Source organism: Adiantum capillus-veneris, chromosome 7 (genome assembly GCF_014529385.1).
Source record: "Adiantum capillus-veneris isolate H3 chromosome 7, ASM1452938v2, whole genome shotgun sequence".
NCBI lineage: Eukaryota > Viridiplantae > Streptophyta > Polypodiopsida > Polypodiales > Pteridaceae > Adiantum > Adiantum capillus-veneris.
In genome coordinates, this window is record NC_140937.1 from 55,562,228 (window position 1) to 55,634,316 (window position 72,089).

The following is a 72,089-nucleotide window of genomic DNA, read 5'->3' on the forward strand; positions in this document are numbered from 1 at the left end:
GAAGAGAGAGAGAGAGAGAGAGAGAGTCCTCTTACTCCGCACATATACTAGTGTGAGTGTGTAATGCAATAATGCCTTGAGAAAATCAGTCCCCCCCTCTCTCTTGGTCGACCACTCTTGCTATTTGTTGAGGCAGACACCCCATTGGACCTCCCCAGGCTTAGCCAATAGGATTTCAGGAGCATAAGTGATAGCCTTCTAACATGTGTCCCCCTTTCCCCTTTTGTGAGAGCTTTAGGTAATTAATTAATGCAACTAAACTCTCATTGGACCTCTTTCTCTCCTGGCCCATAGGAATCAGGCAAGCCATTGAGCTGATGAATGCTCATTGGACCCCTTGGGAGACTGTCCAATAGTCTTCTAAAGGGATTAATTCTTATTGTCTCTTTTATTAAGTGTTTTTAACTTAATTAAACTAGATTTACTCTAGCCTAATTCTCATTGGTCCACCTCCAAGGCCATCCAATAGGATTTGAGTACAGCTTGTGGGCATCTTGGCTAGGGAGCTGACATGTGTCCCTCATTCCCTTTGTGTAAAGGGAGCTTGTGTGTGTGTGTGTGTGTGTGTGTGTGTGTGTGTGTGTGTGTGTGTGTGTGTGTGTGTGTGAGAGAGAGAGAGAGAGAGAGAGAGAGAGAGAGAGAGAGTTTCTCTCTCATCTCCTACAACTAGGGCTCACCCCCTCCTATGTAGGGATGCATGAAGACTTTTTGAGCACACACAAAGCATCCAATTTTCCTAGGCTCTTGACCTTTGGACACAACCTTTGAATTTTGGAACCTTAGCATTTTGGAATTCTTAATGGGCTGAACCTTAGGGTCTTTTAAGCCCATTGTTACAGCTTGCTCTTTTGCGGATGGCCCCCCCTTTGGATCCCTATTTTCCCTCCTTTGGATTCTACTACTGTGGTCGGTCTGCCAGCTTAACCAATATTCTAGCTTTTCCTCCCTTGGCACTTCCCCGTATTAAATGATCAGTTTAACATGAGAAAATCATTTAGGAGAATTAGATATTAGTTATTATGACATTACCTCTATCTTGAAATCATAGTCGTCCTCGACTATGGGGTAGAGAAGATAAAGCATATTCATTAGTACTTTTTCCTAGCGGGTAGAGGATCCCTATGTTACCCTACGACATCGTTCCAAAATGGATGACTAGTCCATTTCGCGCTTGAGAGCCTAAGCTACTGCAAGCATGTCTGCACATTATTCCTATCAATCTTCCATAGTAGAGTGACAAGCTCTACTTAGTGTTCAGGAGACGTCATCTCCGCAAACTTGATCTAAGCATGCATACTAATTCATTGATGTGCACAATAAAGAAAAATAGAGTCTTAAAGACAAAAAAAACTTTGTTCATTTTTACCATTTATACATTTGCTTGCTCTTGGGAAGCATTGTAAGCATTGACAAGGTTTAGTTTATCCTTTAATTGTATGCCTTGCATCCATCTAGCATCTTCAAAAGGATAATTCTTAAACTTAATAAGATATTGTCAGATAGTCTTACCGCCTCTTAGTACCTTGTCTTCATGTCGGAGGATGGACTCGGGCTGCAGCACCTCTTCTTGGTCCTCAATCTCCAATGGGTCTTCAATAGTAGGTTCTTGAGGTGGCTCTCCTTTGTAAGGCTTTAGTAGGCTCACATGAAAAGCATTGTGTATGAGCCAATGGCTGGGCAACTTGAGTTGATAGGCCATCTCATTGATTGGCCTAAGAATCTGGAAGGGACCATAGTGCCTTTTTGCTAACTTAGCATAGTACTTTTGGTGTCCCGTAGGATTCTTGCCCGTCGTGTGCCTTAATCAACCCTTGGGAAATTTGAGTAAGACCCAATCATTTTCTTTAAAGGCTTCTCTTCTATGCTTGTCAGCAGTATCCTTTTACCTTTGCTATGAGATAGAGATAGCATCTTTAATATTTTGGAAAGATTCTTGTAGGTCTCGGCTATACTCATCTGCAGAGCGAAGATCTTCTCGTGTACCTTAAGTAGCAGGGGACCTTTTGATCTTCCCTCAATTACCTCAAAATGTGCTTTTCCCGTGGAAGTATGTACAGTGTTATTGTAGGCATACTCCACTAAGGGTAAGTATTTCTCCCATTGGGATCTTTGATCTACTTCTGTTACATAGGCTTTTAGTAGATCGAGAATTGTTAGGTTAGCTATTTCACTTTGGCCATCCGTTTGCGGGTGATAGCCGAAGAGAAGTTTAGCCTTGTCCCTAAATTCTCAAAGAGACCCTTCCAAAAATTACTGGTCATTCTAGGATCTCTATCCAACACTATGGACATTGGCAAGCCATGGTACTTGAAGATTTGTGATATGAAGAGGGTTGCCATTTGATGGGCTTTGATAGTATTTTTGACATGTATAAAATGAGCTTGTTTACTAAACCTCTCCACTATCGTCCATATTCTTGTATTCCCATGGATACACTTAGGCAATCCAAAGATAAAATCCATGGATATGCTCTCCCATGGTGAATTAGGGATTGGCAATGGTTGAAGCAATCCAGGTTGCTTCCGTCTATCAAACTTCGTCTTTTGGCATACCACACATTTAGAAACATACTCTTGTATGTTTGCTTTCATGGTATGCTAATAGAAATACGTTTCAATCCCTTTTAGGGTAGACTGAATCCCTCTATGCCCAGCATAAGGAGGAGCATGAGATTCATACATTACTTTCTCACGTAGTGAGCTAGTAACGCATCGTCTATTTCCATAGAGAAGATAACCATCTTGTAAAGTAAATGGTTCCTCTTTCTTCCCTAATGCAAGGGCTGAAATCACATCTCTAAAATCGGGATCAATAGCATACTCATCTATAATAGAAGATAGACCATTGTGAGTTGCTATGGAAACCACATTCACTCTCGGCCGTCTTGAGAGTGCATCGGCTACTTGATTATGATTGCCAGGAATGTGAGCAATATGAAAATGAAATTGCAAAAGGAAATTTGCCCACCTCATTTGTTTGTCAGAGAGCTTGGTTTGCGTCATGAAGTACTTAAGACTTTGGTGATCCGCTCGCAGAATAAAAGGAGTCCCCAATAAATAGTGCTTCCATGAGTCTAAGGCATGTAGAACTGCGAGGAGTTCCTTTTCATATATGCCTAGAGCTTTCTCAACAGGGTCGAGCCTTCGACTTTCATAGCCTATGGCGTGCCCTTCTTGGAGCAAAACAGCTCCAAGGCAATCACCACAAGCATCACATTGGACCTCAAATGGCTTTTAGAGATCCGGTAGTGTAAGCACAGGTTGAGAGATAAGCTTTTTGAAAGCATTGTTCTCCTTGGCAGACCATGTATACCTAACGTTTTTGTTTGTTAGGTCATGTAATGGTCTTGCTATTAGTGAGAACTTTTCTATGAAGCGTCTATAGTATGCACACATACCTATAAAGCTTCTTAGTTCATGAAGATTCCTTGGTTTAGGCCATCCTTTTATTACCTCTAATTTTGATGGATCCATTGCCATCTTGAGAGATAATGTGACCTAAATACTGAATCCCTGGTAAGAAAAATTCACTTTTCTTACGATTAACATAATGTTTATTCTCTCTTAGAACTTGAAATATTACCTGGAGGTGTTGCTTGTGTTTCTAATGAATTACAGTAGATGATGATATCATCAAAGAACACTCCAATAAAGGTTTGGTGAGGCTTGAATAGTCTCTCCATCAAGCGGTTGAATGTGGCTGGTGCATTGGTCAAGCCAAAAGGCATGACAATATATTCGTAAAGACCAAACGTAGTGCAAAATGCAGTCTTTACAATGTCTTGTTCAACTATCCTTATTTGATGATAGCCACTTTTTAGGTCAATCCTACTAAAGTACGCAGACCCTTGTAGCTTATCAAATAGGTCTTCTACCCGTGGAACGGGAAACCTATTCTTGATAGTGATCCTATTTAGTGCTCTATAGTCGACACACATACGATATGTGTCGTATTTCTTTTGCACTAATACCACAGGAGAACAAAATGGAGATGAGCTAGGCCTAACCATGCCCTTCTCAACTAACTCATGCACTTGCTGCATAATCTCCTCTTGCTGAGCTTGAGAAACTCTATAAGGAGGTTTGTTAGGGGGTGAACTTCCTGGAAGAAGTTCAATTGCATGGTCATCATTGCCTCGTTTAGGAGGTAGCCCACAAGGGAAGTCGTCATAAAGACATCTTGAAACCCCTTGAGAAAATTGGATAACTCTAATTCCTTTTGATTGTGTATATTTTCTTTTGCTAAAACATTAGGTTCATTTTGAGAGTCTTTAACAAAAATCATGTACACGGAAATAGAGCTCTTTATTGACTTATTGAAAGCTTGCATATGTACAATGGGTATGGTGTTACCCACTTCCTTAGCATCTATGTACATATCTTTTTCCTTGAACCTAAAGGAGATTCTCCTTTCAGGGAATTTAACATTGGCAGCCATGCGATCAAACCATGGTGCCCCTAGGATTACATCCTCATGCTTGAGAGGAGAGATAAAGAAGTCCTCTTTGTCCACATAAGCTTTGGACATGGAGCCTCAATTTCTCGATTAAGGGAGTGACTGAAGCTTCTTGCCCCTTGAAAGCACCGGACATCTCCCATATTGTAAGCTTGTATGCCTAGCTTGGTGGCCAGCTCTGTGGATATGAAATTGTGAGTAGAACCAGGGTCAAAGAGAATAAAAGCATCATGTTTTCTTACCTTTCCCCAAGCATGGCATAGAGGAGATCCTTTGTGGTGAGTTTACTCCTCTTGGATTTCGACCAAGGTAGCTCTAGGAGGTTCATGGCGTGTGTTCTTTTGGGGACAAGCACAGTACGCATGCCCTTGCTCGCCACACTTGAAAAGCGGTTATCCTTGCGATAACACTCAAGCTCTTCAGGAGAGAGTTTATTTTGCCTTTGTAAACCCCCTTCTCTTTAGGTTTGTTGGAGTTGCCCTTAGGAGACTTTTGGACATTGTCCTTCCCCTTAGGCTCATTGGAACCCTTGTTTTTCGTGGGCTTAGAATTTCTTTTAGGCACTGTTTGGAAATTGATTCGAGAAGCCACCATAGTATGGTGTATAACCGCCGATATGGTGTGTGGCCTTTGGGAGTTGACATACTCCGCCATTTCTTCAGTTAAGCCCTCACAAAATTGTTGCTTTTGCTCTCCAAAATCCAACTTTTTGAAGACAGTGGCTTTGAGTTGTAAGTTCCAAAACTTGTCTACATATTTGTGAATGTATTCATAGGGAGAGAGCTTCAAGCTTCACCATTCGGTGAGTACTTTGTCTTTGGCATCGGTGGCCAAAACTGCTTCATAATGGAAGCTCTTAAAGCTTTCCATGTTCGTTGAGCTTCACCGTTGGCCCGTAGGCTAGACCACCATTGTCTGGCGGACTTTTGAAAGTGCATAGCTACAGGGCGTAGTTTAGAGGACTCCGTGAAGCTCTCATCTCCAAACGCCGCATTGAATTTTTGGATAAAGGCCAAGACTTTGTCCGTAGCACCAAAGGTGCCATTGTAGGTAAGGAATGAGATGCTCTTCCCTCCCTCTTTGAACTTCTTGAGCTTGGACGACCTCTTCCACGTGGCATAGGATTTCGTATGGCCTCTTCTTTTTTATGGTTAAAAGGTTGCACCATCACTTTCTTCAGAAGATGAATAATTTGAGGAAGATGGAGAAGAGGGTAACCTCTTTCTCGCCTTTTTCTTGCCTTGATCTTCTTTGTCTTCACCATCACTTTCATAAGAGGAAGAGGATGAAGAAGATGGAGAAGAGGGTGTCCTATTTCTCACCTTTTTCTTCTCTTGCCTTTTGTCATCCTCTTTGAAGTATGGTGTGGAGAAGTATGCGATGGTCTTCTCTGTTTTGGAGGTGATGGAGAGTGTTTAGCCTGCCGTCTTTGTGGATCCATCTCCATCGAGGTGGCAGGAGACTCACTTCTTTCTTGTTCCTTCGGTGGAGGCTCTTGAATTCTCCTTTGGGAAGGAGATGCATCATCAAGAAGAAAAAATTTTAGCCCTTCATATGGATCCTTTTCTTCTTCCCGAATCGGAGAGAGGCCTATTTTGGAAGTCTCGCAAGGAGGCTTCCTAGGTGCTCTCTTGTCATGGTGGGGAGCTTGGAGAATCCCATGAGCTCGAAGCTGCCGTTGAACTTCACTTTGGAGGGATGGATTGTCCATGGCTTGTTGAAGCCTAGAAACAAGATAGTTAACAAGCATCGGGGCATCATTAGTAGCCTGCTCATTAGCAAAATCAAAATAATCAACATTAATTTCACTCTCTTTACTATTGTCAGCATTCTAACAACTTTTAGGTGTACTTTGGCACTTCAAGCCCTAGTTGCTACTCCTCTTTACCCCTTTAGAAAAATCACTCAAGCTACTGTACTAGTGGCTCAAATACCATTAATTGCAAGGAATAGAAGAGAGGGTCGTTCAACACCAAAACAGCACCAGCTCTTGTCAAGCTTGTAATAGCTCAATAGTGGTTAAGCCGTAGGCAAGCCCCATAGGACTCCACTATTAAGACCATAGCTCTCGACGGTGATGCCCTATTAACTGCACAAAGGCAGGTGCATTGCAAGACTGAAAAATCCCTATTCTACTTACTCACATGCAATTAACAATACCAACCATTTATAGCTAGCTTGAGGACCTCCCTTCTTGAGCAAGAAAACAAAAACGTGCTCGGATACCAACGTAACATTTAATGGCCTAGTAACTTGTGTGTAGCGGAAATAGCATGAACATAGTGAGCATTTCATTAGGATTGATTCCTAATGAGAATAACAAGAGTGCTTGGGTGGAGAGAGCAACAAAAGGCATAATACCTAATTAGATAGCATGAACAATACTTCAAAAGAGAGAGAAATTAAGAAATTGACAACATTTGAGGACCGGATTTGCATGGAGCCGGTCCCCCCTCCAAAAGGCTTTGTATTATGGTTTCTCCCATCAAGAGAGACATTTTAGAATACAATTCTTTGTATTCCTTCAATACTAGCTAGTGCAATGAAAATGGAAACTTCAAGCACTAAGCAAAACATTTATCAAACACAACATCAATTCCCTCACGGTCTCAGACCCAAGACCTCACACACCTTCAAAGATGGTGAGAGCTAGTGGGGTATGAGAGTAGATTGAGAGGAGAAGGAGTAGTCTTACGAGAAAGATGTACATCTCCTCACATAATCACTCATATTAGCATAGCTTAGCTTAGCAATTAGCATGGTAGAGGAGATGATCATGCATTGAAGCTTGGCTCTTGGTTGGATTTGCATCACAAAGCCAAGATTTGTTGGTGTAGGCCTCCCTTCTCACAAGCTTGGAGTAGGTGATTATCTTTCCATTAAAGCTTGAGAAGAGAGAGAGAGAGTCTTCTTACTCCACACATAGACTAGTGTGAGTGTGTAATGCAATAATGCCTTGAGAAAATCAGTCCCCCTCTCTCTCTTGGTTGACCCCTCTTGCTATTTGCTCATGCAGACACCCCATTGTACCTCCCCAGGCTTAGCCAATAGGATTTTAGGAGCATAAGTGATAGCCTTTTGACATGTGTCCCCCTTTCCCCTTTTGTGAGAGCTTTAGGTAATTAATAATGCAACTAAAATCTCATTGGACCTCTTTGTCTCTTGGCCGATAGGAATCAGGCAAGCCATTGTGCTGTTGAATGCTCATTGGACCCCTTGGGAGACTGTCCAATAGTCTTCTAGAGAGATTAATTCTTATTGGCTCTTTTATTAAGTGTTTTTAAATTAAATAAACTAGATATACTCTAGCCTAATTCTCATTGGTCCATCTCCAAGGCCATCCAATAGGATTTGAGTACATTGTGGGCATCTGGGCTAGGGAGTTGACATGTGTCCCTCATTCCCTTTGTGTAAAGGGAGCTTGTGTGTGTGTGTGTGTGTGTGTGTGTGTGTGTGTGTGTGAGTTTCTCTCTCATCTCCTACAACTAGGGCTCGCCCCCTCCTATGTAGGGATGCATGAAGACTTTTTGGGACACACACAAAGCATCCAATTTCCCTAATGTTTGACCTTTGGACACAACCTTTGAATTTTGGAACCTTAGCATTTTGGAAGTCTTAATGGGCTGAACCTTAGGGTCTTTTAAGCCCAATTTTTCACATTGCTCTTTTGCAGATGGCCCCCCCTTTGGATCCCTATTTTCCCTCCTTTGGATCCCTACTGTGGTGGTCGGTCTGCCAGCTTAACTAATATTCTATCTTTTTCTCCCCTGGCACTACCCCATATTAAATGATCAGTTTAACATGAGAAAATCATTTAGGAGATTTAGATATTAGTTATTATGACATGGCTCACTCATCTAGTGGGAGGCGTTGGACTAGAGAAAAAGATACCAGTTCTTCAGTGTGACAATCATAGTGCTATTGCCTTGGCTAAGAATCTGGTGTTTCATGCAAGGGCACAACACATTGATGTGCATTATCACTTCAATCATCTTGATTGCCTTGCAAACATAAAGCTTGACTTGGTGAAGATACATACATTAGAGAACGCAGCGGATGCACTCACTAAGAATCTCTTCAGTAAATCAGTTTTAGCATTGTTGTCAGTTGATGGGCCTTGGGTGAAGATGCAATAGTATCCACTATTGTACAGGTTGTATAGTTTTAGGCCCTCCCACATTGTCCAATAAGTGGAAGAATGTTGGGTTGCTGACTATGTAGGTCAGGTGCCCATCGCCCATCACTAACTTATGTTGGCTAACCTTTAATTATATAGATATACATTTATGAGCCACACTCAAACTAATGTGCTATCTTGTGCTACTGTGAAAAAGAGGGTTGGCTCTCCCTAACCATATATGTGTGTCATATGATCTCTCTCTCTCTCTCTCTCTCTCTCTCTCTCTCTCTCTCTCTCTCACACACACACACACACACACACACACACACACATCCGACTCTGCTCTTTTTCTTCCCTTCAATTCATTGATGAAATAGTGGGTGGGGAAGTTGAACTTGTGAGAAGGCCTAGATCGAGGTCTTCCCTTTGGGCCCGAGTGAGGATAGTTGGAACTTGTCCTAAGGAGCCACCACATGAGTAAAAGGTGGCATCTAAGGTATGATGCTAACTGCTATCAGATTGATTTTGGGAAATGTGAATTCAGGTTGGCTTGGATTTGGACCCAAAGACATGGATGCGCATTGTGTGGGAAAATCCTTACTGATGATCCTTGGCCCCAGGGCAATGCAGCAAGGAGGAGACCCTTTTGATAGGGGGCATTTTTTTGGTAGTGCCCATATTTCCCACACTTGTGGCACAATAATGGGCCAATTGGTTGGGGGAGTTGAGGGATGAGGTGGTAATTGCTCCTGTTGCATGGAGGTGAAGGTTGAGGTGTAGAAGCTCTCAGGGGCTAAGGGAGCATTAGCATGATAAAAGCTCTGAGATGGAAAAGTGATCCATCTACCTTGCATAGGAGGTGTAGTTAGAAAATGTGGCATGTAGTTTGGATGGCCCTAGGGGGAAACCATGTTGGAGGCATGTGTCAACCCTTGTTGAAGAGTAGGAGCAAGGCCTTGTTGTAGTTTTTGCAATCCCTTTATGTAGTAGCAATCATTGTCTTCATGTCCAGATTTTTCACAAAGGTGGAAATAAGCCAGAAAGGGGGTTCATGTGGAGGATGCCCTAGAAAGCAACATGAGCTATACCCATAGCCTTAGACTTGTGTTGAGCCGTGAGCTCTTCTAGCTCCCACTTGATCTGGTCTAAAGCCTTTTGATATAGAGCCTTATCATGTGAAAGAGAGAAGGATCTCTCCTCTTGAAGGGCTTGTTGTTTAACTTAAGCTCTTCTAGTTCCCTGCGTAAAGAAATCAAGGGTTATATGGACTTTCCATGATTAATGAGGCAGTCTCTACTTGAGGAGGGTCGTTGAATAGCTTCCTTTTCCCTTCTATCCTAGTAGTAGCAACGACAATCTCTTCCATATTTGTTTTAGGTCAAAGACTGTCTCGTAGTTTTGTTGAGAAGTCTTGGGGAGAGCCTTCTCCACACACTTCTTGACGTTGAATTATCTTAGTTGTTGGGGAAGCTTGGCAACCAAAGACTTTGTTCTTGTCTCATGAGTTTTGCAAAAGGCTCCTCTGGCTAGAGCACTAAGTTTGTCAACTAATCCAAAACCTTCTTTTGAAAGTCACCTATTCTAAAAGCTTCACATAACTGTCACCTTAGAGTTTCCCAAGTAGTAAAGTTGTTCTCAGCAAGCTGATTGTACCATTTATATGTTAAGCCATCCAAGGTTGACAGGAAGAGCACTATGTAGGTGTCTTCTCTTTTAGGCCACGACCCGTGCAAAGGGAGACAAATCTCCTAGCATAGTTGTCTGCATCCTCTATGGAGAGTCCTTTGAAAGTCAAAAAAATTATGTTCACCTTAGCTAGAATGCTTGTCAGCTCCTCCATGGCTGCTTGCTCAGGATCTTGTTGCTCAAGGGCCTGTTGTAACATAGTTGGTAGGAAATGTACTGGGGAACGTGACCGGGCTGGTGAGGAGCTAGTTGAGGGAGTCGATGTAGATGCTTGAGAGGGTATAGGTAGTGGGGCTAAGGGACTTCTACTCAGCACAAAAGGTTGGTTCTTTCTATGGTAGTACTTTAGAGGGCTCTGTAGTGGGCTTTGTTGATCTTGAGACTGTAGTAGCAACAAACCCACCCAAGATCTAGCCGCAAAGAACTTGAACCTGGTGGATAGTCTATACCCACTAGACCAAACTCAACTAGACTAGGCTAGACTCGGCTAGACCACTCCAGGTAGATAGGGGCGAGAGAGACTAGACCAGCTAGACCAAGGTGGATGAGGCAAAGATGGACTAGACCAAGATGGACGAGGTCAAAGGTGGACCACACTAGCAGACTGGACTAGGCAAGGGCTGAACGAGCTAACTCCGTGACCATGTATGCTTTGTGGAGTGAGACTTCAGTTGATGTCTCACCGGGCATGCCAAAAATGAGAGCACCTCTAGCAGGAAAAGCGTGTCATGCTCTCTATTGTGGGTGCTCCTCACTGAAATATGTGTGAAACCTCACTCCAGCAGAAAGAAAACACAATATATCAATGGAACAAGCAACTCAAAGACATAGCAACAAACTCAAAACTCACTAGAACTCGATTAACTCATGGAAACAATACCGACCGTTGAAAGCACACTAAGCTCCAAGCCCAGGACTCACAGGTATGATGGGGGTGTCAAGGCTCCAATTTGTAGGGAGGGTGCAGATGTGTGGTTATGGACACAAGATACATTGCTCAAGGGGCTAGACCATAGAAAGTAGATGAAGCCTCTTACGACTAGAACCAACTGAGAATATATACAACCATAAAGAGCAACCAACGGCCAGCAAAATATCTCTGGCAATCAAGCTATGTCTATCTCCAAACTGTGGTGGTCGTGAACCCGCCATGATGTCCACTAGACCACCACCCGTGTCTCTGCCATGTGTCACTACCCAAGCTAGAGTCCAGTGTGAACCCAAGACCAATTGTAATTGTAACTCCTCTTGTGCAAGTGACACTATAACCCTACTACACCTCCAAATAGCCTATAACCTCTTACTTCTTTGGCTTGTGTTCTTTTGTTGCATGCATGATCTCAAGCATGTCATTGGTTAGTGATAAAAGATTTGTATTCTTAAGATAGCATCAACTTATCTACTTAGACATTATGTCTCCATCTAGAGTTGACAGTTTGAAAGCATTGTTAGCAAACATATCCTCACTAGCAAATGATCTCTTCCTTCCTTTATGGATATGGGAATATGTTGCTTCAATTAGTAAAGAAACACTAAGGCTTCTTTCTCAACACCCTGGTGACAAGTTTAGAGTCAAAGAAATATTTTTTGTGTCTATTTTTTAGCGTGGATTTGAGCAATCATGGCTAATAGTTTGTCACAAGCTTTTTAAATCCTCATTCATGCTAGACAATTTGTGCCCTATCCATTCCAATTTCTTATACTCTCAAAGTAGGATTCAAAACCTCAATAGACAATTTGGCATCCAATTCATACACTAAAATGGATGGTGTCATGTCTAGAGCAAACTTGTTAGCTAATTTGTAAGCCTATAGTGTGACATTTAGCTCCAATTCAAAATTGTTTTCATACTCACAATATTTGTCAAAAGTACACACACCACATTGTTTGTGTTCGCAACCTTTAGTTTTTGCATGGTAGGGGGCTAATTTTTAGTGAATCATCATGAATTTTTTAACAAGCAAATGGCCAATCGTTTTGTTCAAAAAAAGTGTTACGCAATCAATCAAGTCATTGACGTAAATGCACATGATTGAAAAACCTACATCATCTCTTGCACATAGAAAGATGATCTTCATCTGCCATACAAAAAAAAACAAGTAGCCAAGTATGCTATAATCGCTCCATGCCAAGAGTTAGGTGCTTGGTTCGGCCCATAAAATTCCTTTTTCAACTTCCATACATACTCAAGAGTTTCTCACATCCTTATATCCTTGACTGCCACTTGTCCACAACGTCCCCTGTCACTGTTATTTGCATAATTTTTACCAAAAATTCGACGACCCTTTTGACTCCACTTGTCTCAAAATTCCCCTCTGCCACTTGTATTTAGCCTTTGGCATTGTCATATATCTACTGATTTCCTTGATTTTAGTTCTCCACCATGGCCACCTCCTTGGCCTAGTCCCTATGCTTTACCTCCACCCTTTTTAACCTAGAATACATCTTTTAAATTACTTGCACCTTGTGGAGTTGATTTATCACAAATTTTCTTCTCTTCCATAAACCAAGATCTGTAAAGCTAAAATTATACTTTTGAGTATGAATAGAGGTCTTGAATTGCTTGTACATTGGTCATGAACCATGCAAGCATGCTTCCACCTTGTCATCATCATTGAAAATTACACCAATGTACACACACACACACACATACATATCCGTAATCGTTAGAAAATAATCATTTACAGACAAGCCCCTTGTCTATGCAATATTTATCTTTGTCTTCAACTACAACATTATTGCCTAGTTACTAGTTGCATCCAGTGAGACCAAATGGCCTAGTTACTAGTTGCATCCAATGAGACCAAATTGCTTCAAGCCTCCTTAGGGTATTCCAAACTCTGGTATCTTGCACATTGATTGATACCCAAAACATGGACTTTTGCGCTCCTTGATTCCAATCTTTAAATGCTTTCACCATTTGAGGAGTGGGATTGTCCAATGGCAACACTAGTGCATCTTTATATTCACCTTCAAGGTACTCTTAATAACCTTTACCGATAAAGAAATTGGTCAATTTGAACTTCCAAGCACCGAAGTTGTTCTGACAATTTGGTAGGTTCAAGTCATATGTAGACATGCTTGCAAAAAACCAAAAGCTATAAAGCTTGTAGCATACTTAAAATATTATGTATCTATCACTTCCTATGACCACAATGTGTGTACAATGCATTGTTTCACACTACAACACACCAAACCAAGCTTCCTACAACACCAAAGACTGGAAACTTGCAAAAATCAAACCGTAGCTTACTTGGATGCATTTAAATGCATTCTAAATCTCGAACTGCATGATCTCTTATGGATATCGCCAAAATTGGAGATGTCCATGCCGGTGGGTGTAGTACCAACACAAGACGGAAGAGGATGAAGAAACCCTTATCCTCAACTACTACTTCCATTGCTCTTGCTCGTTTCTCACAAGTCCTTATCCACAACCAATCTCTAATACCATGTAAAGAGATAAAGAAGGAGAAAGCTTGAGCTCGCGCAAGCACACCACCCACGTTCGTTTGTGCTAACCCATGCAACAAAATTTGTCTAGCTCCAATCTCTCTAGATTTAGAATTCTCTGTAGAAGCCACTCACTTGGCACTTCTTCTCCCCTTGCTAGCACTAGCTTGTTGCACCTCAACATGAAAGATATCTCCTTCACCAAATACGTGGTAATAGGGAGTATAGCCTAGATACATTTCAAAGGTGGCTTTATAGCCCAATCATGCTCCTTACAGGTGTTTCTCCCAATCCTCACATGTTTAGTGATAATTCTGCAAACCATGATTTTTTGTAAGGCGCCCCAAATTGGTTCAGTGACCCATTCACTCTCTAAGGTGGAGTTTATATGCAAAAACAGAGCCACCCTTTGGAGCTGCACCTTGAAAAGGTTGAAAAGTTGTACCAGCTTTAGACTTGAGAGCAATCAATTGTCCCTCTTACTCGCCAGCTGCCTTGGCAACTGTTTTGCTCACCGATCGACTTGCTGAAGGACGGCATGCTCTCTCTCTCTCTCTCTCTCTCTCTCTCTCTCTCTCTCTCTCACACACACACACACACACACACACACACACACACATTGTGTCAAAAATGAACCTCATCCCTTGCTGTGGATATCAAGACTAGAGAATAAAAATTGCCCTAGTAAAAGGTCACCTTCTCCAATCACAATTCTTATGTAAACCACCTAGGAGTAAAATGAAAGATGAGAGTAATGCTATTCACACAAATTTAATTCATTTTCAATTAAAAAGTTCTCTCGTTACATACTAAGGTTCTTTTATTTCTGTTAAACATGGCGATAGTCAGTCCAGCCCATAAATCAAATTAGTAGTTCTTTTCACACTATACATGAGCAGGACTATCAGAAAGCTGTACAAGTAGACCATGCAGCATTCTTTCATTACTACATTTTCATGTTTAACAGATCGGCTGCACCAGCATAACACAAAACACGCAATCACCCTTTGCCTGAGAAACTTTGGAGTTTATGGCTTATGAGAACAACACTTGCAATAGCTGGTTTTGATCATTTGCACAGCAAAGACATGAAATGGACTAGTTTACAGCCTTATTTTGTGTACATGATGTCATGATAGACGGTAACATTTGCTTGAGTACTTGCTCATCGCTTATGCCAACTGTTTTACCATAACCTCTACCTGCTATCAAGCTCTCAAGCTCCTTGTCAGCTTTACCTACCACTAATAAAACCTCCTTGGCTGCTTTCCTCATCAATTGAGCCACATGCTTCTTTGACTCTATTGCTTCTTCAATCCTGAAAAAAAAGTCACTACTTGTTTATTGATTCTCTCTCTCTCTCTCTCTCTCTCTCAAAAATGTTGGGTTTGTACAAGTCCGTGCAAAAAAATGGCAATTCACAAAACACAGTCGAAGCCAGATGATACGATACAACCACAGGTGAAAAAACCATTGATTTCTTCAGGGAAAACAAAGTTGAGAGGAAAAAAGTCAGGATCAGAACAAGAAAAAGATACATGTAAATGGGATAGAAATGGAACATGGAGTTGAAGATCCGCAGGTGAACCACATTAATCTGCCTGGAAACCTGTTCCAAGAGATGCACTCTGAAAAAGACTAAAACATGCTTAATCCCTGACCAACCAGTGGCCAAACCATCTGAACAGCAAAAATCAGCGTGGAGTAGTGCTTGCTGCTCGCCGTGCCCCCCCCCCCCCCCCAAAAAAAAAACCGCATGCTGCTTTCCCTTCGACTTGGCTTGCCTCATCGTTTCCCTTCTCGCCTTCTCTATTCATTTTCACGTCGCCCTCTTCTACACAGCGGTAGACACAAATAGAGGCTCCTCCTCCGCCCCACAGGAACTCTCACGAAGCCCCCCTCGCCCGACCCCTAAGAGCCGACCATCCGACTTGCTCTGTCGCCAACAGAGCAAGCAAGCCTTGCAGCAGAGGTTGAGCACATCCAAGCCACCTCCGTCATCTACAAGATTATCGGCACCCGACCCAACAGAGGTGAGGTGTGCAACCTTCTCAAGGCCCGCTTTCTTTCGGAGGTGGGAAAGCACATCGATATACAGCTCCTCTTGTGAGGTTGCTACCAGATCGAGTTCGAGACTCCCGAGATTGCTTCCAAGATCATTTCGATGAGCCCACTTGCCATCAGAAAAATCAAGGCTCACTTTCGACAGTAGCGCCATGGTTTTGACCATGCTTCCGATGTCTTGTCAAGGAAGCAGACTTGCCCATTTCGATCTGCTTGCCCAGCCTGACGAGAGAGTACCTCTTGCTTCTATCTAGGATTGGTCCCGCGTTTGGGACTGTCTTGGAAACCCCACGCACGATGGCTTCAGCCGTTGCCAGGGCAACAAGTATATCTATTGTACGCATTTTGGTTCAGGACATCCACACTCTCCCAAAGGTAATTCTGCTGCCTAGGGTGAGTAACGGTTGGCTTCGCCAATGAGTGAGTATTCGGGTCTCCCGAATCAGTGTTTCATATGCAGACAGTGTAATCACTCGTCACACTTTTGACGAGTTGTCACAAAAATACGGAAGCGAAAACTGACTGTTAAATGCAATTTATATACTCAAGAGACTTTGGAGAGAAAGAGAGAAAGCTTGACACATCATTGGGGACCAGAAGATGGGCTGTTCCCCCCCCCCCCTAAAGAGAATATCTTTATTACTCAGGGAGAATTCTTTACAAGCACAAGAACGGGGCGAAAGCCCGTCCTCTATTCTTTCTTGTCCTTGTTCTTCTTCTGACTGAGAGAGTAGAAGAACTGCTCTCCTGACTACTAAGAGGATCTTTCCTCTTCTGTGAGATTTTGGGAAGCTCTTGTAGATGAGAGTCTATCTTCCACAAAACTCATCGGAAGCTCTCAAAAACGAGACTCTATCTTCCGCTAACTATGTCTCTTCGGACATGATCATTCCTGCAATCAACCCACGAAGGAAACATGCAAAACACACGCACACACGCTTGCTGTAATTTTCTGCACATAACCAGAAATTGTTACCTGAGCGCGTTCCAATGCTGAAACGGAGGTCCTTTTCGCGACAGAAATGCTCCAAACTTTGTGTGTGTGTGTATAGTAGGTAGAGAGGAATAGTTTCCTACTAAAGCTTTGCTGAAATTCACCCTAATACAGGTGATTAGGGGCTGAAAACAGAGAATTTGCAGCAACTAGTAGAGAGAGAAAAAGAGTTTTCTACTACTTTACGCGATGAAACTTCTCCCACAGCTGCCTATGACCATGAGAGGCCTTGTTCTAGGTGATGGGTGCACAGAGGCTCCACATACACCACAAGGTTCTGCTCTCAAGCTTCAATGGAGAGCTTCAGTGCGTAGAGGACGTTCAACTTAGGGGGGGTAGTGCACTGCCAGCCCGGCAAGAGGGGGAGGGGCTGCTCTCTTATAGCCTCCTAGAAGAGGGGGCGCTAGCATGAAGAGAGGGAGTGAAAGAGAGAGAGAGAGAGAGAGAGAGAGAGAGAGAGAGAGATTGCATGGGAAAGTGTGCCAAGTGGCACACTTACTTTAAAATTTAAAAACCATTCAACTTTTGACTTTAAAAATCCTATGCTAGTTAATGAAATGTGCAATTAAGTGCACAACTGCACACACAGATGCAACCAATTAAATTGTCAGCTGCTCCCCAACGCAATGCCGTACCGACACTGCTCTGGCATTACCTGTTCGCACTTGTCCGGCCATTTGGTCCAGCGCAAATCATTTAAGAATACTTTAACTAACTTATCGTAAGGCCGTAAAATAATCAGGCCTTAGGGTTATTATTCTAAGGATCCCATCTCATTCCTGTGCTTGCACTAGCGCGCGTAATTTTCTGAGCTTGAAATCTGAGGCTACTATCTACCCCTTCATTGAAGACCCGATTTCCCAATCGCTAGGGCTTCAGGGTATTTTCTGCTAGGGTCTCCCTGAGGTGCACTAGCCCAAACTTGGGCGCACCTGAGGCCCCAAAACTGCTAAATCTATTCTGATGTGCACACAACTAATTAGATAATTCTTTTCTCGTAAATAAATTAATTATTTACAAAGTCTGACTTAGTTACACGAGTGATTACACAGAAACAAAGACTTCAGTACTTCAAAACAACTTGAGTAACAAATAGAGAAGACGACACGAGGCGGCGGAGTTCCGAGCCAAGACGTGTTGGCCCCAAAGATCGGTGCCCCTTTCAGTATTTCTATATTATTATTTCAACAAGGTACAACTCCCGAGGGTCCAACTCTCTCCGAGACTCTGCATCCAGATGCTCTCGAGGAGTGGCCCTCGGGCACTAATAAACTTACAAGGGATGCCCAAAAGCATTAAGCCCAAAAGCATCTGCTAAACGCTAGAGCTCAAATCTCCCAAAAACTGCTAGCCAAATTTGCGAAAGTCCGTACAAGCTGCCATGTCATCAGCCAGCGCAATTTGCGGGTGTCTGTACAACATTGACACGTCATCATCATTTGCACCAGCTTCTGTGTGTGTCCTTTTTATTGATTTAGGCCCCTTGGCAAAAACCCATAAGTTCGTGTTTCTTCTGCACCTTCTTTTAGGGTTTAGGGCATTGGCTGATTCTTACTCTGTTGCTAAATTAGCTTTATCTGACAAAAGAATAATTCTAAATGAATTATTGGATTTATAAGTGAGAGGGTTTTTCTCACTGAAGACATCCAAGTACAGATATTTCTAGTGCGTCATTCAGAGTAATGACAGGAGCACTGTGAACGGGAATATCTGTAAGGCAACCAGGAACGGGTACTTCTGATGCGTCACATTGGATGGGTGACGGGGGGCATCGGGAAGAAGTATTCGACCATCTAGGAATGGAGATCTCTCATGCGTCATAGGATGGGTGACAGAGCATCGCGAAAGAGATTGTACCGTAAGTTTGGTAAGGAAGGACTAGGTGATGGGTATTCTTGATGCGTCACAAGGTGGGTGACGGGGGCATCGGAAAGGGAATATTCCATAGCCGGGAGGAAATTCCGAACTGTGTTAGAATAGTGCACAAGGATGAGCAAGCACTTGAATGAAGATGGGTTCGGAGGAAACTTTCAGGAGATACAGTTGCTTTCTGAGAAAGCAGGTTGCTTTTCGGGAAAGCAGATGCTTTCCCGCGAGGAAGTCTATGTCTGCATTGCATTTGTGCATGTGGTTGCATCCAGGGATCTCTAGGAAGGGCAGTGTAAGCATTTGTTTTAAGTCACAAGCTTTTACTAAATTTTTAGCCGGTTCAAATCGTTTTAAAGAGACCGCCACCCACTTTGTAAGTGGGCAGCCCCTGGTTTTTTTTAAAAAAGGGCACCAAAATCCCAGCATCCCCTCTTCCCTCTCTTTGTAGCAGGAACAAAAGTGATCTCTCTTTTTCTAACTGTGGCGCCCCTCGTGGCTCTATTTTTGCGAGGGGAAAAGCAACCGACACCCTATTCTTGCCGGGCTGCCAGAAGGTATAAGAGCAACCTAGCGCCCTCAGTTGTGGGTGTGTGGGAGAGCTGCAGGAAGAAAAAAAAAGCCAGCACTGAAGCAAAGGGGAAGCTGCTGCAGATTTCAGCCGTGAAGACACCGCCGCCGGTGATGCCCATGGCTGCCCCGAGAGTACCGGATGACGCCAAGACCATGTCGGCAGGCTCCATCGCGAAGAAGCGCATACGGAGAGTGTTTCCATCGCGACAAGTTGCTGTTTTTCTCTGTTTTCAGCCCATAAACGTCAAAAGACGGGGCTGATTTACGAGAAGGAACCCGAGACTCTCGGGTTGGACCAATACCTACGTACGAATCCATACCGTACGTAACGTATACTGTACGTACGGAACAATCCATACGTTGTTTTTTTTTTTTTTTTGCTTGTGGGGGTTCTTTTTGGCCACCGAAGGTAGCAAATTGCCCAAGCGATCCCTATTTTCTCCCAAATTTGCCCACGAATCCCACAAAACCCACTTTTCGAAACAGAGGCCTTTCTGTTAGACAACTTTGAAACAGAGGCCCTATTTTTCATTGTCTTGTGACTGTCAAGTTGTCTTAAAAGTTAACTCATAATTGTCTTGATCTTTTGATGTCATGATAGGAGTTTAAAAGTGATAACTCATGAGTCTTTGAGCCTGTTTATTATTTAAGGTACACAGGTAAAAGTTGCATATCACACGTCACGTATGTGATTCATGAGTCTCTAGCTGTTGTGTATAGAGTTTAGACATATTCAAAGTTGTGAAACATCCAATTGACAAATTCTGTAGCTTCGTCTCTGAAACTAACAGTTATTTCTGGGTTCCTACCCTTATTTACCAATGCCACGTATTTTTGCGTACATAAGAAATTTACCCATACGTACAGTACGTACTTCCACGTACCGTACAACACGTATGGTTCCGCCCTGCCCGAGAGCACACCTCTTCTATGTGTAGGATTGGAAGAGAGGATTCTCTGCAATAAGAAATCTTCTGAGGAATTGCTTTTCGAGAACCGAGTTGCGTTTCAAGTGTCGAAACTTCAAAGGTAACGTTTTTCATGTTATGATATCTGAGTATTTGTTTGCAGGTGTACATACTTCCTCTTTGCGAGGGAGTAGGAGCAGAGGAAGGCATGAGCCTCTGCAAGAGAAAAGCGGAGCAATTCTGATCTGATGATATCCTCCTTTTCAAATCAATCCTGCTGAAACAAGAGGATCCCTAAAGTCTATCAAGAATATCATCGATCCTAGGAATCGAAAATCTGTTCTTGATAGTGATTTTATTGAGAGCTCTATAGTCAATGCACATCCTCCAAGATCCGTCTTTCTTTAGTACCAATAAAACCGGAGAACAGTAGGGTGAAGTACTGGGCTGGACGAGACCCTTTTCAAGGTCTTTCACATGGTTCATGATTTCTTCATTCTGGGCTGGGCTAACACGGTAAGGTGGCCGGTTCAGTGATGTGGTTCCAGGAATCAGATCCATAGTATGGTCCTCGTGACGAGATGGGGGTAGCTTGCATGGCAAGCCTTCTGAGAAACAGTCAGCATGTGTATGCAGAAATTCTTGTCATTCTTTGTCTAGTTCAAACATGTTCGTTCCTTGTTCATCATTTAGTTCTGTCAAATAGATCGAGTAAACAAAAAGATTGGATTTCATTAATTTTGAAATGGCCGAGGCCGATACAATAGGGATGGACTCGCCCTTCAATTTTACATAAGTACAATTTTTCTGCCCTTCTCATTTGTCAAAGTCGCTTTCTTGGCCCGATAGTCAACCACAGCGTTGTTCTTATGGTACCAAGAGATTCTTAGGAGGACGTCACACCCTTCCAAAGGCATGATGTAAAAGTCCTCGTGCCCTAAATACCCCTGACAATGCAAACGAAGTTTGCCAATGACAGGCGTAATGGCTACCTCCCGTCCGGGTGCCGCTAGAACTTACGTTTTGAGAAGGCATACCTAAGGAAACGAAAGGAAAAGGGGCGGCTTTTTCCAAAGCTTAGCATGAGGTATTATGGCCCTTTCCAGATTAAAGAAAAGATAAATGATGTCTCCTGAGTCCTTTCAACTCAAGCTGCCCGATACTTGGAAGATTCACAATGCATTGCATGTGAGTCTCTTGAAACCTTTTAAAGGTGCGGTGCCAGTTGATGGGGAGCCTGATGAGCAACCCGAAGTGGAAGAGAGCGAGGAGATACTCGTTCCTGAACAGATTTTGGCCACAAGGAAAGAAAGATAAAAGGTAAAGTGATTCGGCGGTTCTTGGTTAAATTCAAGAACTATCCGGCATTAGATGCAAAGTGGATGGAGGAGGAGGACCTAGCAGATACTCCTCAAATTTTGGAACTTTACCTTGAAGCATTCAGGTTAGCATCGTCTACTCCGATAGATCCCCGATATCAGCAAGGTTGAATCTGGTGCAGAGGGATTACACAAGAGGGGAGTCACTCCGCTCCTTTGTCAATAGATTGCCTCGATTGAATAAGGTCATAGATATCCCCTTTGGATACTGCTGGGCTGACAGTATTCAGTTGAATGACTTTATGAAAAGGAATTCCCGAAATTGAACATGAATGATTTGTACCCTCTCATCTGACTTGTTTGAGTGCAGGAACCGAAGGACAAAATGACTGCAGCATTTCGGTCTCATAAATCTCTGTAGACATGATTGCAATAAGAATTAGTCAATCCGGCATCAGTGAGGTCCGGGATGCATCTGGATGCGGTTACTAAATACGTTTTTGGCAGTCATGGTCTGAGATTTGGAATAAATTTTTCTGTGATTGATTTGTCATGTTGTCATGTGCAATAATGTGACTATCGTCTTTGTAGAAGTGTTGGATGTGTTGTGTCTAGTGCGTCAGCACTTAGAGTCAATGTCTACTGAAATGGTTTATGGCCTCCATCTGTTTTGCAGGCGTAATCGAGGACGATTACAATTCTTTCAAGAGGGAGGTATGTCACAAACTGATGACGTGGCAGTGCCACCCGGACACACATACGGATAGCTGACATGGCAAAAACTGTGTGGACTGCTGACGTGGCAACAGTACGGATGTCCGCCTTTTGCACTGACAATGCTGACGTGGCAGCATGTACTGAATTCCGCTTTTTGTGCTGGCTGATTTTACTAGCAGATTTTGAGCCAGTTGCTTTTGAGGATTATTGCTTTTGAGTTTAAGCTTTTGGGGCTCTCTTTTTGGCATCCCTTGTAATGTTTATAAGGAGCCCTTGGGGGCCACACTCAGAGAGCATCTGGACGCAGAGTCTGAGAGCAAAGGTCCCTCGGGAGTTGTACTTTGGAATTATTAATGAAAAAGAAATACCGAAAGGGGCGCCAAACTTTGGGGCCAATACCTCTGGGCATCGAACTCCACCGAGCCACGTTGACTCTCTCTCTCTCTATTAAACTTCTACAATTGTTAAGTTTTTGTTCGTGTGTTGCTATTGATTTCTCGCTTGGAGTGTCCAAGCCGGTTACAGTTGGCCGTACGGAACCTCGAGTTTTGCACTGAGAAACGATAACGTGGCAGTGTACGAACGCCAGCGAAAAACGCTGGCAGCTTTTGGGCTTGAAGCTTTTGAGTTAGAAGCTTTTCATGTGACTGCTTTTGAGGCCAAGGGCCTTTAAATAGAACCCAAGGCCCCTCACTCTACAAAGCATCTGAACGCAAAGTCTGAGAGCAGAGGTCCCTCGAGAGCTGTAACTTTGCTCAAGCATTAATATAAAAATAAATACCGCAGGGGCGCCAGATTTTGGGGCCAATACCTTTGGGCATGGAACTATGCCGACCGACTCAAATTTTAAATTGTGATAAAGTTGCGAAGTATTTTAAGTGATTCTTTCATGTGTCGTGTCAGATTCCCGACTTGGGGTGCCCAAGTCTGTAACAGTGGTATCAAAGCCCAGCCGATTTCTCTTCTACCGGGAAATCCGATCCTCTTACAGTGACACGCATGGATTCAAACACCCGACAACTCCGGATCGGGTGAAAGTATGAAAAATTCAAAGGGACAATCAGAACAAGAGTATGGACCCCCACGGCCTACGGAGTATCAATTGATGGAGATGCAACGTCAACAGCAGGTTGGTGATTGTGCAAAACAGATGCTCCAGTTTGCAAAGGATCCCCAATATGCCAAATTTTTGACCCGGCACTCAATCGATGAAGTGCATTCCCATTGGCAAAAAGCCATCGATTCCCCACTGAAGTCAGCCCTCAAGAAACCTCCTGTCCCACGGATGTTTACTGAAGATGAACTTGACGACATTGTCGAAAGACGAGTCAACCAATTTTTGGGGGCAAAGAAGCGGCTGAAGAAACACAACAAGGGAACTAACTACCCTGGTTAATTGGGCCGTCGATCTTCTTTTGCGAATGCAAGAAAACAGAAGAAGAACGCTTCGAAAGATTGTCCAATTCGTCCTCATTTTCTTCTGACAACTCGGATAGCTCATCCTCTTCTGACTCGAGTGATGAGGACAGAAAGGGCAAGAAAAGGCAAAAGAACCAGAGATTGGGAAAGAACAAGAAGGCCAAGAAAAGCAGATCCCGACACTTTTCTGATAGTTTCGATGAGGATTCATCCTCTTGTGAGAGTTCGGACTCCGATGATCATATGTTTTATTCAAAGAGGAAGCACTTTTAAAGAGCCAACCAATATGATTTTCTCAAGGACAAGGGCAAAAAGACCAAGGACTTCAAGAAGGGTGGACAGGCAGTAAAGTTTGAAACGTTTTCAGGGTTTCAAGATGCTCCCAAGGCTTTAGCCTTTATTCACAGTTTGACATAGCATTTTCTCGAGGCCGCTATACAAAGCACTCCAAGATTAGATGGGCACCATCATTTTTGAAAGGAAATGCACGGACATGGTGGTCCACTCTTCTATTAAGAAAAGAAGCACCGACAAAGTGGTTGAAGTTGAAGAGACTCTTTATTTCTTCGTGGTTCACTCAAGAATACGAAGAGACATGATTACTACCTGGAATCATCTTCGGATAGTCAAGGCAGGAACTTTGGATACTTGTTGTGAGAGATTTTGGGATGTTTTTCCTACCTACTTCATCCTTTGAGAAGATCAGCTTCAAGCAACAAATCGAGCGTTCTGCAGTGGACTACCCAAAGAGATATGAGACTACTGCTTGTTACAGAAATTTGAGTCAATTCAGCAGTTGATGGGACATGCTAAGCAAGGCTTGCTATGCATTCAGGTAACTTGACTTATCCAGCAGATCAACCTTCAACAAGTGATAACAGAAGCAGACGACAGAAAGATACACGACCTCAACTGGCAGAGGAACAGAAAGACGACTATCTCAAAACGGAAAAGTGTTTTGAATGTGGGGAACAAGGACATATATCTGCACGGTGCCCCAAAAAGGGACAAGAATGAGAATGACTGACAGATTGAAAATAGAACTGGGCGAGGAGATACTCGCTCCAAAACACATACTAGATAGAAAATTATAGATAAACTGGCAATATTTTGCTTTTTAGGACTTTTCGAAGATGACTTTGATTTATGTTTGAAACTAATGTTTTATGGAAGATCCTGCTATCTGTGAACCGATAACATGTGAAAATCAAGAATGAGATGATGACAAATTTGGAGCAATGACAGCTCTAGAATGAACCTAATAACGATAAGAATCATGAAGTCTAAATCATGATAATGAATGATTGAATGAAACTGTGGTGAGCACATCAAGAGTTCCCAAGGGATTAGATGGCTACATAGCGAAAAGATGACTAGAACTGAATGATTGAAACACTCTGTTCAGTATAAACTTAGTGTCTGATTGATGGATTGGAATTCTCGGAAATGATTACTTACACATGTGATTGTGTTTGAGTGCAGGAATAAAACATGGAATGATTGACGAAATGACTACAATATTTCGGTCTTGAGAAATTTATGGACATCATTGCAATAAGAATTAGTTAATCTGACATCAGTGAGGTCCGATGTGGATCTAGATGCGATTGCTAAATACGTTGCCAAGAATCATGGTCTTAGATCAGAATGGATTCTATGTGATATGATATGAATGTCATGTGAATGTGATGTGACTGTCGTCTTTGAATAAATGTTGGATTTGTGTCGTCTAGTCCGTTGGGTACTTAGAGCCAGTGTCTACTGAACTGGTCTATGGCTTATGTATGATCTTGCAAGCGTAATCGAGGGCGATTACAATTCTTTCAAGAGGGGGGTATGTCACAAAACGATGACGTGGCATGCGATATGTTGTTCCAACTTATGGTACCTGCCGACAGGGCCACAAGGGACACTAGGCATAATAAAAGGGTCGTATGGACGCCACAATTTGCGTTGACATACTGACGTGGTTGGCCGTACGGAACCCCGCATTTTGTGTTGACAAAGGCTGATGTGGCAGTGTATGGACGCCCGCGTTTTTCGCTTGTAGCTTTTGGGCTTGAAGCTTTTGAGTTAGAAGCTTTTCATGTAATCACTTTTGAGGCCAAGGGCCTTTAAATAGAACCCAAGGCCCCTCACTCTGCAAAGCATCTAGACACAGAGTCTAAGAGCGGAGGTCCCTCGGGAGTTGTAACTTTGCCCAAGCATTAATATCATAGTTACCAGGGAACGCGTTCCGTAGGCCCTAGAAGGCCGGAACGCCGTTCCCTCCCCCTCTGCCAAGCTGGAACGCCCCGGAATGTTTTGCCGTTCCGGGTGACCACCTGATACCGGAACGCCCGGCCGGAACGGCCTCGGAACGCCCAACTCTCAAAAATGGGAAGAAATAGGCAGTTTTTTGCAAATTTGCAGTGAACATTAGGTGTTTTTTTAGTGTGCAAGGACTCAAAAATTAAAATGCACCCCCTCACACCCATTCCCTTCTCAAGCATTATTTGGGTGTTTTTTATGCCTCCCGTTCCGCGCCGTTCCCGTTCCGGACCCCTAGCCGTTCCCTCGTTCCGCGAGGGTCCCCGTCGCCGTTCCCGTTCCGCGTTCCGGGTAACTCTGATTAATATAAACATAAATACCGCAAGGGGCGCCAGATTTTGGGGCCAATACCTTTGGGCACGGAACTACGCCGGGCCGTGTCGACTCAAATTTTCAAGTGTGATAAAGTTGCAAAGTATTTTAAGTGATTCTTCCAAGTGTCCTGTCGAATTCCCGACTTGGGGTGCCAAGTCTATATGAGAGAGAGAGAGAGAGAGAGAGAGAGAGAGAGAGAGAGAGAGAGAGAGAGAGAGAGAGAATCCACACAGAAGACACAGATTGAGGGAGTTCCACTCTTGGATGCACTAGCCTGAGAACTCTGGCGCCCCTTTGGTATTTCTTTTATATTGATCTTCATAAGGTACAATTGTCGGGAAGAGACTCTGCAAATCGGTAAGTGCAAGAATGGTGGAGGTCTCCCCCAAAGAACACCGACAGGGAATAATGGTACATGGAACATTATTTGCAGGTTCAGCAAGCAAGCCCATTTTATTCCTGTCAGGAAGAAGATAAAATCTGATCAAATGGCACAATTGTTTATGTGCAATGTCTTCAAGTACCATGGTATGCCATGGTCTATTGTCAGTGATCATGGTCCTCGTATGACGAGCATGTTTTGGAGAGGCTTGTTTAAAAACATGGACACCACGCTCAAGTTTTCATCCTCATTTCATCCATAAATTGATGGGCTGTCAAAAGAGGCTGATTCTACTCTCTTAGATATGATGAAATGTTATGTGTCAGATAGTAAGGGTAGTGGGAACAGTATCTACCCATGCTTGAGTATGCGTACAACAATACGGTGCATTCGTCAACAGGCAAGGCACCTTTTGAGATTGGTGAGGGTGGCAAAAAGGTTCCTCCCATTTTGCACACAAAGGACAATTTTTGAAGCAGATCGATATGTTGAGAACATGGATGAAATGTATAATAAAATCAAGCTTGCCTTGGAGAAAACTCAGGCAAAGCAGAAAAGGGATGCTGATCGTCATCGTCGTGAATGGCTATTTTCACCTGGTGATTGGGTACTTTTACAGTTTGAAAAGGCAAGGTTAAAGAAGATGAAGAGCAAGGAAAGGTTGTTGAGCTCAGTATGCATTACTATGGGCCTTTTCAAGTACTTGAAAAGCGATGTTGCTTATAAATGAATTTGCCTAATACTTGGAAGATTCATAATGCGTTTCACATGTGTCTTCTAAGACCCTTCATGGGAGATGTACCAAAAGATATGTTAGATGAGGATCAACCAAACTTGAGGAACTTGATGAAATTTTAGTACCTAAGCAAATTGTGGCACATAAGGAAAGAAAAGTTAAGGGAAAAGTTGCAAGACAATATTTGGTGAAGTTCAAGGATTATCCACCTATGGATGCAAAGTGGATAGAAGAGTGTGAACTATTAGAGTCACCAAATGTATTGCAACTTGACCTTGAGGCCTTTGGGTTACAACCTACGTATGCCCCAACCCAATGTGTTCAAAAGAGGGGTAATGATGGAGCTAGCACATCAAATGTACATACAGATTCAGTGCAATAAAAGTGGACACTACTGTACAATGCTATCGTAGATGAAATGACAGAAGTATGAAGGTCTCATTAAGTCATTTGTATCTATGTTTCATGACCTTTCCTACGGACACATGTGATGATAAAAGAGTGCTAATCGCACTAAATCATCTATGAGATGTATATATGGCATGCAATCGAGGACGTTGCGATTTCAAGAGGGGGTATGTCACGAGGCTATGGCAACCACTAACCTTAGTTGTTGGTTTCGTCCCCTTCGATTTTCTTTAATTTTTGGGATCCTCTTTTTGAAGTCACAAATGGCCGGACATTGTGTGGCTAGTGTGCAACGGCCAACGGCCGAGAGTTTCACCCGCGGTCGGGAAGGGCAGGTCGCCACAAGGTGGTCGAGCCAGTCGACATTGAAATCCAGCTGTAAAAGGGTGTCTAGACCGAGTTCAAAGTCATTTAGGCCCCTCGCTACACTTTATAAGTCGGTGGGTACTAGGCAAAGTGGACACTTGGCGTCTACAGGGCAATTTGCCGAGTCTGCATGAAGAGGGGACGCCCATTTTGAGAGTAAAGGCTGATTTTTGCTCCACAGTGTGTGTGAGTAGTGGATGCACGTGATCACAACCTTCTCGCTTGCTCTATGTAGCGCGATGATTCCGCACTCGCGCACCTCTCTCCTCCTTTGAATACAAAATCGTAATGCCCATTTCAAGGGCTTTCCATCTGTATGTATAGTTGTGTGGGTTCATGCGCGTATGCCGAGGCAAGAGCCTCTTGTCCAGGTATTGGATTAGCTAATTGCTAATCCCCCTCAGGTACAGGTGAATTCGGAGAGATTTCAGGCGAGAAATCTCGTCCGATTCAAAGGGCAAGTAGCCCTAAAGGTGCTAGAGTACGAGAGCTTGCTACGCGTGCGATTGGCACGCGAAACGGAGCCCAATCCCTAATACCCCCAAGAGCTTTGGGGAAGGGATCACTGTACGGGTGATCTGGTGCATTTTCGGGGCGAAAAGCAGAGAGTTCAGCGTACTGCAGATTCTCGCCAAGCTTGGGAAAGTGGCCGTTTGCGCCGGGGAAGTCACCTTTTGCATGGGGATTTTATTAGTGAAGCCTCCTACTACGGTTATGCTGTCGAAATCGGGCTAGAGTAGGCCTCAGCACGATAAAAGCGGGACAGCTTGTAGGAACTTACAAGATTTTCTTCCAAGTTTTATAAGAATAAAGAAAGACTGAAAGGGGCACCAATCTTTGGGGCCTACAAAGTGTCGTTGTCTGCTTGGGAGTGCTCTAGCTACCAAGCCTTGTTTTGTTTTAAAGTGTTGAATTTCAGTCACAGGCTTATTCGCAAAGTTTCTTTGTATCGTGAAGTTCAAGTAAAGTTTTGTCAAGTAAAGATTCGAGTGAAAGCTAAAGTCTACAGACCTACGGGCTGGTTTCACCACTTGGCACATTGTACAGACCTCCGCATTTCACGCTGCCGGCTGCTAACGTGGCATGTGTACGGATTCCCTAAAATCGTGCGGCTGGCTGATTTTCAATATGTGCTTTTGGGCCAGATGCTTTTGAGTTTGAAAGCTTTTCATGTAACTGCTTTTGAGAGGCCAAGGGCCTTTAAATACGTGCCATGGGCTCATTCTCTGACACGGTTCCGGGTGAAGGTGCAGAGCGCGAGTACCGGCATTGTATTGAGTTCAAGCAATAGAAAAAAATATCGAAAGGGGCGCCAACGTTTGGGCCAATGCTCTCTTGAGGTGGAACTTCGACACTCCCCGTCTCGTATCATGCATCTCTTTCAGTTCAATTGTTATTTGAAGTGCTTATAGTTGTTCAGTCTTTTGCTAACACGTGGTGTCCCCATTACACCTAACGCATGTCAAAGAAGACTCATCATGATGCTGAAATGAGGGTGAACGGGCTGAACTTATAGGTGGGATTTTTTTATGAACAAAAAGAGTAAGCTAGGTAGCATGGGGACAAGTATTTAGCCACATATCAAGAGGTTAATGCTGTCAGGTGCAGCGGAAGTGTTTAAGGATTTAGCTTGAATCTAGTACTCCGCACAAACACAAGGTTACTTAACTTCACTTGAAAAGAGAAACTGAACTGAACATAATCAAGGGGAGAGATAGGCAGAGAGAGAGAGAGAAAAGAAAGACGACACGGCATGTCAGGTTGTCACAAACTGATGACGTGGCAGAACCGTACAGACAGACCCGTAGGACAACCGATGACATGGTAGATACGTACGGATAGACCCGAAAATTGCACTGACATGCTGACGTGGCGGTAGTATAGATTTCTGCATTTTGCGTTGTGCCATGTGGCAGGCTATACGGATTTCCGCGATTCATGTACTTGCTTTTGAATTTGAAGACCATGGGCCTATAAATATGTACTTAGGGCCACTCTTCCACTCGATCTGCTGACGAGCAACTGAGCAGAGAGGACCCTCGAACTTTGTACTTGCTTTTTATGTACTTGCTTTTGAATTTGAAGACCATGGGCCTATAAATATGTACTTAGGGCCACTCTTCCGCTCGATCTGCTGACGAGCAACTGAGCAGAGAGGACCCTCGAACTTTGTAACTTTGCTCAAGCATTAATATAAAAATAAATACCAAAAGCGGCGCCAGATTTTGGAGGCCAATACCTCTGGGCACAAAACTACGCCGGGCCGTGTCGACTCTATTTTGAATTGTGATAAAGTTTGTTAAGTGTTTTAAGTGATTCTCTCGTGTGTCGGGCCAGATTTCCGACTAGTCTGTAACACACCCAATCACCCTCAAGGGCCCCCTTGCTCTGTTGCCAGAGCAAGTACTTGCATTATTACTTGAACAAATGCTGATGCAATGATCCTAGATGTTATGATGTTGTTGGGTGCTTAGATGCTGAAGTGCTGAGGTACTACTGGGTACTTGTTGGAGGTACTTGGTAATGCAGTGATGTTGAGTGTTGAAGGGGACTTGCTGTAGGCACTTAATACTGCGAGGACAAAGGTTGAATGCTGAAAACGCTAGGCTAACTGAGGGCTGAAATGTAGACGCTGCACAAGATCTGCTGTAAACGCTGCTGGTGAAGGGCTGAAATGTAAACATTGCACAAGATCTACTGAAAACGCTGATATGCTGATGGTGAAGGGCTCGCAATCTAGCTGAAAAACGCTGAGAGGATGGCTGAGGGGTCTTTGTGCTGCACTGGTTCTTCTCCTTCGTCTGCCTCCTCTGCCCCTTCCAAGCGTCCTGTAACAGACTTGGACACAGTGTCCAAGTCAAGAATCTACCACGATAGCACCAAATAGCCACTTCAAAACAGTTCACAGTTCACAATTTTATTCAACACTGGCCCGGGGGAGTTCCGCGCCTAGAGATATTGGAACCAAAGACTGGCGCCCCTTTCGGTATTTCTTTTTGTATTAATATGAGTTCAAAGTACAAGAGTGCAGACATGCGCTCACATTCAGACTCTGCGTCCCGATGCTCTGAGTTGTGAGAGGCCTGCTCACATATTTAAAGTTACAAGGGTTACTAAAAGCAGAGCCCCAAAAGCTGAAATCAAAAGCTTCAAGTAAAAGCTTTGAAAATAAAGCAAAAGTTCTTTCTCTCTCTTTCTTTTAATAAATAAAGCAGAGAGGCTTTCTCTTTCTCTCTCTCTTGCTAAAATAAAGCAAAGAGGGTTCTCTCTCTTTCTCAGCAATTTGCGTAGAAAAAGCAACGCCAAAAAGTTGCCCAGCTTTCCATAAATCACGCTGATGTCCAACAAATCAAGGTTAGGGTTAGGCTTAGGGTTAGGATTAGGGCAGAATTAGGGTTTTTTATTTTAGGGTTAGGGTTTCAACAGAGTTAGGGTTTCTGGTTATAGGGTTAGGGTTTCAACATAATTAGGGTTTCTGGTTTTAGAGTTAGGGTTTCAACAGAATTAGGATTTCTGGCAGCCACATCATCACTTTGTGACATACCCCCCTCTTGAAAGCATTGTAATCGCCCTCGATTACACCTGCAAAACAGACAGAGGCCATAAACCGTCTTAGCAGACACTGACAGTTAGTACCTACGTACTAGGAACACACATCTAGCACATGTACAATCGATAGTCGCATCACAGGACATCACTAGACATCACAGGAGATCACCTGGCATTCAACATTCATTCGGATCTTAGACCATGATTTATCGACAATGTAGCTAGCAATCGCATCTAGATCCAGTCGGGACCTCATCGACGCCCGATTAACTAACCCCTATTGCAACCATGTCTACTCGAGATCAATTAGACCGAAATGTTGTAGTCATTTCGTCTATCAGTTCCTGCACTTAAACAAGTCAAGAACAAGTCAGTTTCATATTTTCCGGAATTCCATTTCATAGTCATCCAGCAGAATATTGTCAGCTCTCAGTATCCCTGAAGCTCAAAGAGACAACAGTGACTCTAGTCTTCAAAAAATCGAGGCATCTTGTCACGTGACACATCCCAATCCTATGTGTCCGTGAACAAGCTACACCATAGCAAGGTTTCCGTCAAGTCCAGTCAAGTTAGATTAGAAGTGATCTGGCACTTTTGTGAGTCTATTCGTAGACCGTGCATGCCCAGTCACTCAGTGTAGATGCATATCCTCTGGTTGCACACTGCATAAGCATAAGCATTTCCATCAGAGTCAGTTTGGGGATTTTTCATATGACTTTATCCCATTTTTTCCCTATTTTTAACATTTTTCACTTATTTATTAAGTGAATTTTGTTGGGTACTGAATAGGGCAAATTGGGTAAGTTAATATATAAGCAAACCCAAGTTAGCACAAATTGGCAGATGAGCAAAGATTCAGCAGGCTTCCCCAAGCAACAGGTGTCAACCCTCTCTCATCAAGACCCTCTCCAACCCTTGGCAAGGCCACTCCCTCCCATCAGCCATCGCCACAGTACTCCCCTTCCATTGGCGTTTTCTAGCCCAACCATCGCCACCCCATGTCCCTCATGCCCAGCGTTTTCACCATTCATTGGCAGCAGCAATAGGATCTCACTAACGCTAGCATTCAGTTGCAGATCTGCAGCGATTTCAGCATTTACAAACACAAGGAAAACCTCGGTAGGATCAGCGGTTTCATCATCAGTTGCAGCAGACGATCCGCAGCCGGTAAGGGTTAATTAACACTCGCAAAAACAGTCATTTTCAGCAAGGTCTCTGCTGTCCCAGCGTTTTTTCAGCAACATACTTCTATCCAAAAACGCAGCCAAAGAGCAGAATTCAGCAGCGTTTTTGATCCTCATATCAGCCCGGCAAAGACAGTAAATTTCAGCCATGGAACCAGCCCGAAACAGCCATTTCCAGCCACCAAGAAGATCCCAGATTTCAGCCTAAGTCGCCGCCATCATCCTCGTCGTCGTCATCGGCATAGTCCCATTGCATCAGTCCATTGCATTCGCATTGTACACTTTTGTGCAATCAAGTAGACCACTCTCACCGACGAGAGTGGGGCCTTCGGAGGAGGGTTTTACAACCTCTCGGTGTCGTATCTCTTCTCTCTCCTTCTCTCAGTCTCATTCACTTGCACGCACAAGATCCACTCACTTTGTTCGTGATCACAGAACTCTCTATAAGACGGAAAACTCTCTTTTTCCCTAAGAACTAAAAGGAACCTTGAGCAGTAAAGATCACTAATCTTGAGAAAATACAACATTCATTCCGTTGCACCTTACATTGGTATCAGAGCTTTGGAAGTGTTCTGCATTACTCAAGGAAAGAACCACAAGAATTTTTTTGCTTGTTGAGATCGCACGAACCCAAGTTTACTTGGGCGTGGCAATTCCTAATCGTGTTTTGTTGAAGAGTGACAGGAATCCCAAGAAAGAAAGGCTTGTCCAACCTCCCCTTGTGTCTCTTTTCACTCATTGAGAGCGGACCATGCACTTAGCGGCCGGCCAATCAACGTGAGGTGGGAAAAAGCAACCTTGGTGTGAGCGCAAGGCCGCTAAGGGGTGCGTCCGCATAAAAGGGTAGAACTCGGGTGAAGAGAAGATCTTTCTCCAACGCGATTTGCAAGCAAAAGAAAACCTCAAGAACTTCAAGACCCTCAAGAACCAAGTTCCTCGTGAACTTAAGAACCAAAGATCCTAGTGCATGGTCGTCACCCGAAGCAGCATGGATACTTCGCATTCAGGTGATGAGCATGAGAGAGGCAACGAAGGATTCTCCCCAGCAGGAGATTTTTCCAACCCTCCCTCTTCGCCATCTACGCCACGAGTTGTCCTCATTCCTATGGAGATGATGGTCAAGTCGATGTTGGACATGATGGCACAACAACAAGAAACGAATCGAGTTGCATTGGCACAACTCGCAAGCAAAGCAGAAGCACAAGAAGCCAAGGACCGCGAGCGCGATGAAAGAAACGCCACACTTGCCGCAAAACAAGAAGAAAATCGCCCTGCTCAGGAACGTGAGCGCATTGCTCTTGCTGCAAAACAAGAAGAAAATCGGCTTGCTTTCGAACGCGAGCGCGATGAACGAGAAGCTCAAAGGGAGATTCGCCATCAAGAATTTCTTTCCCGCATGCTAGCCTCAAAGACCGAACCACCCAAAGATCGTGGGAGTTCCTCTAGTGGTGCAAGCCACGATGCGGATTCCAACAACCCCGTCACCGAAAAGTTAACTTTCAGTAAGTATGATGGTAAGATAGATGCTACGATGATTCATTCTTGGTTGCATCAATTTAATGCTTATTTTGCCACAACTAAGAAAACAGGAAATAGCAAAGTTTTGACGGCAGCTATGTACCTTGCTGGTGATGCCATAAATTGGTACCATGCATGGCAAGAGGCACAGCTAGCCACGCACCTAGAGGCAGCCGACGATTTCACGCCCCTCTCTTTTAGTTGGGCTGATTTCCAAGACAAGCTCAAGGAGCGGTTTATGCCACCTCAGTACCTCGCACGATTGAAAGAGGATTGGCGTAATCTCAAGCAACATGGTATGCCAATCATGTCTTTTTCTAACCGTGTTTTGCAACTAGGCACTCAATTATGCAAGTCGGATGATGAGCGCAAAGAGGCTTTTCTCTTTGGGTTAGACGAATACATCAAGTTTGATGTTGAAGTCTTTGACCCCACAGATCTCAACAAGGCGGTAGCAATCGCTCTCGCCCAAGAGATGAAGCACAACAAGGGAAAGCCTAAGGAGAACAAGTCTTCTCAAGGGACATCTCAGAATTCTCAGACCACCCAAAATGGTAAGAATGGTAAGAATGGTAAGAATGGTAATTCTTCTAGCCCTTCTTCCTCTAATTCCTCGGAAAAGTACTCTAACAATGAATCTAAGGGTAAAGCTAAAACACCTGCAAAACGTAAGCTAACCCCTGATGAAAAAGCTTCTCAAGGAATTATAGAAGGATACATCACGGCAGAAGAACAAGCTAAACAGATCTCAACAAGGCGGTAGCAATCGCTCTCGCCCAAGAGATGAAGCACAACAAGGGAAAGCCTAAGGAGAACAAGTCTTCTCAAGGGACATCTCAGAATTCTCAGACCACCCAAAATGGTAAGAATGGTAAGAATGGTAATTCTTCTAGCCCTTCTTCCTCTAATTCCTCGGAAAAGTACTCTAACAATGAATCTAAGGGTAAAGCTAAAACACCTGCAAAACGTAAGCTAACCCCTAATGAAAAAGCTTCTCAAGGAATTATAGGAGGATACATCACGGCAGAAGAACAAGTGATTTATGCTAAAGAAGGTAGATGTTTTCAATGTCATGTCAAGGGTCACATTAAGAAGGCCTGTCCTAAAACAATCCCACCTAAAGAACCAAAGGCACCCACAACTACCACAAACTCTGTCACAACGCAACCTGCATATTCTCATGACTCTGACACACACATTGATAAATCTCTCATGAAGTGTTATGGTCATGTAAAAGGACAGCGTTTTATCATATTGTTTGATCCATGCAGTATGCATGATGTGATTAGTCCCCCTCTTGTTGAGAGAGCCCGCCTAGAGGTTAGTCAGAAATCTCCTATCGAGGTTTCAGGCCTCGCTCCTGGGATGGACTCTCTCATCACGAAGGAGTGCCTTGATGTGATGTTTACCGTTCAGTAAGCTTCTTTTCGTAGGAAATTTCTTGTGTCTCCTCTCTCAGGATGTGATATGATTTTAGGCATGAAATGGTTTCGTGAACTTAACCCTCTCGTTGATTGGGAGGCTCTCACTCTCACTTTGCATGCCAAAACAGATTCCCCCTCATCATTCGTGCTGAGGAGGGCTTGCATTCTTTGCCTCTCATCTCGCATGTGCAGGTAAAGCGTGAATTACGACGAGGAGCACAAACGGCATTCATCTATGCTGCCCCAGTTTCCCAGAGCATTCAGGCTCCAGATAAGTATTCGGAGTTGTTTACGAAATTTAAACATCTCTTTTTGCAGGATGATCTTCCACCTCGTCTCCCACCGGAGCGGCCGGAGGACCATCGTATCGAGCTTATGGAGGGAGTGCAGCCTGTCAGTAACGCTCCCTACCGTTTGAACAAGTCACAAGAGAAAGAGTTAGAGCGACAACTCACGGAGTTGGTGGCTAGAGGATTCATACGTCCTAGTGTAAGTCCTTTTGCTACCCCTATTTTGTTTGTTCGCAAGAAGGATGGTTCATCTCGTTTGTGTGTTGATTACAGGGCATTAAACAAGATGACCGTCAAGAACAAGTTTCCGATGCCTTGCATTGAGTATATCCTCGATAGGCTCAATGGGGCAAAGGTTTTCAGCAAGGTTGATCTCAAAAGTGGATACCATCAGGTACGGTATTCAAAGGCGACATTTTCAAGACCGCCTTTCACACCGAGCAAGGGCAATGGGAGTATATTGTTATGCCTTTTGGATTGACAGGAGCCGTGGGTACATTCAATCATCTCATGGTAGGTCGTTTCGGCGACATGGTAGGTGTATGTGTGTTCATCTTTTTAGATGATATTCTCATTTTTTCTGCATCGTGGGAACAACATGAAAGAGATGTTGAAAGGGTACTAACTCGTTTGGATGAGTGTCAGTTGTACATTGCAACTAAGAAGTCTAAATTTTTTCATACTCAAGTCACTTATCCGGGTTATATCATTTCTGCAGAAGGCGTCAAGCTAAACCCCGCGAAGGTGGAACAGGTTCGTAATTGGGATTTGCCCAAAACTGCATATGATGTGCGTTCTTTTCTTGGGTTATGTCAAGCATATAGTTCGCACATGGAGAATTTTGCACGCATTGCTGCACCTATGACTGATGTTTTGAAAGGGGTAAAGACTCACCGTCAGCGTGTAGACTTGCCCGAGGCAGCCATTGAGGCTTTCGCAGCTCTCAAGGTTGCGGTGACAGAAGCACCGTGTCTTATCCTAGCCTCTTGGGATGATCCCTTTGAGGTATGGACAGATGCGAGCAATGTCGCCATGGGCACTGTGCTCCAGCAGCATGGTCGCCCAGTAGCTTTCCTTAGCCGGAAGCTCAATAGTGCGGAAAAGAATTATACAGTTTATGATAAAGAACTTTTGTCTGTCATTCACTCTCTTAAGCATTGGAAGCATTTTTTGTATGGTAGAGAGTTTACAGTGCGCACAAATCATCAAGCCCTCAAGTGGCTCCAATCTATGCCTAGTGCACATTGGAGTGATCGCCAAGCGCGGTGGTAACAATTTTTTGAGCAATTTGGAGGTTTGATTGAGTATGTGCCTAGAAAAGCTAACCCTTGCAGATGCGTTGAGTCGCAAAGGACAGATTTTGGCTTTCGAGTCAAGAACCACATTTTCTATACAGGGCGAGTCTTTTGACAGCATGAAGAATCAGTATGCAGATTCGGAGTTTGGTAAGTATTGGTGCAGGCTCTTGCTTCCCAAGGGCCCAGCAACTATCTCATTCGTGATGGATTGTTATTTTTTCGTCAACGTCTATATGTGTTGCCCTCTCTCAGGCCAGCCATATTGCATGATGCACATGACTCTCTCACGGGTGGGCATAGGGGTATGAACACCACATTGGAAAAGATTGAACGATTTTTCTATCGGCCTAAAATGCAAAAAGATGTGTTTAGTTATGTCACACATTGCACTATATGTCAAAAAGTAAAAGCTCCTCGGGGTAAGCAGCAAGGCCTCTTGCTTCCGCTGCCTATTCCCGAGGGACCTTTTCAGGATATCTCTATGGATTTTGTGACTAACTTACCACCAAGTCAGGCTAGTCAGCATTCAAGGAATACTCAATGTTTAACTATTGTTGATCGTTTCAGCAAATTCTGTATGTTGATTCCTTGTAAGGCCACAGTTACTGCACAAGATGTTGCACGATTGTTCATAAAGCATTGGTACCCCCTCTGTGGTTTGCCAAAGTCCATTGTTTCAGATAGGGATGTTAAGTTTACGTCCAACTTTTAGCGTACACTCTTTGAAAATTTTGGCACAAAGTTGAATTTTTCATCCGCTTTTCATCCACAATTAGATGGTCAAACGGAAATTTATAATCAGTTGGCTTTTGATGTGTTGAAGTCTTATGTTCATGATCAGCAGTCTCAATGGGAGCTGTCACCAGTGTGTGACTACTATCTATCCTTTTTGTTGATTTCTTTCTTATTATCTATTTACTTTCACTTTTTGGAAACACCCCTCGGGAAATCTAACTGCCCTGCATTGCATAGCTAGTGTGGAACTGTCCAGAGGGAGTCCAGGCCTGAGGGCAAGAGAGCACTAAGGTTGGACAAGGACTATGGTTAGCCAAGTGGGGTCATTGACTAGCCAAAGTGGAATCCTTTGCTACAGAGGCTACATTTCAGTTCTGGATGTGGCCGCAGTGTACAAAGAGGGTCGGATGACCTAGAAAGATACAATGGCAGCATCTCCTAAAATTTAGGGAACTGCTATTTTGGGACCTGAAAATGTCTTCGCGTCATTACGTGCAGTTTGACATGGGGATCATTTTGTTACTCTGTGGCCAAGTCAACAGAGGCTGCAGGTGAGATATTTTTAGACCCGAGGGTCTAAAGCGGGAAAATGCACAAATGAATGACACTTGGCACTCTGAGGCCAGTTTACTACTTATAGAGAAGGCAAAAACGTGATTTATAGCTGGGAGGCTCATTTTGCAAGTCTCTGTCACAGGTTAAGAGCTATGGAGTGCTTGCTTTCCCTCTTATGCACAGTGCGGTGCCAGGAGTGATGCCCTGCACGCTACGCACTGCCCTCTCTCTCCCCTTTGGCAGTATGTTATGCCCCTCTAGTGGGCTCTTCATTTGACCAATGTACAGTTGTGTGGGTTCATGCGCGATTGCCGAGGCAAGAGCCTCTTGCACAGGTACTGGATTAGCTAGCGGCTAATCCCCCCGCAGGTACAGGTGAATTCGGAGAGGTTTCACGCCAGAAATCTCGTCCGATTCAAAGGGCAAGTAGCCCTACAGGTGCGGGAGCTCGAGGACTTGCTAGGGATGCGACCGGCACGCGAAACGGAGCCCGAAACAGTGAATTACAGCCTGCTGTGTATTTTTGCAGGTTTAGGGTTTTGGCCCTAAACGGACCCTAATACCCCCAGGAGGTTCGGGGACGCAAGGGGACCGCTGTACAGGCGATCTGGCGCATTTTCAGGGCTGAAAACAGAGAATTCAGCGTGCTGCAGATTCTCGCCAGGTTTTGCAAAGTGCCCGTATGCGTCGGGAAAGTCAGTCAATGCGTGGGACTACTGACTGTGAAGGGTTCTAGTACAGTTATGCTGTCAAAATCGCGTTGGAACAGTGGAAATTCAGCCGAGTTTGTGCGGGGCAGCTTGTAGGAACCACATCGTTTATTCCTTCTTTTGAACAATAAAGAAATACCGAAAGGGGCGCCTAAGTTAGGGGCCAATCTGGTGTCTGTCTACTCATACAGGTGCAATCTAGCAGCTTGTATCCCTCTCCCCCTTTGTTGTGTCTTGAAAGTACAGGTAAAATAGACGACTAATAATGGGTGAAAGCTAAATCAAGGTTTAAAGTAAAGTCTACCGCCCTTTTTGGATCAAACAGGCCGGTTTCAGGAGCTCTATCTCCCATTGGTACAGGCTATTCTCAATGATTCCTTCTCTTCTGCTATTGGTCGAACTCCGTATGAGGCAGCTTTTGGCCGCCAATCCAGTCATTGTTGACTCGATCAGAGTCAAATGCCTGATGCCAATGCTGAGAGTCAGTCATTGGATAAGATTTCTGAGAGTGTGAAGCTTCGGCTAAGCAAGGCTCAGGAATCTTATTCTCGACAGGCTAACAAGCATCGTGAGGAGGTCTCGATCAAGGAAGGAGATTGGGTGTATCTACAAATTATGAAACAGCGTCTTAAGCAAATTGGAAGGAAATATCCTAAGTTATCTTTTCGTATGTATGGTCCATTTCCAGTCATCAAAAAGATTAATGAGGTTTCAATGAAATTGAAGTTGCCTAACTCATGGTCAATGCACAACGTTTTCCATGTTTCTTGGTTGAAAGTGTTTCAGGGAACACCTCCAAAGGACGTTTCGGAAGAAGAAGAACCGGAGATCATAGATGAAGCAGAAGTTATGGAGCCGGAGCAAGTCTTGTAGCATCAGTTTCGCCATGGTTCAAAGAAACAAGTACGACAGTATTTTTTGAAGTTCAAAGATCGAGGAACCTATGAAGCGGTGTGGGTAGACGAAGAGTTCTTCAAGGATTATCCAGAGTTGTTGGCAGACTACAAGGAAGCCATGCAGCTCGGTACCAGTACCTCACTTTAAAAAGGAGGGGATGTCACGTGACACATCCCAACCCTATGTGTTCGTGAACAAGCTATACCATAGCAGGGTTTCCGTCAAGTCCAGTCAAGTTAGATTAGAAGTGATCTGGCACTTTTGTGAGTCTATTCGTAGACCGTGCATGCCCAATCACTAAGTGTAGATGCATATCCTCTGGTTGCACACTGCATAAGCATAAGCATTTCCATCAGAGTCAGTTTGGGGATTTTTCAGATGACTTTATCCCAATTTTTCCCTATTTTTAACATTTTTCACTTATTTATTAAGTGACTTTTGTTGGGTACTCAGTAGGGCAAATTGGGTAAGTTAATATATAAGCAAACCCAAGTTAGCACAAATTGGCAGATGAGCAAAGATACAGCAAGCTTCCCCAAGCAACAAGTGTCAACCCTCTCTCATCAAGACCCTCTCCAACCCTTGGCGAGGCCACTCCCTCCCATCAGCCATCGCCACAGTACTCCCCTTCCATTGGCTTTTTCTAGCCCAGCCATCGCCACCCCATGTCCCTCATGCCCAGCGTTTTCACCATTCATTGGCAGCAGCAGTAGGATCTCACTAACGCTAACATTCAGTTGCAGATCTGCAGCGATTTCAGCATTTACAAACGCAAGGAAAACCTCAATAGGATCAGCGTTTTCATCATCAGTTGCAGCAGACGATCTGCAGCCAGTAAGGGTTAATTAACACTCGCAAAAACAGTAATTTTCAGCAAGAAGGTCTCTGCTGTCCCAGCGTTTTTTCAGCAACATACTTCTATCCAAAAACGCAGCCAAAGAGCAGAATTCAGCAGCGTTTTTTATCCTCATATCAGCCCGGCAAAGACAGTAAATTTCAGCCATGGAACCAGCCCGAAACAGTCATTTCCAGCCACCAAGAAGATCCCAGATTTCAGCCTAAGTCGCCGCCGTCATCCTCGTCGTCGTCATCGGCATAGTCCCATTGCATTCGCATTGTACACTTTTGTGCAATCAAGTAGACCACTCTCACCGACGAGAGTGGGGCCTTCCGAGGAGGGTTTTACAACCTCTCAGTGTCGTATCTCTTCTCTCTCCTTCTCTCAGTCTCATTCACTTGCACGCACAAGATCCACTCACTTTGTTCGTGATCACAGCACTCTCTATAAGACGGAAAACTCTCTTTTTCCCTAAGAACTAAAAGTAACCTTGAGCAGTAAAGATCACTAATCTTGAGAAAATACAACATTCATTCCGCTGCACCTTACACATCTGTTGACAAAGGAGCGGAGTAACTCCCCTCTTGTGCATCCCACTGCACCAGATCTCCGGCCAAGCTGAGTTCTGGGTTCCATTTGGAATAGACTATGCGAAACCAAAAGCTTTAAGGTAAAGATTCACATTCCGAGGAATATCTGCTAGGTCTTCCTCCTCCATTCGCTTCACATCCATTGCGAAGTAGGTCTTGAATTTAACCAAGAACCGTCAATTCGCTTTACCTTCTTCCTTTCTTTCTGTGCCAATTTCTGTCCAGGAACGAGTATCTGCTCGTTTTCGTCCTATTCGGGTTGCACATCTGGCTTCCCATCATCAGGCACATCGCCTTCAAAAGGCTTTAAGAGACTCACATAAAAAACATTGTGAATCCTCCAAGTATTCTGGCACCTTCAGTCCAAAGGAGATATCATTTGTCTTTTCGGAAAATCTGGAAAGGTCCAAACTATCTCATGCTAAGCTTTCAAAGAAGCCGCTCCTTTCCCTTTTTTTTTCTTTCTCGAGAGTGCCTTCCCATAATGTAAGAGCACCCAATCATTCTCCTTCAATTTCAAATTGCGACAATTGCGATCTGCTGCCTTTTTCTGTCTTTTCCTGAAATTTCTGCAAAGCCTTCCGAACCAAGTCCCTCGTGAACTGGTGGGCTTCAAAGAAAAATCTTATCTTTCGTGCTAAGGAAGCGTGAAACCTTCGTAGCAAATTCAAGAATCTCAAATGGCACCTTCCCCATCAAAGAGTTAAACGTGTTTCTGTAGGCATATTCCACCAAAGGTAAAAACCTTTCCCAAGTAGTCTTTTGATCCAACAAAGAAGACTTCAACAAATCCAGTACCACTAAATTAGCAATCTCTGATTGCCCGTCAATCTGCAGGTGGAACGATGACGAGAACTGCAACCGCGTGCCTATGTTCTCCCAAATAGCCGTTCGAAACAACTCGTGAACCTGGGGTGCCTATTGGAGACAATCGTCTCAGGCATGCCATGTAATCTGAAGACCTGGGCAATAAACAATCGTGCCCACGCTGTGTTCTCGGGAGATGAAATCCATTGCAATACTTTCCCAGGGGCGGGTGAGTATGGGTAAAAGGCCCTGTGCTTTATGCCTGTCAAAACTTGACCTTCTGGCATACCAAGCAACTGCGCATAAACTCTTCCACATCCTTCTTGAGTCTCGGCCAAAAGAAGTATCTCTCTACCCCTTTCAAGGTGGTAGCAATGCCGCGGTGACCCCGTAAAAGGCGGACAATGGCATTCAGTCATAACCTTTTCCCTCAACGGCTGTGTAACACACAGCATGGTTTTCCTCATCAAGTAGCCATCCCGAATGGAATATCCCACTATTGTCTCCCCATACCGTATCCGTGTGAAAACGTCTGATATGTGGCATACTGGTCGACCGTATCCTCAAAGCTCCTATGTTGTATCGCGGAAATAGCCAGAACCAACGGCTTCCGAGACAAAGCATCTACCACCAAATTCTTCAGTCCCTGAACATGGACAATCTGGAAGTGAAACTATGACAAGATGTTCGCCCACCGCATCTGCTTTTCCGATAGTTGCTTTTGTGACAAGAAGTAGCGCAAACTCTGATGGTCTGTAAAGACAATAAAATCCGCTCCGAGTAGGTAGTGCCGCCACTGAGTAAGAGCATGGATAACCGCCAAAAGCTCTTTGTCATAAATCTATGCTGTCAATTCCGGCCGTGAGAACAATCGGCTCTCGTAAGCAATGACATGGCCTTCTTGCATTAAGACTGTACCCACACTACGACCACAAGCATCACAATATACTTCAAATGACTTCTGCAAGTCCGACAAAGTCAAAACTGGTCCCGTAGTTAATTTCTCTTTCAATGTCTGAAAGGCAATCACCTCTGTGGGTCCCCACGAGAAAGGGACTCCTTTCTGTGTCAAGGTATGCAAACGGGAAGCAACCTCTGCAAACTTTCAAATGAACCGCCTGAAGTACGAACACAATCCCAAGAAGCTTCTAACTTCATGGACATTCTTCAAATCGGGCCAATCACGAGTAGTCTCTATCTTGGCCGGATCCATTTGCACTCCTGCTGCTGAGACAATGTGTCCCAATAAGTGTATCTCTAGTAGGAAAAATTCACTTTCCTTCGCATTAAGCACTAACTTGTGATCTCGTAATGCCTGAAAGACCTGAAGCAGATGATCTCTATGTTCTGCCTCATTCTTGGAGAAAACAATGATATCGTCAAAGAAAGTGCCAACAAATAGCCTGTACTCTCGAAAAAATCCTGACCATCATCCGGTGCGAATCGGATCTAATGGTATCCACTCTTCAAATCAATCCTGCTAAAACACGAGGATCCCTGTAATCTGTCGAGTATATCATCGATCCTAGGAATCGGAAATCTGTTCTTGATGGTGATTTTGTTGAGAGCTCTATAATCGATGCACATTCTCCAAGATCCATCTTTCTTCAAAACCAACAACACTGGAGAGCAATACGGTGAAGTACTAGGCTCGACAAGATCCTTTTCCAAGAGGTCACTTGGTTCATAACCTCTTCGTTCTGGGCTCGGCTCACACGGTAAGGTGGCCGGTTCGGTGGTGTGCTTCCAAGTATCATATCATTATTAGGACGAGCAGATGGTAACTTGCCTAGCAGGCCCTCTAAAAAGCAATCGGCATGAGTGTGGAGAAAATCTTGGCGTTCTTTTGTTCAGGTCAAAACATATTCGACCTTTATCCATCGTTCAGTTCTCTCCCAAAAAAAATGAGTAAAGAAACTGAAGTTCATCAAGTACAATCTCTGAGCCCTTCATTTGTCAAAGTCGCTTTCTCGGCCCGGTAGTCAACCACGGCGTTGTTGTTGTGGTACCAAGGAATTTCGAGTAGAACGTCACAACCTTCCAAGGCAAATACGTAAAACTCCTCGTGCCCTTAACACCCTGTCATTGCAAACGAAGTTTGCCAATGCTCGGTGTAATGGCAATATCCCGTCCGGGTGCCACTCGAACTACCTCCGCCTATGGCCTCAGCCTAATTCCAAATCGAGCCGCCAATTCCAAGTGAGAAGAAGTTGGCCTTGGCTCCTTCAAAAGAGCTCCCTGATCTTTCACTTTGCCCCAAAAGCGGCAAAGTTTGTACTTTCATTCATTTGATTCGGTTCAAGCCCCACGCAATGTGGTACCAGTTCTGCTTTTTATTTGTCTTTTCTACCACGTCTCTCAGCTGCTTTAGAACTTTCTGGCCTTTCTTTATCCTGTTCATTCGGTGCCTTGTTAGGGCACTTCGCGGAGATATGCCCAGTTTCCCCGCATTCAAAGCATTTCCCCTCCTTGATGAAGCGAGCTCGCTCCTGAGGAGTAAGCCTGGGTCGTGCATCTTTCTTTTTTGAGTTGCTCTTTCTCTTTCTACTTTCATTTGTCGAAGTCTGTTCAGCTCTTTGTGTCATGATCTCATCGGTGCGGTAGGTCAGAATGCCAAAGTCAATGGAAAAACCCCGTTTCGCATGACTCATCAACTCTTGAATGGAAGCTGACTTATGTTCTAAGCAGTGACCTCGGATCTCTGTAGGTAGACCCAAGGTAAACCGCTCAATCTGCTCCTTGAACAACGTCTTCTTAAATGAAGAGGCGGGTAGAAAAGAGCTCTAGAATCTCTCGCAATAAGCGTCCACTGTATCCTTCTTGGTCATCCCAAGATGGTTCCAAGCAGCTCATATATCGCGTTCATACTCTCGAGTCAGCCAAGAAGAAATAAAAAGCTTCTTAAATTTCAGCCATTTAACTAGCACAGGCTTGTTTAAAAGAAGCGTGGACCGCCAAGTTCGAGCATTCTCCTTAGAGTAAGAGGCAGCTCTCTGAATCTTAGAGTGCTCTGAGTAGCGTCCTCCCGCGAAAGCGATGTCAAACTGCTGTACAAAAGACAGCCTTCGAAGATATAGAAGTACAAAAGACAGCCTTCAAAGCATCTCTATATCTCGAAAACGTGTCAAATTTAATAGATTGTCCACCTTCCTTAAACTCTCAGACTTTCTTGCTTTTATCTTCTAGAAAGTCATATTGGTTGGCTTTATAAAAATTCTTCTTCTTTGCATAAAAGTTGTTGTCGTCAGAGTCTGAACTGTCTGTAGACGAGTCCTCTGTAGAACTGTCTCTTACTGGCTGTCTCTCACTCGGCGAGATTTAGACTTCTTTGCCTTTTTCTTGCCCTTTCCGAAGCGTTGTTTCTTGCTTCGCTTTTTACCTTTTCGGTCTTCTTCGCTCAAGTCAGATGAGCTAGAAGAAGTATCAGAAGAAGAAGAAGAAGAAGAAGAACTGGGTACTCCTTCAAATCGAACACGCTTCTTCTGTTTCTTTGCCTTTTCAAAAGTCGACTGACGACCCAAATAACCCGGGAAGTCAGTGCCTTTCTTGCCGTGCTTTTCCGCTTTGTTTTACGCGTCAAAAAGCTGAGCAATTCGTGCATCAACCACCTTTTCTAATTCCTTCTCTGTATACTTCTTGGGAGCAGAAGGTTTCTTGAGAGCGGTTTTTGGGGGTGGTAAGCATCATCTTTGCTGCGTCGCCGATCAATTGTTGACGCTCCATCTCTCGACGCTCCGCCTGAGTAGGCCGAGGCGGGCCATACTCCTTGCCAAAATCTTCTTTGTGATCCCTTCCCGCATCTTCGGATGCAGATGGAGTCGACTGATCTTTGCTTGAAACCATAGGTGCCGCGGAAAAAAAAATTTGGGATCGGATTTCCCGTAGAGGAGAAATCGGCCATGCTCTGATACCACTGTAATAGACTTGGACACTCCAAGTCAAGAATCTACCGCGACAACACTAAATAACCACATCAAAACAATTCACAGTTCACAATTTTATTCAACACTGGCCCGGCGGAGTTCCGTGCCTAGAGATATTGGCCCCAAAGACTGGCGCCCCTTTCGGTATTTCTTTTTGTATTAATCTGAGTTCAAAGTACAAGAGTGCAGACAAGCGCTCACACTCAGACTCTGCGTCCAGATGCTCTGAGTTGTGAGAGGCCTGCTCACATATCTAGAGTTACAAGGGTTGCTAAAAGCAGAGCCCCAAAAGCTGAAATCAAAAGCTTTAAGTAAAAGCTTTGAAAATAAAGCAAAAGTTCTTCCTCTCTCTTTCTTTTAATAAATAAAGCAGAGAGGCTTTCTCTTTCTCTCTCTCTTGCTAAATAAAGCAAAGAGGGTTCTCTCTCTTTCTCAGCAATTTGCGTAGAAAAAGCAACGCCAAAAAGCTACCCAGCTTTCCGTAAATCACGCTGATGTCCAATAAATCAGGGTTAGGGTTAGGGTTAGGGTTAGGGTAAGGGCAGAATTAGGTTTCTGATTTTAGGGTTAGGGTTTTAGCAAAATTAGGGTTTTTGGTTTTAGGGTTAGGGTTTCAACAGAATTAGGGTTCCTGGTTTTAGAGTTAGGGTTTCAACAAAATTAGGGTTTCTGGCAGCCACGTCATCACTTTGTGACACGTCACCCATGGCTGCATATATAGTGTCTAAATGTTGGGCTGAGCAGTAGAGGATCAGCCCCATAAATGTCACTTTTACTTAAATGCCATGCTAGAGGTGGTTCACACAGTAAAGTGCATATATGTTGGAATGACTATACTATGCAAGAGAGAGAATGCAACTATGACCTGCCTGGGCATGCATGTCCTGCTAGAGGCTCACAAGGTGCCAAGCTAGGTCCTATGCTAACTACGACTAACCCTAGACTCTAGCAGAAGCTTGTCCACGTGGCGCAAGTGTAGTGCGCACATGACATCCCCCCCTATTAAAGGTGAAGCACAACTGCCGCACTTCTACCTTCTGGACTTGTGATGCTGACTGCTTTTGATGCTTGTGGATGCATAAACCGATGAAAATTCCTCCAAACTGGTGGATACGGCGGATGTAGGTACTGTTGTTATGTAAACACCGACCATACGAGTTGCTAGGCACCCTTGCTACTGTCACAGAATACCAGCCTTGATGCTGACTCTGCCTTGCGAGCAAGTACTACCACTCGAATAGTCCTATCATGAAAACATTACTAGTGAAGATGAAAGGTAAGGGTGCTCGGAGGTATTTTCAAGGGTTGCTTGTCGACGGAAGTGGATGCACGCTACATGTGAATGCGAATGCAGAAGAGGGTTAGGGATCCTTTCTCCAACTCCTTCCATATCCGCATAAAAGGCAAGCAAATCTTGGTATTCAAGTTCTGAATTTTCGTGCATCCGATGTCGACCTTCGTTCAAAGACATAGCGATGAAGACGGGAGCACGCCCGATGCGGGATGCACTAAGGGTGGGAGTGGCTAATAAGTTCGGGATCGAGGCAGAAAGATTCTTTGAGAAAAAAAGAGGTTATTTCGGTTCTTGGTTCTGCTTGGGTTCTTGGTGGTTCTTCCCTTCGTTCAAAGACATAGCGATGAAGACGGGAGCACGCCCAATGCGGGATGCACTAAGGGTGGGAGTGGCTAATAAGTTCGGGATCGAGGCACAAAGATTCTTTGAGAAAAAAAGAGGTTATTTCGGTTCTTGGTTCTGCTTGGGTTCTTGGTGGTTCTTCCCTTGAGTTTGTGAAGCCGAAGCACGCACAGAGCTCTGATACCAATTTAGGGGCAACGAAAGTGTTTCAAGATTTAGCTCAGATACTTCGCACAAATACAAGGTTACTTAACTTTACTTGAAAGAGAAATTGAACTGAACATAATGAAGGAGAGAGATAGGCACAGAGAAAGAGAGAGAAAGAGAGAGAGAGAGAGAGAAGAACGACATGGCATGTCGGGTCCCAACCACCCTCAAGGGCCCCCTTGTTTTATTGCCAGAGCAAGTACTTGCTTTATTACTTACACAACTGCGGATGCAATGATCCTAGATGTTGTGATGTTGTGGGGTGCTTAGATGCTGAAGTATTGAGGTACTAATGGGTACTTGCTGGAGGTACTTGATACTGCAATGATGCTAGGTGTTGAAGGGGACTTGCTGTAGGTACTTGATATTGTGAGGCTAAAGGCTGAATGCTGAAAACGCTAGGCTGACCGAGGGCTGAATGCTGAAAATGCTGATGGTGAGGGGTTGAATGCTGAAAACGCTGCTGGTGAAGGGCTGAAATGGAAACACTGCAGAAGATCTGCTGAAAACGCTGATGCTGATGGTGAATCTGGCTGAAAGACGCTGAGAGGATGGCTGAGGGGTCCTTGTGTTGTGGGATCTACTCGTTCTTTTGCTTCCTTTGCCTCCTTTTCCTCTTCCAAGCGCCCCCATGGCTGCATATATAGTGTCTAAATGCTGGGTCGAGCAATAGTGGATAAGCCCCACGATTTCCTTAAAATGCCTAAATGTCACTTATACTTAAATGCCATGCTAGAGGTGGTTCACACGCGGTAAAGTGCATATATGCACTCTACTATGCAAGAGAGGGTTTGCAACTATGACCTGCCTGGGCATGCACGTCCTGCTAGAAGTTCACAAGGTGCCAAGCTAGGTCCTATGCTAACTACGACTGACGCTAGACTGTAGCAGAAGCTTGTCCACGTGGTGCAAGTGCAGTGTGCACGTGACAGATGCATATGTGGCGAGTGTCCTTTACACGGTCCCTCTTATCAAAGCACTGGGTGACACTGGGTGACACGTGTCCACTTTTTGAGAGGAATGCGACAAGTATCCCACCATTTGTCACTTTGTTGTAGACTTGTTTACAAGTGTCTTTGCCACTTGTCCCCCTTCTAGAACCCTGCTTCTAGGATCTTCTAAAATATTCCTTTTAGAACCTTCTAGTATTTTCTAGAAACTTCCTTCTTTAGCCGAAAAATTCTTGATGAAAGAAACATAAATATGGGTATCAAATGAAATCTCTTTTCGTGTAGACCACGAGTCTAGCTTTAAAACATAAATCCAACATGCTTGTGAAAACATATAAGCATTTAATCCACATATGCACAATGAGCAATCTTTCATAATCATGTCATCTTATTGAGTGTAACTGTTGTTTCTAGCAGATCCAACCCACACTCCAAGGCATCAATCCTTTCTATGTGCAAGTATGACCCCAATATGCATGAGCTACATGTCATAGGCATCCTTTCAAGTTATCTCGGTGGGAGTGTGCGCCCACTGCGTGGATCCACCTTAACCTGTGACTACTCCTCAATGGCCATCCTAAATGCACTATTCTACATATCTTGAATTGAAAGAGGAAAACAAATTTGAGACTAGACATTATAAAAAACACTTAAAAAAAGATACAAGTTCTGTTTCAATTGAGTTTTGACATAGAATAAGCCGAGATTTGCCTTTAAAAGAAGGTATAGACTCCACCCATAAGACAATATAATCATCAGCTCCATCATGCATTGCAACTAACTAAATACTTATTACTACGACAACCCCATTTTAACGCCATTAGTGCCCCATAACGTCACGTCTACCATTCACTGCACAGGTGACCTTAAGGGGACTGTTCTTTGCCCAACATCGGCCAGCAATTAGCTGATTTTGACAATTTTAGTCTGAAACTATTATTTTGTCAATAGTAGTGGTAACAGCCCTAGCTAGGGGTTGCATTTCACCATGTGAAGACAAAGAGCTCCAACTGCTCCCATCAAGGATTCATTTCATTAAACAACTTCCTACATACTGTAGAAACCTTAAGGGCCACACTTACAAAGACCAGCATCAGAAAAACACTGCAATAACACATAATAAGTAATGCATTACAGAATGATACAAAAATTCTACCTGCCCGATAGGACGTAAGAAAGAGAAAGGTTGTTGTAAATGTATATTGAGAGCAAGTCGACTCCATTTTTAATGATGTCGAGTATCATCTTAGCTTGTCGAAACACAGCCAATGCTTCATCCACCCTCTTTGCATGTGCATATGCAGCACCAAGATGGTTGCAAACATCAAGAAGCTCCTCATTTTCCGATCCATAAATACTCATCTTGGCTTTAAGAGCCTTTTCTAGGTGAGGGATAGCCTCATTAGGTTTTCCAATAGAAAGGAATAACGAACCCCTGTAGCCTTGAACATCTGCTGCATAAGATGCTGCATCTGCTCCAGCATGCTTTTCAAAAAAATCAAGGGCCTGTTGTGAAATGGCTAAAGCCTGATCATAGTCTTGCAGCTGCTGAAAACCCCCAGACAACCTTATCAGAGCTTTTGCTGAGTCAAAATCCAGCTCCTTTTTTGCCAAAAAATTCAAGGCTCTCTTGGAGTACTCAGCAGCAGCTGCATTGTCTTTTAAACCATTGAAGGCACTTACAATCAAAATCAGTGCTTCAACATGACACTGATCTTCCTCCTGTGTCCTTTCTATAATCTCTTTTAATTTAGTGACGGCCACATTGAACCTTCCAAGCAGGAAATGTGCCTCCATTGACTCTAAATCAAGGGTTATAGCCTTGCTTGTTTCTCCCAGCTTCTTGAAGATTTGCACAGCTAGCTGGCACTCATGAAGAACGCTCTCATGATCGTTCAGCCCATAGTAAATTTGTGACATCAATGATCTTACGTCAGCGACTTGTAAGGAAGAACTACCAAAACACTTTGAAAATACCAAGAGTGACTTTCTGCACAAACCTAGTGCTTCCTTTGGTTCTCTTGCTTGCAAAAATGCCAATGCCGTTTGTTGATAGAAAAATGCAAGATTTGGACTCTCTGGCGACAAAACCTTTTCCATGACAGCCAGACCTTTCTTGAACTCAAGTAATCCCTCAAGGTTCCAGCCAAGAGATACCTTGGCTTGACCTAAAAAGATTTGATTGTTATATTGTAAGATGGCTAACTCTTCTGTTTTGGCAGATGGCAGCTCAATTTTTGCAATCTGAGAGGCACATCTTTCTAAAGCAGCCATTGCTTCTTTTGAGTCTCCCACCTTGTAATGCCCCACTCCAACCAGAAAGAGAGCTCTTGCACTTTCTAATGGAAAACGAGAGGAATCAAAGTTATGGAAAGCTTGGCGTGCATAGTCAAGAACTTTCTCAGGTTTTTGATTGGTATCATTGCAGAGCGTTGCTAAGCGCAAACAGGTACAGGATACTCTCGTATCGCTTGGTGGCAATGCTTGTTCCAAGTTCAACAACATAGATAGTAACGAATCTGGGCTATCCTCAGCTTCAATAAGATTGTAAAAGTCCTTTTCAGCATCAATATATCCCTGGGATTCATCATCTTCACTCACACCTTCAGTTGTCATGCTATCACCATCTGCGGTGTCTAAATCTTGACACAACATAACCTTGCTCTCAGCATCATGCATTGACTCTATGGCAACTTGAGCTTTGTGAGTATGTGGTGTTGGCAAATTCAACGGTTTGACAATGTGTGCAGGATCATTGAACTGGTTTTGATATTCTTCCAAGGCGGGTGTGGTGAAGGCTCTTCTTCTGTCTTGAATGCCATTCTGACAGCTTACATAAAATGAGTTATGTGCTGGAATGAAGGGAGAGCGTGTCTTTACGAGAGTTGCAAATGTGCACTTGGCACATTCCAATGCATTAACCCCATGCGCTGCAACGAGAGCATCAGTAACTCTGCAAAATGTACAGTGAGGAGGGTCTGCACAGAAAGTCCGCGCAATGGATGTAGCACAAGAGCTCCGATAGCAGCGTATTGATTGGGAAACCCTTCGTAAAACCTGCCACCGCAGAGTCATCGACGTCTGCCCACATTCCTCGAAGGCTTGCAAAGGTTTTTAGAAATTTACTGTGCCAGGGAAACGGTTCAATTCAAGTCCCATTCATAAAGTAAATCCTCACTCAAAAGCTCCAATGGAAGTAATATTTTGTGCAGGAGATTGATCCCATGTCCTAATAAAGAAATTTACTCAATCATCGGAAGTCTTGTACATTTGTGCATAGCCTTTGGCATACTCTTTTCCATCTTTTTCAAAGATTTAAGTGACTTTTGCTTTAAAATTTACAAAATGAAAAAGGACCAAAATGCAAAGTAATTTGAGATTGACACCAATCTAGACCAAAATAGGGATTGAGGACATGGGTGAAGAGTGGGATGTGCCATCCTATGAGTAGCATGAACTGATAGTACATAGAGTAGAAAATATTGAAATACAATTGTAGACTCTCCTTGCTACCCAAATGATTAAATTGAGTGAGTACATGCAAAAAGGAAAGAACAAATGACGTAGTTTTTTGTTCCATTTGATCCAAATATGCCTTCCGCATCTAGGGATGGTGGAACCGTATATAGAGCGGATGTTATACTACCTAGTCAAGACCTAGAGAAAACCATGTCCTCAAAGACATGAAACATTCTCGATTTAATGGTGAAGAAAAGGATAGAAATAAAGATGCTATCTATACTTTCCTACACAAATGGCAAGAACCTTCACAGGTTAAAAAATACCTAAATATCAACCACTCGAGGCTAGTCTATCATTGGGGCCAAAAAGGCTACAAATGGTGGATGAGTCTCAAGGCATTAGGCAAGATTCCAAGGGATTGGGCTCAATTTGAGAACTTTTTTGTGAAAGAGTTTCTCCCTGAAAATGAACTAGAAAGAAACTAGGAGGATTGGGAGAAAGCTACGCAACATGATGGGGCCTTTGCTTACTTACATTGTAGAGTATAGAGAAATAATCCTCAGGATTCAAGGAATAGATGACTTTTACAAAACAAAAGGGTTTATATGGGGATTAGATAAACACTTCAAAAGAGAGGTAAAAAGAAGTGAACCTAAGACTTCAGAGGAAGCAATTAAATTTGCACAAATTTATGAAGATAATACTCACTTGTTAACAACTTCTAATCCCACTCAGATTGATCCCAAGTCCACAGATATGGGGGTATCACGGCCTTTCCTAAAAGGGCAAAGGAGATTTCCATTTAATAAGGAGGGTAAACCACTCTTTAAAAAAAGGGTTGTATCAAGAACTAGGTTAAACCAAGAGGACTTTGCAAATGCTAAAAAAGAAAAACATGTGCTTTACTTATTTGTCACCTGACCATTCTAAATAGAATTGTCCGAAGAACCAAAGGAAACGGGATGATAAAAAGGGTAAAGGTCCTTAGAAGAATAAAAAATACAGGCAAATCCATGTGGTCCAAACAATTCTGATAAATGGTAATGAAAAGTATAAATTCATAGAAGTGATGCATGAGGACAAAGAGCATCATTATTGTTTGTCAACCAACATGTGAAAATCAAGTTTTGGTCCACATGAACTCGTGAAAATGCATGGATTTGTAAATGGTAAAAGGGTTAGGGTCATGATAGGTGATTTTGTCATACATAACTTTGTGAACTATGCTCTTGTCAAGAAATCAAAGCTTTCTCAACAATCAAGTGCTCACTTATCCATAATGCATGGTGAAGACAAGAAGGTATAGAATACACTAGTATCCATTTTAGAAGCTGAGATACAAAGGTATAAAGACATTCTTGACTTCTAAATTATGAATATGGATCGTGTGAACTTGATATTGGGAAGGGAATGGTTGTGGGGACTAGGACCTTCTTTGAAATGGAGTTACCATCAAAAACTCACTAGAATTGAAAAAAGAAGGTAAAAAGTTTGTTATACAAGGTGAGAATGAGGTACAAAATAGTCCTTTGATATGTTCTCTTGAGTTGTAAAGCTTGTAAATAAAAGTCTTGTGATGTATATATTCTTTCGATCTGTTGTAAATAAGGACTCTGATGTGGAAATGAAAGATCGGGTTTCTTACTCCTCTTTGTCTTCCCATAGTGAGTATGAAAGTGATTTGAAAGTCTTGCTAGAAGAATTTAAAGATGCTTTTCCAATTGATTTGTCAAAGGGTTTACCTCTTGAAAGAGGTGAAGTATACCAAGCTATTGATTCAATTAAAGATACAAAGCCTATCTATAAACCACCTAAAAAACTAAGCTAAGCAACCTTCAAAACTAGGCCAAAGCTCACTGAAATCGGAGAAAGTGAGCAGGCGTGTGCTGGAGCAGCTGGCGACTAACCCCGGGAGGACGTGACTTGCTCTGATACCAATTGTTGGAATTAGGGTTGCAGAGAAACACACACAGCTTGGAGAAGACGAAGGAAGCTCAAGGCACACAATAGAGAGTGTGTTACTTAGTGTGCAATGGAAAGATAGATAGCCCTAGAGTGATGGGCGTATATACAATGCACGGGGGGAAAAACCTCCTAAAGAGGGAAAAAATGCCCCGGCGGTCCTAGTGTGTTCACACACATCACTACCACATGTATATGGTAACAGAGACAACTTAGCGGGAAGAAAAACTTGGCAGTTCTAACTTAATAGCATAGATCACTAAGAGTCACAAATAAACATAAAATGTAGGAACCAGCTTCGATTTGATTCTATAGCTCAATGTAAGAGACAAAATTACAATGATTACTGACAGACATCTATTATGATTAGCCTTGGATTGATTAGAAAATGAGATGGATTTGATATATTGTTGATTGTTTTGTTTGAATAAATGAAGCAGTCCTCTTGATATTGCAAACTATTGTCTCCAGAATGCTTAATATTGTTTTTCTAATATTGCAAACTATTGTCTCCAGAATGCTTAATATTGTTTTTCTAAATTTGAATTAAAATTATTTTTTAATCTTTTTAAGGGTTTAGTCATGATATCATGAGCATACATCTTGTATACCATGTAAAGGCCACACTACAAATAGTAGATTGGTCCAACAAAAACAATGCAAAAGTAATTTAATCTTAGCTGCTCTTTCCTAAAAGCCTCCATTTACGACATTCATTTTCAGTTAGACATAAAAATATGTAAGAGAATCTAGGTTTACTGTGCATCAAGAAAATGCCTTGCAAAACCGCATACTGAAGCTTCTCTTTTAAACTCGTAGTAGGTAGTGTGGGAGTCTACAACTTGTACAAACTACGTAAACTAGGTGAAATAATGCCTTGAAAGTCAGATAATATAGACTACACGAGGTATAGCCCTGTCATTCAAAATTAGGGCGAAGTAAATGTCTAATTAGCTTAAATAGAAGAAGAAGGATTCATCAAATAGGGATGCCGGTTTGCGAATTAATGAGACACTCACAATATGTGTGTGTGTGTGTGTGCATGCGCGCATATCAATCAAATTGACAAGTGAGTGTGTGTGTGTGTGTGTGGGTGCCAAGAAGTCATCGACTTGCACAAAGGTAGGGCCGGCAGTTTGGTTTGATCGTCGATATTGACCATCATAAGAAAGGGAAGGGGGGGAGGGGGGAAAGAGAGAGAAATGAATGTTGGAATTAGGGTTGCAGGAAAACACACACAGCTTGGAGAAGATGAAGGAAGCTCAAGGCACACAACAGAGAGTGCATTAATTACTGTGCAATGCAAAGATAGATAGCCCTAGAATGATGGGCGTATATACAATGCAAGGGGGGGGGGGGGGGATCTCCTAGAGAGGGAAAAAATACCTCGGCGGTCTTAAGTGAGTTCACACACATCACTACCACATGTATATGGTAACAAATCCCCCCTGGGAGTGATGCGGTGAACGACAGCTGGCACATAGAGTAAAGGGAAGTACCATGCCCTGAGTACATGATCAGTCCACAAAGGGGAGTAAGCCCAAAGCTTTGCAGAAAGCTTTGAACTTCTCATGAGATATTGCCTTTGTGAAAAGATCTGCAAGGTTGTCTTGTGTTGGCACCTAAGCCAAGTTGATCTCTCCTATTGAGAGCCTCTCCCTGACATAGTAGTAATGCACTTCAATGTGCTTTGTGCGAGCATGAAAAACTGGGTTCCTGGCAAGTGCCAATGCACTTTGATTGTCAGTGTAGATAGTGTTGGCAGTGTCCTGTCCAACACCCAAATCAGTCATAAGGCATCCGAGCCATACACACTCAACCGTAGCTGTGAAGACTATCCTGTACTCAGTCTCACAACTAGAACTGGCCACAGTAGGTTGCTTCTTGCTCAACCATGATATACATGAACTGCCAAGCATGAAACAAAAACCACTTGGGGACACTCGCGTGTCAAAACAACCAGCCCAATTTGAGTCCAAAAAAGCATGTAAGTCTGGCGGCAATGATCCCCCCTTGGGATAAAACACGCCAAGATGTAAAGTGCCACACAAGTAGCGGAAAATCCTCTTGCAAATGCTTAGACCCTGGGCTATGCATAAATCTGCTAACCTGTGAGACTGCAAACTAAATATCCGGCCTCGGGTTGCATACATAGATGAGGTAGCCAGCAACAGTTTGGTAAAAAGTGACATCAGCAGGATCACCAGCATCATGAAGACTCAATTTAAAACCTGTTTCCATGGGAGTGGCAATAGGTTTGCAATCCTCAAGTCCAAACTTACATACCAATGTCTCTATGTAACTTTTTTGACACAAGGCAATACCACCATCACACTACTTAAACTGTATACACAAGTAATGATGCAACAACCCCAAATCTTTCATCTTGAAAGTAGCATTTAAATCAGCCTTAAATTCAGCTATATGTCTCTCATTTGGTCCAGTGATCAGCAATCATCCACATAGAGATTGACAATGAGAAGTACATCACCCTCACGCTTTACATACAATGTGCTTTTTGTTGGACTATTACGAAAGCCTCATTTGACCAAATGAGTGACAGCTTTCTCATACCAAGCACGAGGAGATCGCTTCAACCCATACAAAGCTTTCTTACATATGCACACTTTATCCTCTTGTCCTTTCTTGACAAAACCGCGAGGCTGCGTTACATAAACTTCCTCAAATATGTCACCATTCAAGAAAGCAGTAACAATGTCTGACTGATATACATCCCAACCAAAATGAGTTGCCAATGCACATAGAAAATGCACAGTAGTCGTACAACAAGTGGGAGAAAAAGTCTCTTCATAATCTATGCCTTTTTATTGTGCATAACCTTTTGCAACAAGTCGAGTCTTATAGTGATCAACCTCACCATTCGGCTTGCGTTTCAACTTGTAAACCCAGTTCGTACCAATGGTCTTTTTGCCTGGAGGCAAATCACATAAAGTCCATCTGTCATTTTCTATAAGTGCATCATATTCTGCCTGCATGACAGCCATCCAATTTTTTGAATTCTGTGCTTCATCAAAAGACAAAGGTTCCTCAACATCATGTAAGCTAGACATAGCCAAAGCATAACAATATGATGCAGAAGATGCATGGCGAGAACATGAACAAGTACAACTAGACAAAGGTGCATCCAATTTATTATCATGCAAAATATGCACCAGCCATTTAGGCATACCTCTAGCCTGCTCATTCTCAACCCTTTCCTCATCAAGTACATCATGTACATTTGTATCAGTAAAAGGCTGATCTGTAACATTTTCAGAAACCCCCATAGGCTGTACATTTGCCTCATTGGAATTTACATTCAAACTTCCACCACTAAAAAGAGGCAACAAAGTGTCATAAATGTCAAGTGAGCTTACATTACTGTCTCTAGTACATGACAGCAAGGGCTGAACAGAATCTTCCACAAACACAACATCCCGTGAGACCAAGATACGCTTTGTTTGCGGATGATACAATCTGTAACTTTTGCTTTTAGCACTATAACCAACAAAAATACATTTGACAGTCTTATCATCCAATTTTTTGCGTTGTGTTTGTGGCACCAAAGCATATGCCAAACAACCAAAAACACGTATGTGCTCAATAGAAGTCTTTCTATCATGGCATGCTTCATATGGAGTCATAGACTGCAAAGATTTCGTAGGACACCTGTTTAGTACATAAGTCGCACACATGATGGCCTCAAGCCAAAACGAATGTGGCAAAGCTTGACTTTTGACCATACATCGTGTCATTTTCATAAGTGACCTGTTTTTCCTCTCAACAACACCATTTTGTTGAGGTGTATATAAGGCAATGTACATTGGTGTTTTATCCCATGACTAACTAGAAATGCATTAAATTCATGAGGCATATACTTTGCCCCTCGATCGGAACGGAGGGTGCCCATAGTACATTTTGAGACATCTCTAGCCATAGCCAGAAATTGTTTGAAGCACATAAACACTTTGGACTTTTCTCTAAGTGGATATACCCATGCATGCCTAGAATAATCATCAATGGAAGTCACGAAGTAAAGGTAATTGACCAAGGACGGAGTTTGCATGGGCCCACAAACATCACTATGCACAAACTACAACCTGCATGTGGCCCAAATTGAATCATCATTTGGAAACTTTGGATGTTGTATCTTACCCAAAATATAGCCTTCACAAACATGTTTTCTAGGTGCTTCAAGAGGCGGCAAAGAAGCAACCATATAAGATTTTTGCTAACATAGCAAATTAGTAAAATTCAGATGTCCAAGCATCTGAAATAGCCTTAGAATCCACAACTGCATTTGCAAAATTCTATCCACATTTGTCATACAAAGTGAGCTTATACAGCCCATGACATAAAATGCCAAGTGCAACAATTTCATCACCAAAATTAAGATCATGTATTGTACATCTGTCATCCACAAACTTGACTACAAGTCCAAGTCTAGAAAGTACAGATACAGACAAAAGATTCTTCTTGATCCCATGTACATAAAGTGCATCAACAAGTGTGAAAGAACTGCCATTTGCAGTAGTAAGCACAATATTTCCAACTCCTTGAACCAAATAAGAGGCATTGTTGGCACAAGTAGCTGAATTCCCATGAGGGATAAACTCAAGAGAGGTGAACAAATCACGATGTGAGAATGAGAATGTGCTTTGTAGCACCACTGTCAAAATACCACACATGTGAATCTGCAGCAAAACTGACATGCATGCATCATGGACAACAGGATTATAGGTACACTCTGCACTAAAAGCCCATTCTGCATCAACATCAGCATCACAACCTCCTTTTATAGAAGACTCAAGAATAGCTGCATTTGTAGTGGAGCCAACATTAGTAGTGGAACCATCCTCTTTCTTCTTAGCCTCTTTGGCCTTCAACTTAGGACACTGCTTGAGCAAATGATCATTAACTTTACAATAATGGCAATGCATCTTCTTTTTTACCTTATCACCAGAATTCCCAAACAAATTGTTGTCAGCAGAAGCATTAGAAACAGATGATTTTCCACTTGCAGAAGAACCATGAGAAGTGGATGCATTGTTGTTACCACTTTTTCTTTTAGTAGCAATAAAAGCTCATTCAACTGCACGCTGTCTAGTCCTGTTTTTTTGGAAAGTGACTCTTGCAATAGCAATGTGTACAATGCATGAAACTTGACAACTTCACGATTTCCTTGGGTCATAAGTCTAGCAAAAGTCTGGTAAGAATCTAGCAAGGCATCAAGAACATTCTACACAAGGAAACTGTCTGAAATGAGTTCACCAACATAAAAATAAGTTGCTCATTGATATCCTTGACACCAGCAAGGAAAGTGTCCATATATCTTCCTCATGCATAATCTTCAACTCCAGCTCTTTACGCAACAATGCAATTTTTGCCTTATTGTGACTTGCATAAAGACCAGCCAAAATATCCCAAGCCTGTTTTGTAGATTTCGTTGATCGAATGTGGGGAGTAATAGTGCACTTCACAGACAACACAATCAATGCATGAGCATGTGCATCTTTTACATCCAAACGAGCTTGCTCAACTGTAGGCAAACAACTCTAACAACAACAATCCTTGCAGCAAGACCTGCAACATCCTCAACATCGCATATATCCTCAGATTTAGGACATACATCAATGCCCTGCACAATGTTCCAAACGCCCTTTGACACAAGAACATGTTGCATCATATAAGCCCACATATGGTAGTTGTCCCCATCCAATCTGTCCTTGGTAGCAAACATCTTGAACACATCTATGTTGTTATCAGCCATGGCAAATGTTGCACCTGATGTGAAAACTGCTCAAAATGAGGAGAAAGAAAGCGGGAACAACACGTGCTATATAGCACAAACAATAGAAGACTATAAGGGACCTATTATGCAGAAAATGATACTCATAGAATTTTTGCACAAAATGAAGAAATAGCCTACGTAGTACTACCTATAGTGGAAACAAAGACCGAGATGAGCCTGAATCAAAAATCTCATCAGACTAAGCTCTTCGACCTTACCCAAAATATTTGTCAACCTGCGAACGCTCACCAAAGCTCACTAAAATCGAAGAAAGTGAGCAAGTGTGAGCTGGAGTTGCTAGCGACTAAGCTCGAGAGGATGCAACCTGCTTTGATATCAATTGTTGGAATTAGGGCTGCAAAAAAACACATAGCTTGGAGAAGATGAAGAAAGCTCAAGGCACACAGCAGAGAGTGTATTACTTAGTGTGCAATGGAAAGATAGATAGCCCTAGAATTATGGGCGTATATACAATGCACGGGGGAAAAAACCTCCTAGTGAGGGAAAAAATTCCCCGACGGTACTAAGTGTGTTCACACACTTAGTACCGTGGTAGTGATGTGTTCACACACATCACTACCACATGTATATGGTAACAATGAAATGAAATGTTATAGTAACCTTCATCGAAAGGCCAAAATTACTTATAAGACCAAATTGATACAATCCTTGTGGATCTAAACCAATATTTGGGTACAAAATTAAAATCAAGAAAGAATTTAAAAAAAAACTAAAACTAAAAGCCTAAAAACATCAGACTAAAATCATCATCATCATCGCCAATGCTTGAGAATGCTCGACAGTGGGCATTTGTCGGAGAAAGTATTGCATCAGTTACTAGAGAGCTTTATCAATGTCCGCTTTTGTAATTAGTCGGGGGGCGCCACTATTGTGTGGGTGTCAAATGCACCAGACGAGGGGGGGAGAGAGCGAGAGGTGAATGGAGAGAGAAATACCGAGACAAAGCATGAAAGATATTTTGAGAAAAATTGAGATAGAGTATGAGAGACAGATTGAGATTGCTTGTGGCTGCATGTAATTCTATTAGAGAGAGTTAGATGACTCTAGTCACTCAAAGAAAGAGTTGAGAGAGAGTGAGAATGGGATGACAGCCTCATAAATATGAACGTCACTGGTTGTTGAGAGAGTGGATTGTTAGAAAGCGACCGAACTGCACGCACGCACACACACACACACACACAGGAAGAAGAAGAAGAAGAGTATTTTAACGTCGTGGGAAATTATCCCAAGAGACCTTATAGATCTATCCGACAAGGAGAGCTGAACTCAAGACCTATTATTCAAGAGGGAACTGGCATAACCAATCTACCACACTTGGGTGATAGAAAGGTTATACCAATTTCCTCCTTTTATTAGCACACACACACATCCCCCCGTGAAGAAGAGTATTTTAACGTCGTGGGAAACTATCCCAAGAGACCTTAAAGATCTATCCAACAAGGAGAGTTGCACTCAAGACCTGTTATTCAAGAGGGAAATGGCATAACCAATCTACCACACTTGGGTGATATAAAGGTTATGTGGGAGGAGTATTAAGAAGTCTAAGCAGTGGTTACTCTCAGCACCTCCAAACGACGCAAGTTGCAGTTTGGGGGCATTTGGTTGTAAAAGGCCTCTATATCTCTCGGCTCAGACCTTTTTAAGTTATGAGGGAGGAGTGATGATTGAGACTTACCTTAAATGCTATTTTGGTTTTAAAATATTAAATGAATATTTTTATTTCACCGTTCATTTCACTTACTCACATGGGTTGACTTCTCTTGCATTCTATTCTTTTAAAATGCTAAAGTGAAGCTTCACCTTGCGTGATTCTAGTAAGTTCTATACATACACATAATATAAATAAGTCAATAAATATATAATATATATTAATGAGTTCTTTTTATTATATATGTATATTTATTTATTTACACACACACACACACATATATACGGTAAAATATGTCAAAACTTAGTTCAAAAATCCTACAAATTTCAAAAAAATTACTAGTATATTTGGTTTGCTTTGTTGCAAGGACGACACTCTATCACTTAATAAAAGAGACATTCTCGAACAATGCTTCACCTTATATAATTCTAGTTAAACTCAACCTAATGCTTTTATCACTTTTTTATTGTTTTAGAAAGCCATCGTGACCCTTTCACTTGTTTTAATCTAGGGTATCCCCTACTCGCAAATGGCTTATATATTACAAAGGGGCCCCAATAATAAGGTAAATGGTGCACATTGCACATCAGCATTTTGAAACAAAACAAAAAAATAAAGGAATAAATTAAAAAAGACACATTAAGAATAAAAACAAAAGAACATATTAATGCTTTTGTAATATAAGACTAAAGATAGATTTGATAAGCATAGAAAATAATAAAACAATTTAGTGAAGTGAATTGTTTTGAAATCCCCAAGTGAGAGAATCGTTATTAATACCTCACTGTATTAGTCTTCGAGAAAGGCGTTGTTGTGCCGCTCCACTTCCATGATAGAAAAAAGGGCTAGGGGATGCAAATTTAGCTTCTTTGAATCCAATATGTATATTGAGCAGTGGCCAATGCTTAATAACATGCAAGGTCCGATGCTAAATGTATGCCAGATGCGGCTTTAAAGGGACAAAACCTATGTTTTTATGCTAAAAGTGGGTATGTATGAGGTGACTAAAAATGGAAGTTTATGGATTAGAACTGTAGTACTCAAGATGCTCTATGGTCTTGTCTTTACGGCTCGTCAATTGGAGCTACGGTGAAGAAGTTATGCAAGTTTGAAGTTGGGATTGGTTGCAAATCTATATCGGATTGGGCAACTGCAGATGAGGGATCAAGGATGAAGTGAATGCATGGGCCTGAAGTTCACATCTTGTGGAGCACGTCGGTCTTTTCACATTAGAAATCAGAGTTTTGGCTACCACGATATTGGGAGTTTAAGTTTCCCTGGGGGCGAGTTTCGTACCAGCTTGGTCGCCTCGGTGAGTGAGCCAACTGGGAGTTTTTGGCTTTCGACCAAGTTTTGGAATGCGGTGCACGTAATAGGGCAATAAGAGATAAAGTAGCATTTTGTCCTAAATGTCATTTCGTGCAATGCATTGATAACGGCGTATGCTTCCAGAGTGGTGCTCAGCATTACGGTGGACGGTATGTATGCGAAATATGGTAATTTGACAATGCTTGGCCGAGATGTATCCTAAAGGTTATTCTCGGCAATGCCTAGAGGGCAATAAGTGCTTGAAGAGCTTCGTGTCCGAAATGTAGTCTCTTGGGATGGAATGATCACGGGATATACCCAATGGAGGCAGGGCCAGGAAGCTGGCTATTTTCAGCAGATGCAAAGAGAGGACAACTCCCCAAATGCAATCACGTACGCTTGTATCTTGAAGGCAAGAGGCACCATGCAAAACATTGACAGGGCAACAAAACTCATGATGATATTGTCAGTCGAGGGTTGCTGTGAAAAGATGTCGTGCGAGGCAATGACTTGGTTAAAGTGTATGGTCAATGTGTATGCCGAATGAGGTGCTAGGCAAGGTTTGGTGGACATGTAAACTAAATGTGGTGAACTACAAAGGTTGTCTGTCCACCATGTCAATGGCCGCCCTAGATTAATAGGGGTGTGAATAAAAGGGGAAAGGGGATGCTATGGAGGCGCACGCAACGAGGGAGGCACAGGGAAGCAAGGAGAAGCTCGCACCAACCACAAGAGGGGTCGGATGACGTCGAGCAAGGAAGCAAAGGTGCTCAGCAGGCGGTGGCGCTCCCTTTTGGAGCTGCTCTTGGCGGTTTTTGTGTTGCTCCATCCAATGGCCTGCCAGGTCATCACAGAGTGTTCACGTGCCACATGAGTCACGGTGCTGTGACGACTAATCGGCATTAATACTCACCTACTGGGATGGATGATATTAAAATCAAACATTAGCAAGATTCCCCCCCTCTTCTCGCCCTCGTCTAAAGTCCAGTCCTCCCTAGGGCTCTCTGCTCATGCAATCCAGCATGTTGCCCCCATCGCCTCTGCCCTCACCGTCCATCACCAGAGAGAGAGAGAGAGAGAGAGAGAGAGAGAGAGAGAGAGAGAGAGAGAGAGAGAGAGAGAGAGAGAGAGAGAGAGAGAGAGAGAAATGAAATGAAATGTTATATTAACGTCTTCAAAAGTCCATAATGACCTATGAGACCCGAAAGTTACAAAGTGGTGGATCTGATACAAAGTCAGAGTAACAAAATAACCTAACAACAGTACAAAACAAAGATATATACTATGGGGTCCTAAGTTGATCGATGTGAACCAAGCAAAAGACTAAAAAAAAAATGGGCGGCTTGTTGGGATAGCTGAATCACAAGAGATCAAGCATCGGTCGTTGGCGAATCTCATCAACTTCCTCCATGGTTAGTAGTCTGACTAGGCGTCGTGCATGCCTGGCCAGCGTGCTCCGAATTTTCTATTGTAGCCTCCGTCGATGCTGTGTAGTTCTTCATAGTCGGGTGCCTGGATTTCCCCAGTTCAATCGCTCAGTCAATCAGTGTGCCTCTGGTGTGAGACGAGGGGGAGCTCTGCTGTGGGAGTGGCTCTTGTGGCTGTCCCGTGTCTGCTCTGAAGAAGTCTGTGATCCGTCTTTGAGACTAGTTAGCCTCGCCATTCATCAGGCTATCTCTGTGTCTGCGCAGCTCGAGCAAGAACAAACCCAGACATCTCTGGTCTTCGTATCCCATGACTCTTGAGAGTGGTCCAAAACCTTCTCTGAACAAGCAATGGAAGCGGCCTCATATCTCATAGTAGACGGGGCAGCGACATGTATAGTGTAGCTCTGTCTCAGGTTCCATGTTACACAAGGGGCATGTCCTATCCTCTGCTGGTACTCCGCTGTATCTCCCAGTCTCAATCCGCAACTGGTGAGAAGATGTGCGTAACTGGCCAATAGCACATCGTATCCCATGAGACAAGTGGGTATCCATGTATCTGGGTCTCGCCACAAAACCATCTTCCGTAAGCTGGAGAAGGTGGTCTTTGTAAAAATCCATCTTCGTGCCCCATTCCTGTGCTGGTTGTATCCATGTCCTTCTGGTGTCTAGCTGGGTCAGGTCTTGGCGTATGAGCTTGGTGATCTCTGACTGTGTAAGGGTGAGAGATGGTGCATCCAATGAGTAATGGAATGGTGGCAGCCGGTCTATGCTGAACCCATGTGCCTGAAACCATGATGTCATCTCCCCATACCAGCATGTTGTATCTCCTTGTATGGCTAACTGTCGAGAGGATTCAAGTGCTATGTGAGCATATCTGTCTCTAGGAAGTGCCCATGTGCGGTTTATGAAGGAGACTAATCTGGTGAGCGCCTCCACCACACGTGGGGACCGCTAGCTCTGCTCGGATAATGGCCCGTAGTACTGATGCCTTGGCTCTAATGAGCCGCGAGATCATAGAGATGAGAGGTTTCTCCATGTTCCCCCATCCATCTGAGCGACCCGTCCTCCCGTACTGATCTGTACAATGCCATGATCCACCAAATGAGTTCTATGGGTACTCCCATGTCCTATAATCTGCGCATCAGTCTAGCTCTGGGTACCGTGTCGAAAGCTTTGCGGAAGTCCACAAAGCTACAATAGATCCGTCTCCCATGAGATCTGCCTTCCTCGATGATGGCCCTGAATGTTAGGATATGGTCAAGAGTAGAGAAGCCTCTCCTGAATCATGCCTGCCCAGTTGCATGTATTCCTTCCCTCTCTGCTCATCTACTCAGCTGTTGCTCAAGAATGGATGCATACAACCGTGCCAGTGTGTGCCCAATCATAATAGTGCGATAATTCCCAGGCTCCATGGGGTCTCCTGATTTGAAGATAGGTACGATTGTAGATAGGTTCCAAGTGTCCGGTAGGCCCTCACACATGGCACGGTTAAACATAACTGCTAGAAGCTCTGCTAGTAGGTCTTTGGCATGCATGAAATGCTCAGCTACTAGGCCCTCATGATCATATGCTCTCCCAGTCTTCATCCTGTCACCAATGGCTTTCTTCACCATCTCAGCAGTGAAAAAGACACATGTATGTGGGCATGGGTCGGGGGGGTTGGGGAGGGGCGGCTGTTCAGGTACTGTGTACAAAGATGATGCGTACTGACCCCAGGTCTCTGTGGAGGAAATAGCGGGGGGGGGGGACTGCTCATGAAAGAGCCGCCTTGACTCAAGAATAGATGATATAGATCCTGCTCGAGTCTAGCCAAAAAAGCCCTTTTCTTCCGCTGCACCAGGCGTCTGAAGTCCATCTGTGACTGTTTGTGAGTGACGTCCCCCAACAGCACCTCCCTCTGAAGTCCGGCTCTAGTCTGGCGACACTCCTCATCGTACCAGCTGTTCTGAGGCATGCTCCCAAATCGACAGATCTACTCAGGCTGGGTGTGTGGGTATGCTTCACCTGCTGCCTCATGTAATTTCTGTGTCAGTATATTAGTTAGCTCCTCTAGAGGTCGCCCCGGGTCCTCAGTGCATAGGCGTCTGTAGATTCCGTCCATGTATACAGAGTCCGTCTCCCTTGTGAATGTGTAGCGAGTAGGGGATGCTACTCTTGGCCTGTGTGCTGCACTGAAATGGAAGGATATGGTCATTGACACCAGAGCATGATCCACCGCCACCCCGACCGGTCTGGGCCCAACACTGAGATCCTCGATACTAGAGATGAGATTCGGTTGTGCCATGACATAGTCCACCGTGCTGGCTCCATGTCTGTGTGGGAAGCATGTAAAGCCTCCCGCAGCAGGAAATCTCTGTAGGCTGTTCAAGATGGCCAATCCATGTGCAGTGCCCATGTCTATCAGGTGTCGCCCATACTCAGTATATTCCATATCGTGTGATAGTCTGGAAAGGCCCGTCTCTGCCACCTCTATCTCTCTTAGCATCTCCTCTGAAGTATCATAAAACATTGCCTGGTGATGTGCAGTCCTAGCATTGAAGTCCCCGAGGATGATAATGTCACCTTCCCTAGAGAACTCCCATATGTCATCATCCAAAATAGAGAAAGGGGACTGTCCTTTGGGTGGTGCATAAACTGATGTACTCGGGGGAGAGTAACAAATAGCTAGATAGAGGTATCTGCCTGTCTTTGCTTTCAGTCTCACCCACATGTACCTGGCCTGCTCGTCCCTACGGGCTATATGTATCAGTGGCTGCAGATCCTCTCTAAATAACACTGCCACTTTTCCCGAGCCCCGCCCTCAGTGCTCTGAGCGTGTCTCCTGTCTGTAGGCTGTCTCCCACCTATATACACTGATGTGAGGCATGGATTGCCCAGGGACCTGGTGTGTCTCAGAGTAAAAGATGATGTCTCTTCCAGTAAAGCTATCCTCAAAAGCACCCACATCAAGACGCATAGATCCATTGCAGTTCCAGGCAGCTACTTTGAGTGTGGTCCCATAAGTCTCGCACCGTCATGTGGAGCGTCGCTCAAGTATTACCACTTTTCCGTCTCGGTAAAAAGCGATCTTGCCTTTTCCCCTTGCCGCTCTAATCTCCGCCGTTACCTCCTGCATATGAGCGATCTGCGAGAGGGTGAGATCGTCCCCAAGAAAGATGCCAGTCTCTTTAAGAGTTGGTCTTTTCTTCAAGAATGACTTCTTTGCTTTCATGGAGGGAAAACGGAGGATGAGTGCTCTTTCTTTTGAGGCTTCTCCACTGCCTCCATTTTTCTTTATGTTGCCCACTCTCCATGCCCTTGTGTGTGTCGGCTCATGAATCCCCATCAAGGCTGTGAGTTCTTTTACTTCTTCGTCCACATTGCCTTTGTCTTTAAGACCGCAAATTGTCACATGTAAGGCGCGCACCCTTCTCCTTTGCTCCTCCTCTAGTGTCTGGTTAATGATGTTGTTGGGTGTGGACGTGGGCGTTATCTCCTTGACTTTTTCTTTCTTGGCCACCTTGATCCATTTCTTGGCTTCGTCCGCCTTCTGTTGGGTTTTGGTAAGAATAGCCACCCAAGAAGTCTTCATTTCTTTGTGCTGTTCTTCTCCCTCTTTGATAGCCCGTACTTGTTCCTTGATCGTGTTGATTTCTTCAATTACTGAGGGTTGCAGTTCGCCCTCTTCCAGTGTGTTTCTTGATCGGGCTTCGGCGAGTTCTTTCTTGAGTGACGTGATCTCTTCCTCTTGGGTCGTCACTCGGTCTTCCAGCGTGCTTATCTTGCTCTCTTGGATCAGCACACGTCCTTCGAGAATGTTTATTGTGCCCCAGAGATTGCGGTTCATCTTGGTGATGGTCTCCGTCATTTCCTCTTTGCATTTTTGAATGGCATCCTCTAGGGGGTCGGCTTTTTTGTTCGTCTTCCTCATGTTTGATCGCCGTCCGCAAGGGGGTTAGATGCGCGTGTGCATCCACTCTAGCAGCGGGCGTGGCACTGGGTGTACATGTGCACCCACACTGACGCCGATCGCGACGAGTGGCGGAGCGCGAGGCGGTGTGGCCAGGTGCCCTCAGTATGTTCACACAGAGAGAGAGAGAGAGAGAGAGAGAGAGAGAGAGAGAGAGAGAGAGAGAGAGAGAGAGAGAGAGAGAGAGAGAGAGAGAGAGAGAGAGAGAGAGAGAGAGAGAGAGAGAGAGCTACATTCGAGCAGGGACCAACAGAGTTGATGCCCTTTCTAGCATGGATTACCACACACTTTCTCGGCGCCAACTTCAATCGCTTTGCAAAAAGCATGGCATACCTGCCAATGCAACCAACTTAAAGATGGCTGATGCCCTCTCTGCTCTGTTGATGGTAAGCTTCCGGTGCCTTTCCTTCTTCTCCACCTTTATATTTCGCCTTTTGTTTTTGCTACTAAATAAATTACTTTTTCGCCCTCTGAAACTCAGGTGCAGAATGCTTTGGGCAGCGATGAGAAATCAAGCATAAAGCCTCAAAGAGCTACCAGAAGCCGTAGATGTCTGACAGAAGCACCCGCATCAGCTCCTTCAAATACGGAAAGAGAGAGAGAGAGAGAGAAAGAGAGAGAGAGAGAGAGAGAGAGAGAGAGAGAGAGAGAGAGAGAGAGAGAGAGAGAGAGAGAGAGAGAGAGAGAGAGAGAGAGAGAGAGAGCATGCCAAGCCACACGACAATCCTTCTCCCCCCTCCCGTTTCCCCTCGATCTCTCACCCTTCCTTTTTCCAACTTCCAATAATGAGCCATTTTACGATTTTCCATGATTGGGTACCCCCTACTCGGCATGAGCAAAAAAATAAAGGGGAAGAGAAGGGAAGGCTTAGGGTGTGAGCGAAGTGAGAACGAGGAAGTGAGAATGAAGGGAAATGGAAGAGGAGGAAGGTGAGTCGAAAAGAAAGCTCTGTGTGTGTGTGTGTGTGTGTGTGTGTGTTAGCTTCGCGTTTGTTTTCTCCCTCTTTTGACTAAGCTCGGCTTGGAGCTTGTGTTCCTCTATTGATTCAAGGGAGCAGGAGAAGGGAAGCATGGAAGGTTTCATGTGAAGGGGGGAGCACATTTGTAGGGAATCAAGCTTGTTCTCTTCCTCTCTCGACTAAGTAAGCCAAGCAATCTCTCTCACTCCCTCCCCATGATTAAGAAGGGTTTTCTACCAACCTAGTGAAGCAAGCAAAGGGCAAGAAGCTTGGCAAGTAACCAAGGACATAAAGGAGCAAGGAGGATAAGGGAAAAGCAGGGTGGCTATCTTGCTCTAAATGAGGGAGCACGGAAAATAAATCTTTCACTTGATCAACTCAAGGAAGGAACCAAAGGAGCTCGGTCTCAAGCTCGCTCTCTCTCGCGATCAACTCGAGGAAACAAGCACAAGAGTAAAAAGCAGGGCTTCAAGATCTCTCTCGATATCTCTCTCTCTACCATATTAGGGAGATATAAGGACATCAGGGTGCAGAGAATTTAAAGCTAGATTGCATGTTTGAAGAAGCAAAAAGGCGGCAAAGGTGCAGAAAGGCTAAATTAAGGGGTTGATATCGGCTATTAATTTGCTAGGATTTGGGAATTGAAGCAAACTAAGGGGTGTTATGTGTTCAAAGGCTTTGGGAAAAGAAGAGTCAGCTCATCTAGCAGGTAAATGATTGCCACTGATTGATGCCAAAGCCAATTTACGTTCATTGAGAAGCTCGAGTGCATGCAGCTATGAGGGCTTGGATATGCAACGTCGAGTGCATGCAGCTATGAGGGCTTGGATATGCAACGTGGAGACTCCTCGGAGAATCCAAGATTATGATTTGATTGGAAGCAAAGCAGTGGTTCCAGGTTGACATTATTGCTGGAGCTAATGAATTTACCCAGGGTTTTTGATCATCTAGGTGATTGTAAGAGGTCTATTAGACCACGTTATGTACAACTTATTCGTGTTCTAATGATATAGCACTCATTTTGGGTTCATATTAGCATTCATCTATCTGTGTATGTTGTTTTCTCTCTCTTCCATCTCTCACAGCCAGAAGCCCCGTACCTTCTCGGCTCACCTCGCGAACCCATATCCTCCGACATTTTTGGTGAACCTGACGTGAAGCGAGCCAGGGTGGGAGGTACAGATGGAGAATTCAGAGCAGGTGATGAAGCTTATGGAAACATTAACTTCCAAAGGATTTGATGAAAATCTAGTAGCTCAAGATTTTTCAAAGATGCTTGAATTGGTCCAAGGATATCTACTCAAAGTGGAAACCATGAAGACAGAAGAGCAAATTGATGATGCAGTAGATACGGCACTTGATACCGAATGAAAACAGTGTGCAGTGGGCATGATCCAGAAGGTGTTCTTGCATGCTATGAAGCATAGATGAAGAGTCTAGGAGTTCCAAAATATCGAATGGTTGTAGCTTTTGATGAACTTGTGAGTTCCGAGTTTAGAGATCAAGTTCGGGAGTTGGCAAAAACATACTCCACACAGTGGGACTATTCTGCAGATGGTTTCATTAATGAAAGCTACAAGATTATATACTTGCAAAGTAAGCAAATTATTGAGAAGGGCCAGATTAATTGCAACAAAAGGTGATGGAGTTCAGCTGCAGGTACTTAGTTATGATGAATTTTGGGAACAAATTTGTGCAAGAAGTAAAGCGAATGCAGATGCAGCCTTGGAGGTAGTAGATTTAGTCTCAGATGATCATGTTTCAGGAAATGTAGCACAGAGGAATGATAAATTTGATGCTAAAACTGAGATTGATGGCAATTTTTCAAAGATTACTCACATGGCAGCTACTCCCATTAATGGCTTCAGTGAAGATCTAGATTGTGCTACAAGTGTTGCACAGGCTATTAACCTTTGTATGGTTTATTTTCAAGGAATTCTTGACAAACCTTTACAGAGTATAAGTGGAGCTTTTGACACCATGGAAGCATGTGAGGCCAAACATAACAACATGTTTGCTGAAGATGATTGCATAGATAAAGCTGTGTATACGGTACTTGATGAAATGCAAGAAATTGTGGAGACAACGCAGAATGTACATGAGAATCTAAATGAGTCTATGTTTATTGCTGGCAGCATCTTTACAGGTGTTGGTGTCACAGAGAAAGACGAGGATTCCATTATTGATGAATTCTAGCAGGGCCTGATGGAGATGAGCTAAAACAATCTGGAAGGTCTTTGTAATGTATGTACCTATTCAGAGGGGGTGCAAGAAGAACCTTTGAAGGGTATCAATGAAATTCTTGGTCACATAGATGCATATAAAATAGAAGATAACGAAGAAACATATGAAGATTACCTA

The 72,089-nt window shown here is 43.5% G+C and overlaps 1 protein-coding gene across 1 annotated transcript; it reads right to left on the bottom strand.

Moving 5' to 3' along the window:
• Positions 1-14,474: 14,474 nt before the first annotated feature.
• LOC147453886 (protein KINESIN LIGHT CHAIN-RELATED 1-like) lies at positions 14,475-52,343 on the bottom strand. The gene is made up of 2 exons (XM_086515951.1): positions 50,359-52,343; positions 14,475-15,032 (listed from the first exon to the last, which is right to left on the bottom strand). Exons 1-2 carry the CDS (start codon positions 52,275-52,277, stop codon positions 14,813-14,815), a joined length of 2,139 nt encoding a protein of 712 aa, XP_086372077.1. The 5' UTR covers positions 52,278-52,343; the 3' UTR covers positions 14,475-14,812.
• Between the last annotated feature and the right edge of the window lie 19,746 nt (positions 52,344-72,089).

Coding starts and splice junctions, on each gene's coding strand:
- LOC147453886 (XM_086515951.1), bottom strand. CDS start 52,277: ATGACTCTGCGGTGGCAGGTTTTACGAAGGGTTTCCCAATCAATACGC. Junction 15,033..50,358: donor TCTTACGTCCTATCGGGCAG/GTAGAATTTTTG, acceptor CTTTTTTTTCAG/GATTGAAGAAGCAATAGAGT.